This window comes from Ceratotherium simum, chromosome X (assembly GCF_057802395.1).
Source record: "Ceratotherium simum simum isolate JZ-2026a chromosome X, ASM5780239v1, whole genome shotgun sequence".
NCBI lineage: Eukaryota > Metazoa > Chordata > Mammalia > Perissodactyla > Rhinocerotidae > Ceratotherium > Ceratotherium simum.
The window spans coordinates 44,105,197-44,166,144 of NC_141940.1; the positions used below are offsets into that span (position 1 = coordinate 44,105,197).

Sequence of the window (60,948 nt, forward strand, 5' to 3'; positions counted from 1 at the left end):
GATGATTTGGTTTCTGATGTAGACTGATCTTAAGGAGACAATGTTGTGAGCAGCCAACACTCAGAATTCAGTCTACTTGGTAATTATATTTCTTACAGTAACATAAATTATCATCCTGTTGGGCCGGCCCCATGGCTTAGCGGTTAAGTGCACACGCTCCGCTGCTGGCGGCCCGGGTTCGGATCCCGGGCATGCACCGACGCACCGCTTCTCCGGCCATGCTGAGGCCACGTCCCACATGCAGCAACTAGAAGGCTGTGCAACTACCACATACAACTATCTACTGGTGCTTTGGGGGAAAATAAATAAATAAAAATTTATTTAAAAAAAAATTATCATCCTGTTTTTATTTTCAAAAAGAAATTCCACCCCATCTGATAACACATTATGTCCTCTGTGAACTTAGAAATGCTCAAGAAACAGGAGGCTGTATGCCCAAACAAAGATGCTTGTATTACTCCTACTCTTTCACATTTTAAAATGCAAATGGCAACAGGGCCAGAGAGTTACACTCAGCCCACTCTCAATGGTGGATTGAATTACATTTGCACAAACCTTTCAGGATAGAGTTACCCCTCCAATAAGGCTTCTTTCCAGACCCCTTCCTTCTCCCTCCTCCCAGGCCTATCCCCAGACACACACATTGCCCAAGCTCCTCACACAAGGCCTGAGAGGGACCCAATGGAGAGGGTCAAGTGTGCAGGTCTACCACTCTGAAAGTAAATATTCATTACCCTGCTTTACACCACACCCCAGGGCAGGGCAAACCAGGGGCCATTATCCTAGTTTTCTGCACCCTAGGAGGGCAGCAAGATAGTTCTGGTTTAAAGGCAAGGAAGAGCCACAGTTTAAACAGAGACCCCAGAAAAAACCTTCAGCCTGGGATGTGATGTAAAATGAATGTAAAAAGATAGCATTGAAAATCGTCATAATCATTCTTAGAAAAGCCATTCTCAAGGGAACTTAGAGAAATTAACCAAACACAGGCATAAACACAAACTTTCCCTGAACCACATCAATCTGCTAAACCTACACTTAGAATCTCTTTTGAAACAAGGCAAGTAAAATATGAATTAAAAAAAAAAAACAGTTTCCTGAGCCTTGAAATATTGTGCTTTGGGTGACAATTTATAAGAGAACTATACTCCATGTTTGTAAAGTCTCTTTTGAACACATTTGTCTGGGATAGACCACTTATACTCCCAAAACCATTAGATGAGAACGAACCCAAAATAGCAAGATAAGCTCTGAGTTCCTAATTTCCTCGGTTTCCCAGGAGCTGCCATCCTCTCTAAAGTGAGGACACTGCCTCCTCCCTGCCCCCAAGAGCTGCTACAATCACAGCCACAATCCAAGAACTGTGCCCTTCCCAAAGTGATTGAGAGTGGCAACCTCCGATGTGAAAACGTCGGGACATCAGCATGTGGCTTGCCTGGACCAGGCGGTCACACATTTGTCTCACACAGCACTTCCCAAAGTCCGGGTGATTCAATTCTAAATGATACCAGGTAAGGGACATCGAAAGTACATGCAGTGCACATAGGGCTGTGCCACGCTAAGACTAGTTTCATCGCAGTCTCTGTTCAACAAGGGTTCCAAAAGATCTTGGCATCCAGTCACACCCAGGGTCACCGTATTACCACAGCAACAGCAATTATTATTCTGTATTAAATGCCCACTGGTGCACGACCTGGTGTCATGGGAATTGAATGGTCACCCCAAAAGACACAGAAGCACAAAGAGACTAGTGCCGATGATCCCCCAGGAGGAGGAACTAAAGATAACAGTGCGAGGGAGGGAGAGGGAAGAAGAATGGGAAGGAAGGAGAAAAGACACCTGCAAAAGCAGATGGATGCTGGTCAGGCCTGTGCCCCTGCCGCGTGGTGGCTTTTTATTACTCAACATGAACCTCATTTTCACCCCAGGCATAAAAGTCCCTCAGCTCCCCAAGTTCAATATATCAATACAGAAGTTATTATTTGCTCCACACCCAAACTGCTTATCCTACCTCACACATAGGAGCAGCGAGATAAATATCAGTTTCTCCATTCCTCATCCAAGCCTCACCTATTGGGAACTCCTAAGACTTTACTCCTTCTTCTACACCTTGTTGTGTGGGTATCTATATTATGGACTCAATATGAAGAATCTCATTTCCATTTCCCCCTTCATCAAGGGGAGTTTTGTGTCGAGTATCTATGGAGGCATTAATACAGATGTTTAGCTCCATACTAAGCAATTTTAAAGCAACCAATTGGTCAAGTTTGGAAGGCCGCTAGCTCTGCCTCTTACTAATGGAGTGATCTTGGGAATCTTACCTAACTTCTCCAAGTCTCATTTCTTCTGCAATAAAGGTATAATAATATTTACTTGACAAGATTGTTGAGGAGATTAAGTGAGGGGGGAAGGACCTATGTAAAATGCCAGTGTCTGACAAATATTAGGTACCACTCACTTCTTTTCCTCTACAATATATATATCTTTGACATAAATGCATTGCTTATCAAATTTGACTAATATTATTCTAAAAAGAAGAAAACACAAGGGCTTCTAATATTGTCTGAAATTATTATTATTACAATCTCACTTAAATATTTACATACCTAAAATTAGGCACAAATGCCTTTGCTTATAGCTCTTGTAGGAGAGGAAAAATCTTTCCCCTATCCATCTTGGGATATGGACTGGGACTCTGGGACAAAAAACAGATTAACAAGAGAAAAGTTGGCAAATTTATTTAACATAAGTTTTACTTGGCATAGGAGCCTTCATAAGGAAATGAAAATCCAAAGTGGCAAAACCTGAGTGCTTATATATTAGGTTGAAGGATGAGAGGCAACTGTATAAAGGTAACTAAAGCATGGGGAGACTAAAGGAAGACAAAAGCTATTTTAACAAGATCTGTTTGTACAAAACTGTCTCAACTCCCCAACTCTGGTGATAAGAAAAAGTCTTTTCTCCTGGCACATAGAGAACATCATTCACATGTGATTTTTATCTTCTGCCTTCAGGAAGAAAAGGGGAGGTCAGAGCATTCTTCTTGTACCTGCTATTTTTCAAGTGCTTTTAGCTCAAAACAGTCTTTATGTCAAAGTGGCATATTTTGGGGTGGCATATTCTGTGACCCTTCACTATCATACAAAGTATAAAATAAAAAAACTCACAGATTAAAAATAAATCAAGCTAAAAGACCAAACAAATTAATTTAACATTAATTCCATGAGATTGATAATGTTGCTTTGGTGGCTCTAAATCACAATCTGCCACATGAATACAGTACTAACAGCAACAGGACAGATGCTCTTGATTGAAACATTCCTTCAGTAGGGAGAGTGATGACTCCCCCTCAACCCTCTGCCAGTTTCCTAACTCAAACTACTGCAAAACTTCTATCCTTACAAAATGATGTACTTATTATGGAGCAAATTCATCCTTTATGTATTAAGTACATCTTTACGTTTTTCTCATTGACTAGAAACAGAATTTTATTGATCTAAGATGGCTTTGATTATTAGATACATCATTATTTTATATACCACTAAGAAAGAAAAAATTATTTCTAATTAAACTATGACACAAATATAAGGTACCATCAACTGTAAGATGCATCATAACTTCAGGGATACCATACCACAGGAAAAAAAAGTCTATCTTATGATCAATGAATACAGTAGTGCTACTTAGTGCCATGACAATGTTTTAACATAAACACAAAATTTGGCTCCCAAGTCATCAGGTGACACTTGAAAATACAGAATATATTTATAATGAATTTCTTTAATGAAAACAAAACACTAAAAAAACATTTACAGGGAATTTGTGAGACCCAAAAACATGTATGTGTATTCCTAGAATTCCACCAACCCTACTTTGAGAAACAGTGCCTTAGGCTTCATGTCTAAACCACAGTAACATCACCTAGGCATCAGGAATGTTGTAAAAATTGATGAGATCACATCGAAGAAGCATTTTCAGTTCTTAGAAGGGAACAAAGACCCTATTCCTCAGAGGAATTATTTTAACAGTTTATTAAATTCCACTAGGCCGAGAGGTACATAAAAAGATGCTCATCATCACTTATCATCAGGGAACTGCAAATCAAAACCACAATGAGATACCACCTCACACATATTATAATGGGTATCATCAGAAAGAGAAGAGGTAACAAGTGTTGGCGAGGACATGGAGAAAAGCGAACCCTTGTGCACTGTTGGTAGGAATGTAAATTTGTGCAGCCACTATGGAAAACAGTATGGAGTTTCCTCAAAAAATTAAAAAATAGAAGTACCATATGATCCAGCAATTCCACTTCTGGGTGTATATCCAAAGGATATGAAAACAGGATCTTGAAGAGATATCTGCACGCTCATGATCATTGCAGCATTATTCACAACAGCCAAGATAAGGAAACAACCTAAGTGTCCATCAACGAATGAAAGGATAAAGAAGATGTGGTACACACACACACACACACACACACACATATATATACACACACACAATGGAATATTATTCAGCCATGAAAAAGAAGGAAATCCTGCTGTTTGCGACAACTTGGATGAAAATTTATGGCATTAAGCTAAGTGAAATAAGTCAGACAGAGGAAGATAAATACTATATGATATCACTTACACGTGGAATCTAAAAAAGCTGAACTCAGAGAAACAGAGAGTGGAGTGGTGGTTACCAGGGGCTCGGGGGTGGGGGAAATGGGGAGATATTGGTCAATGGGTACAAACTTCCTGTTATAAGATTAACAAGTTTTGGGGATCTCACGTACAGTGTGGTGATTATAGCTAATACTGTAGTGTATACTTGAATGTTGCTAGAGAGTAGATCTTTTTTTTTTTTGAGGAAGATTAGCCCTGTGCTAACATCTGTTGCCAATCTTTCTCTTTTTTCTCCCCAAAGCCCCAGTGCACAGTTGTGTATCATAGTCGTAGAGCTGTAGCTCTTCTATATGGGATGCCACCTCAGCACGGCTTGATGAGCCGTGAGTAGGTCCATGCCCAGGATCCGAACTGGTGAACCCTGGGCCACCACAGCGGAATGTGCAAACTTAACTGCTACGCCACCAGGCCGGCCCTAGAGAGTAGATCTTAAATGTTCTTACCACAAAGAAGAAATGGTAATTATGTGACAGAATGGAGGTGGTAGTTAATGCTATGGTGGTAATAATTTTGACATATATAAATGTATCAAATCAATAGGTTGTACACCTTAAACGTACACAGTGTTATATGTCAATTATATCTCAACAAAGTTGGGGGAAAATACATCTCAACAAAGTTGGGGGAAAATACAACTAGCATATGGCAGAATGACACCTTAGAAAAAAGGTAAACCAAAAATTATCCACTTATCTTTTAGCTAATTAAAGGTATTCACTTTTATTGATTAACTGCTATGTTCCAGCACTATTTTAGCTTTTTACATACATTACCTGATTTAATCATATAATATAAGGACTTTTATTATCCACATCTTGACAACTCATCTATCATTTTAACACATCTCCCATTTTGGTCTAAATATTTTCCCACTCACTATGTGCTCCAAACTTATCCCTATAAACCCCACCCATTCTCCCAGTCTATCTCCTTCATTTCCAACCTAGCCTGTATCCAACATTTTTCCTTCCCAACAGTCACACAAAATATCAACATATATATTACAGATAAGAAATCACAAATGAGGAAAAAGATTAGAATATTAAAATCATGTATTATTCTGTTACTCATAATCATTCTTATTTTGGTATATAGCCTTTCAGAGGTTTTAACACATGTATATGTTTTATATTTCTCAAAAAGCGATATACTATGGATACAGTCATGTAACTGGCTTTTCCATTTAAGATTATATGCTGAATTTTTTTCCATGTAAATACGTGTAGATGCCCACCAACATTTTCAAGAGCTGCATAATGTTTCAATGTGCAGACATACACTAATTTGCTTAGCCAAGTGCCTATTTTAAGACACTTGGGTCATTGACAATTTTTCAATCTTCAAAACAGTGAAAAGATGCACAGCCTTGTATAAGCCAATTATTGGATTATTTTCTCAGGATGAATTTCTACAAGTGGAATTATTGAGTCAAAGAGCATGCACATCTTGAAGGCTTCTGAAACATGTATCCAAATTGACCTCGTCCTAGTGTAGGCTCCCACCAGCAGTCTGAGAGTGCCCCTCCCCACACACCCTCACCACCCTCTGGGGTGGGAGAGTTGTGGATCTTCTCCAGTATGGATACCAACAGCCCTCGTGATGGTTCCATAAAGGTCCTGCCCAAACCAAGCTTATAAAAGTAATCTGATAGAAGCACTAAAAATTATTCTTTCTTCTAGTATATTTTCTGATTATTTCAAAATAATAACTAATGTATTCACTTACATAGACACCAGAGTTGGACAAGAAAGAGGATGTTTTCCTGTCAAATGGCCCCAGGCCCCTAAAAGAAAACTGTCCCTTTCTGTATGCCCCCAGAATAGGTTCCAGAACTGTTTCCTTCGGAGGGTCTCGCACTTCCTTCCTCCCCTTACCATTCCCACGGCCAGCAGTGAAATTTCACGCCTTTATCATCTCACGCCTGGACGATGGTGGTAACTTCCTAAGTGGTGTTCCAATCTCCAGTGGCCACTCCTGTCCCCACCCCCAACTCCAACCCATCCGGCACACAAATCAGCCACACCGTTTTAGTCTCATCCTGTCACTCCTCTGGTCACGAAAGGCTTTGGTGTCTCCCAGGGGTGGATGGAGTGATACGCAGGCACCTCGGTTTAGCAGTCAGGGATCCTCCACGAATGGGACTCACCCCAACTGCCAGACCATATTTCCCATCACTCCCCTCCCCACACGTTGCACTCCAGGCAGCCCAGCCTCCTCTCTGGAGCAGGATTCCCACTTCCATGCCTTTCTTCCTGCCACTCCTCCCTTCTCCAATGCCCTTTTGCCCCATTATTATCCAATCCTTCAAGCCTAGCTTACTTAAGTGTCCCCTCCTCTGTAAAACTTTCCCTGAGCACTGTTGCCTGCAGAAGTTTCTGCTGCCTCTAAGCACTAATAGGAAGCAGCTGGCCATGATCAGAGGTTCCCGGTTTTGTTAATATCTTTTTGTTTCCACACATCTTGCCTTTCCAAATAGATCCTAAACTCAAGAACATGATAAAAATTTTTTTTTCCTGCTGGTTAAAACAGACAACTTTATTGATTAAACACGAGTCTAAGATTAACAAATGTAAACCAATACAAAAGTGTAGCTTATTTATGATTAGTTTGCTGTCAGTTTAGGTAGAGGAAAGAATAAAAATATCTCAATCTAGGTAGCAAGATGGAATCAATAAATGCTTTCTTTGTACAAGCTCTAGTATTCATTTGGCATCTTTAGAATGGTCCGGCCTAAAACCAGCCATCACAATCAGCATCACTGTTGATGATCTGTGATAATCATTATTCCAAAATAGCAGCTGAAAGGATCTCTTTGCCATATAAGCACAGTGAAAAACAAAGAATTTACAAAATGCATTGTTCTCAAGTGCAAACTAAAAGAATTATCTCGATCTTGTTTGGGACAGACCCTCAATTAGAGTTTGGTCAATACTTTTAGGACTTTTACTTTCACCACCAGATCATTGTGACTTGCTAATGCTTTGATTTTCTTAACACACACTCCAGATTCTTTGAATAAGAAAAAAAGTGAGCTTCTGCTGAATTCTTTCCTGGATGATGCAAGCCCTTCGTTTTTTATGTTGTCATTTATATTCTCAAATATGGTAAGGATGTTAAGAAGAATCTCTCTGTCCCATTCTTTATTAAAGAGGGAAATCAATTCTGATGGTACTTTACAACTGACCAGCTCTCTTGTCATGGCCGGATTTTCAGTAAAGTTTATAATTAGTTTCATAATCTGAATCTTGGTGAAGTAATTGCCCAGGAATAACAAAGCAAAAAAGTCTGGAAAAGAATAGGAAAGCAAATGTTGGTAATGATTAGTCACAGTCATGTTGGTTAACAGTCTTAGTCCAGCCATCTGCACAGCTGAGTCCAGGCGACAGATCATGGTGTCATCACACACTTGACTGATATATGTCTTAATCTTGCCCTGATTTTCAGCATTCACACTCAAGTTATTAAGAGCGTTGTAAGCCTTTTCCCTAATAATGGGATCTTTTGTTTTTATCATTTTTGCAATAATTGGGAGACCACCCAATTCCCGAATGGCATTTTGGTTAAATGAATATGCTGCATTGTTACCCAGAGTGACCAAGGCTATTTCTTGAATAAAAGGATCGTTTGATCTTTCCAGGATGTTAAGGACCTTTTGAAGGTCAGTAGCACCCAGAATATCATCAATTTTATAGGGAAAGTTGAACTTGCCCCTGCGAACAGGCCATGCTGTAGCTGGAGTCCTGGTGCTCTTACCTCGGGTTCTTCCCTTGGATTTTCCACTTGTCCTGCCCCCAGCCCTAGCTCCACTCCTGGTAGGGTGGCAGCCTCCACCCCTACCTCCTGGGCAGGGTAAACTCGGTGCAAGGGTCCTAGTCCCAAAGATGGTACCCAACCTGGTTCCTCTGACTGCCCTTGCACTTGCCTGTTCCTTCAGGGTGCTGAAAAGGGCCTTGGCCTTGGCTTCTAGACCACCTCCGCTCTGTGCCCCCAAATGGGCCTCCACCTTTATATCTGAACCTCTCTCGAGTTCCATGCCCACCTCAGCCTTGGCCTTTGAGTCACCCTGAACTCTAGCTCTGGCCCCTGCTCCAGCATTAGCCTTAGCTCCTTTCCCAGTCTGAACCCCAGTCTCTGCAATAACTCTAGAGTCCTCCTCATTGTCATCTTCGTCGTCATCCCAGATTTTCTCACTCTCATCTCTTCCCCAGGTCAGTTTGTATACGCAGTAGCAGGCGCCAGCCCCAATCACCATGCCAGCGGCCACACAGCCAGCTTCCCGAGTACGGCCCATTCTAGCGTGAATGTCTGAATCGAATGTCTGAACCCAGGCAGAGAGGGGCTTGCTCTGGCCCAGAGGACTGCTCCCACGTCGGAGGGCAGAGTCTTCAGCTATAGCTGGCAGGCTCTGCTGCAGCTGCAGATACAGCAGACCTAGGAATGAATGAAAGATTTGAGGCTTCAGTCTCCTCCTTTTGTGCCTTTGCATGCAGACAGACTAAACTACAGACGGACAAATGGAAGGGAACATAGCAGGGACTCAGAGCATAGTATCTAGATCACTGATTCCTTTCCTCTATGGGGAAGGTAATTTTGAAAATTTTCAATGCTTTCTCCAGATTCTCCAACCTCATGTTCAACCACCCCATCTCAGTACGTTAATTTAAGGTATCTAATCAGTTCCCTACCTCCTTTGCCCCTCCAGATGTCCCGGGGGCAGCGGCGTTCTCACATACACTACCCAGGTCCAGGCAGTTTCTTGCTTTTCTTTCTTGCCTTTAAGTGCACTGCTGCACTGCGTCCTGCAAACCTGCATACAAAGGGATAGGGAGGGGGATGCTGAGAGCTCAGGGGACAGAGGGTCCTCACCCAGGACAGGACACATGTCCCTCTCTGGAATCCCTGGATCCCTGGCCCTCGTCCTGTGCTGAGTAGCCCAATATTTCCCACCTTCAGTTACCCTCCTCTCCTAACAGAGCTGCAGCTTTGCAATTCATTATCTCCCTCTCCCGCCTCCAATCCTCCACCCCATCCCCAACCCCGAAAGTTACTGCCTCGAAGTGAGGCCATACCCCCTTTCCTGTATCAAAATGGTTGGTGATGGAGTGTCTAGAAGCCTGAGAGGCGTCATATGCACAAAGGTCTGGAACTCCGCCCTTACCTCCGCCACCCCCACCATCTCAGAGGTACCAGGACACTCCTTTCCCCACCGGTTATACCAACTTCCACTGCCCCGGAGCAATTTCCTTCCTCCCTCCTCTCAGTTCCGCCTCCACCAAACCTAAGGACTGACAGCTCTGGGACTGAGTGCTTGATGGACAGACCAACACCAAGGACACTGTACCCCAAAGAGTAATTTGGAGCAAGGTCCTCCCCACTCCCACCCCAGGGCTCTCATGACACCCTCCCCCTCCCAGCCACTTCCCTCCCTGTTGTGTACCTGCAGAGCACTTTCTTTTGCAAGCTTCGAAATGGTATAGAAAAGAGGGAAGGAGCGGGATGCGCAGGAGGTCCATAAGCCCACTCGAGTTTTCGGTCTCCACCATGCTCCACCCCGGGGGTCCCCAAATAGTGCCACCACCCTCACTCTAACCTACTCGTTTCTGGACAATTTTCCTCTTCTTCCGACTCCTAGGGTTGAAATGCCTTCAGGCGCAAGATCTACTGACACAGACAGGCGACACGGCAGAGACGGATGGCTGGGAGGACAGACCAGCACTTCGGAGAGTCCCGATGCCAGCTTATCCGAATCAAGACCCTGATTGTCAAACGGATTTCACCTTTTGATCTCTCACACTACCCCCACTTCTCAGGACTCCGCTGACATCAGCCCTCTTCCTGTATGGCGTCCACCTACCTCTACCCCAGCCCCCACCCCCAGCGGTCGGCCATTTTCCAAGCAAAAACCACACCCCCTTCGAACAACTGGAAAGAGGGGAGGCGGGGCGAGGGAGTATGGAAAAACCAGAAGAGCGAAAGAAGAGCGAAAGAAGACCAAATGATCTCTTCGATCTCCCTCCCCGACGCATTCCCACCCCTAATGACCACCCTTTTTCCTCTAGGCGCTGTCACATCCTTTTTCCTACATAAAATAGCAGGGAGATAGCTGGACAGTCAGTAATGGGCCCAAGCTGAGGCAAGGACCTCAGCCAACCCCTCTCTTCCAGGGGCCGCGGAGCAATCCCACCTTTACACCGCCCTGCAGGGATTCGGGGCGGCTTCTTTATTCCTTTGCTCCAAGTGGTACAGCGCCCTACTGAAAGACGGGGAATGACAGACAGACGCACGGTCCCAAGATTCTAGATTGGTAGATGGACCAGCACTCAAGACACGACTCCTAATATCTGCCCTTTCCCCTCTTCCCGATTCAGGTCCCTGGATGCCAAAGGTTTCAGGTTTCGCCTCTCCTGGTCTGGGGTCGCCCCTGGAATCTGGCCCCCAACGTCCATCATTTTTGCTCTTGGAGGGGCCGGGGATAGTGCAAGAGTGTGGAGCTTTGTCCCTCTTCTGTCTCCACCCTCCGCTACCCGCACCGCAGGGATCTCCCAGGCAGCGCCCAACCACACAGACCTGCTGGGATCCGGGCAGTTACCACCTCTTCCTTTCCTGGCCACAGGCCCGCCCGCCCTCGGGGTAATAGGGAGATGGTAACCGGACCAAACGAAGACCAAGATTAGAAGGAGGTCTGCACACGTCGGCTCCTGCTCACGTGAGGGCCACGTCACCCGTGAGCTCAGGACCCCAATTACCACTCCCACCAGCAGTGCGGCAGGAGCCGGCCCACCCCTTTCCTTCCCTGCCACATCAAGTCCTGCCACTCATTTTCCTCTGCCAATCCCAGAAAACAGAAGTAGCTTTTTCTTGTGGTTGGAATATGCCTTTCTTTGGTTAACAGGGAGACTGCATCTGCTCCCATGTCCACTGGTCTTTTCTTCCTCTTTGAGGAATAATTTTTTCCCTTCTCCCTGTCCAAATGCCTCTCCCTTTACCCCGCACCCCCAGCCATGAAAGTCCAGCATTTCTCCTGCACCTCTATAGGAAATGGGAGGAAAGATCTCAGAAAAGGATATAGGCAGTGGGAGTGTCTTACTTTCTTAAACTTTTCTGTTCATTTTTTAAAAATCAATAATGCATTACTTTTATATTGGGAAAATAAAATGATGCTATTTTCATTTGAGAGAAGAATTTAAGTAGGAGGGAGAAACCCAAAAGGTCTCATTAATTTCATTATATTTATTTATAACACAAGGAAAATGTTTCTACTGGTTATAGCCTAACAGTAGCTTTCAAAAGATACTAACCTGTTTTAAAACTGAAAACTGGAATTTTTCATATGATCTATGAATTAGTCCACGAAGAGATAACTAATCAACTAATCTTGGTCATTTTATGCAAATGATCTATTCCTTTTTCTACTTTTAGATCAAATTATAATTTGATAAAACAAAAGCAACGCAATCGTGTCTTATTTGATTAAAGAAAGACATGTATTTGCTGTTTCAAAATCTTGGCTGACTGCTGTGGGAGCCTGTCGTGATCTGACAGCTGTTCTGAACACCTACCTCCGGATTAGATACCAGTCTACCAAGGCAGAGGGAACTGAGAGTGTGAGGGATGCAGAGATGGTCCAATCCTCCCCGTCCTGTGTCAAGAGGGGGGCAGAAGGTGCTACCCCTCTACCCTCTCCCATATCCCAGAGACTCTCATCCTCTGCAGTCAGGCACCTGACTGTTGCTCACTCGAAAAGCACACATGGACAGGTGACCAAGGTGGTAAATGTCACCTTTACTCAGATGACTAACCTGGGTAAATGCCTTTGGCTTCTTTCCTCCCTCGCTCCCTCCCCCAGATTCCCACAGAGGTAACTCAGGGGTGCATAGAAGGGATTGCTGCCCCCACATAGCCCTGCAGCTGCCGGGTTCCATGAAGCCTGGAGAAGTGATTGCTGGGGGAAGCACCCAGGTCTGCCTGCTCTGCCCTCACTCGTGGTGCCCGAGTTAAGGTTGCCCCTAAGACTGCTGCTACCACCTGGCCTGAGAGGTGCCTCTCACCTCTGGCTTCCTTGCCGCAGGGCACCCAGGGAGAACCTAGCCTTGCTGCAGGGTCACTGCCTGCAGCCCACAGCCACCTTGGTGCCCCGTCAGTCAAATGTATGCCCGGCCCCAAGGGACTCTCACCACTGACCATAATGATTAGCCTAGAGTAGGCGTTCTCAACTGGCCACCTCTGTGGTCTACCTGAAATTGTATCAAAGTTATGTGCATACATAGTATGTTCATTTTAATAAGGAGAGGGATCATAGCTCTCATCAGATTCTCACAGCCATCTATGACTTTTAAAAAAATACTAAGAACTACTTGCTTGGAAAAAAAGATATATTCCCTGAATAGAAATCAATCTCTGGGCCGGCTCTGTGGCTTAGCGGTTAAGTGCGCGCGCTCTGATGCTGGCGGCCCGGGTTCGGATCCCGGGCGCGCCCCGAGGCACCACTTCTCCGTCCAACGCGAGGCCAAGTCCCACGTACAGCAACTAGAAGGATGTGAACCTATGACATACAACTATCTACTGCGGCTTTGGGGGGAAAAAAAATGAATAAATAAAGTCTTTAAAAAAAAAAAAAGCGATCTCTGTGTCTGTCTCTTGCTCTCTCGTTATACACTCTCCTAATTTTTTTTTAATGTGCAAACAATACAGAAATGTATAAAGTAGAATATGAAAATGTCCTGCAATGCTTGTTCCACCACCAACCACTTTTAACAATTTCCATCTTTCTTCATACAAACACAAAGAGTATATGTATGCATATGTGTCAAGTTCCAAGTTGAACAAAAATATACAGAATGAAACATGTGACATTTAGTGACATAAAGTGCAATGAACTTGCACTTTAATTTGAGAACTGACATCTTTAAAAATTGAGTCTTTCTATCCATGTGGACTTTTATGGTCTTCAATAAATTTTATATTTCTTCAGGTAGGTCATACTCATTACTTGTTAAATTTATTCCTAGGTATTTTATTGTTTTTTTGCTTTGGGGGATGACATTCTTTTTATGATTATATTTTCTACCAGGTTATTGCCTGTCTAAGGAAAAATAGTTAATTATGATATATTTTTTTTTAGTGACCTTTCTTAAATTTTCTAATAGTTTTTCAGTTGACACCTTCGGTTTTTCTAGGTATGCATACATAATCATCTGCAAACAATGATTTTTATTTCTTCTTTTCCAATATTTATATCTCTTATTCTTTCATTTTCTGGATGTACTGCATTGACTAGAACTTCTAGAACTATGTTGAGTAATAGTGGTGGTTGAGGGCCTCCTGATCTTGTTCTTAAAGGAAATGGAAACACCCTTAATATTTCACCATTTAGTGTGAACTTTGCTGGTTGTTTCTAATGTGTTCTTTATCTGTGTTTGCTTGATTGGGGGGGGGGTGGAACGTCTAAAGGCTGCACTTTCATAACCCTTTATATACGACAGAAAAATTCAGTTGTCCACATCATAATATTGGGAGGGGGAGAGGACGAGGGAGAATTGCCACAAGTGCTGTGCTTATTATGAATATGTTGGTGAGCAAAAACAGACACTGACTCTGCTCTCATAGTGGAAACAAGACCTTAATGAAATAATCACACATACATACAAACCGAGAAAAATACTGTGAAAGAAAGGAACACTGTCAAGATAGTAAAAGAAGTGGCAGAGTCTGGGGATCAGGGAAGGCTTCCTTGAGAGGGGAGAGGGAGTGAAATTTTGAGCTGAGCTGAAGGAAAGCAGACGTTAACTAGGAAAAAGGGGGAGCAGAAAATAAAAATGTTCAAATTCTCCGCCCTTCTGATAACCACTGTGATAACCCATCTACCTGAGACCTAGGATAAATCCTGTGAAAACCACTGCTAACTTTTCAATTGACTCTTTCCAGGTTTTGTTGCTGTTTCATATATGCCAACAAAAAAATACATATGTAGACACACTATATGTGAGTGTGTGTACACATATATCTTTTTAAAATAATTTGGGATCATATTATGCATATTATTGTGCAAACTATTTTTTCACCTGACATATCAATGTCATGTACATTGTTTCATCAAATACAATAATATTCTGTAGTGTGGATTTACCAAAAATTTAACCAATCTATTATGGATTGATATTTAGCCTCCTTCCAATCACTGTCTGTCACAAAAATGCTACAATGAAGACCATTGTCCATATACATGTTGGCAACTGTGGCATTATTTCCTTAGGGTAAATTCCTAGCAGTGAAATCACTGAGTCAAAATGGATGTTCATTTTAAATTTTATCCATGCTGCCAATTTTCACCTGTTAAATTTTGATATATATATTCCATGTTGTTCTCTAAATTAAAAAATTTAGATTTCTTTAATTATAAGTGAGATTAAGCATCTTCTCATAGGTTTGTTAACCATTTGTATTTCTCTTTCTATGAACTGCTTTTTCCCATTTCTCCACTAGGCTTTTCATCTTTGCCTTATTAATATGTAAAAACTTTCTGCAAATTAAAGAAATGACCTCTTTGTCATAAGTGTTATAAATATTTTTCCAGTTTATAATTTTCTTTGGATTTCTGCTATATAGAATTTTTTAATCTTTATGGCACAAAATTTATCAATTCTTTCTTTACGTTTTTGGGGTTTTGTGTCCTGCTTAGGAAGGCCTGTATTTTCTTCTAATTTTTATGCGTGTTTTTGATACATTTTTGGTCCATATGAAATTTGTGTGTGTGTGTGTGTGTGTGTGTGTGGTTGCCTTTATTATCAGTAGGTGCCAGCAGTTTAACCCACCATTGCTTTTATACCATTTGTTTAAATGTCAACATAGCATAAAAAGCAAATAACGTCTTAGTGTTACTATGAATACATTTTTTCCAGCTTTATTGAGCATATAGAATTATTTTTTTGTAAATAGTTAGCAAATTGTCCTAATAGCAATTATCAAATAATCCCTCTGTAGCTAACTGATTTAAAATGCCACCTTTATCATAAGCTAAATATCCACATATATTTGGATCTATTTCTTGATTCTCTATTATGTTCCTTTAATCTGTTATTTTTATTTCTCTTTATGTCCCAAACTGTTTTAATTATAGTATCTTCATAATATGTTTTAATATCTGGGAAGATAGGGCTTCTTCAATTACTCTTCTTTTTCATAATTTATCTACCTATTCACACGTGTTTGTTTAGAGATAAAATGTATTAGTTTGTTAAATTCCCCTAAAAATCCTGTTTTTATTTCAATTTGGATTACATCTAATTGACAAATTAATTGAGGCATAATTGGCATCTTTACAAGAATATCTTACCACCTCACACCTGTTAGAATGGCTATTATCAAAAAGACAAGAAAGAACAAGTGCTGGTGAAGATGTGGAGAAAAGGGAACCCTTGTGTACTGCTGGTGGGAATGTAAACTGGTGCAGCCACTATGGAAAACAGTATGGAGATTCCTCAAAAAAATAAAAATAGAACCTCTATATCATCCAGCAATCCCACTTCTGTGTACATATCCAAAGGAAATGAAATCACTATCTCAAAGAGATATCTGCACCCCCATGTTCATTGCAGCATTACTCACAATAGCCAAGACATGGAAAGAACCAAAGTATCCATCAAAAGACAAATGGATAAAAAAATGTGACATGATAGATAGATAGATAGATAGATAGATAGATAGATAGATAGATAGATAGAGAATGAAATATTTTTCAGCCATAAAAAGAAGGAAATCTGGCCATTTGAGATAACATGGATGGACTTTGAGGGCATTATGCTAAGTGAAATAAGTCAGAAAAACTACAAATACTGTATGACATCACTTATATGTGGAATCAAAAAAGCCAAACACATAGAAATAGAGAGTAGATTGGTGGTTGCCAGGATCTGGGGGGAGGGAAAAATGAAATGTTGGTCAAAGGGTACAAACGTCTAGTTGTAAGATGAATAAGTTCTGGGTATCTAATGTACAGCATGGTGACTATAGTTAACAGTACTGTATGGCATACCTGAAAGTTGCTAAGAGAGTAGATCTTAAACGTTCTCACCACAACAACTACAACAAAAAAATGTTAATTATGTGATATGATGGATGTGTTAACTAATCTTATTGTGATAATCATTTCATAATATATATATGTATCAAATCATCACGTTGTACACCTTAAACTTACACAATGTTATATGCCAATTATATTTCAGTAAAGATGGGAAAAAAAGAATATCTATCTATCCAAAAACCCAGTTTTTCTATTTATTTGTCTTCATTTATTTTTCTCAGCAGAATTTACAAATTTTTATTTTGTTTTATGGGGTTTTTTTTGTTTTGTTTTGTTTTTGTTTTTTTGTGTGTGTGTGAGGAAGATCAGCCTTGAGCTAACATCCATGCCAATCCTCCTCTTTTTTGCTGTGGAAGACCGGCCCTGGGCTAACATCCATTGCCAATCCTCCTCCTTTTTTTTCCCTTTTTCTCCCCAAAGCCCCAGTAGATGGTTGTATGTCATAGTTGCACAACCTTCTAGTTGCTGTATGTGGGACGCCACTTCAGCATGACTGGACAAGCGGTGCATCGGTGCACACCCAGGATCCGAAGCTGGGTGGCCAGTAGCGGAGCACGCACACTTAACCGCTAAGCCACGGGGCCAGCCCCTAAATTTTTAAAAAATAACTCCTAGGACATTGCCTGGCACACTGTAGGCTATCAACAAATATTTGTTGAGGGAATGAATATGTCTTGCAGATTTTTTGTTAAGTTTATACTTAAGTAGCTTACCCTTTCTCATGGCTATTGTAAGATGAATACTTTCTTTATCTATATTTTCTGTTTATTGTATTTATATATGAAAGTGATTGGTTTTGTATTGATTGTATAACCAGCCTCTTTATGGAGTTCCTAAAGTCTCAAATAGTTTTTAGTTGATTCTCTTAGATAACTTTGCCTCCTCCTTTCCAATATTAATATCACACATTTTTCTCTTGGATAATTGCATTAACCAGTACTTCCAGAACAATGTTAACTAATTGTGGAAAAACTGACATCCTTGTCTTTTTCCTGACTTTTGTGAAAAAGTCGCAAAGCTTCTAGTCTCTATCCCTCAAGCATGGAGGGCTTCTTGTTAGAAATTCATATATTTTTATCATATTAAAGAAGTATCCACCTATTCTTATGCCAATAAGTTGTATCCAGAAGGTATCTGGCTTCAAGTACAACTTGATTAAGATTCTGGCTTCATTTTTTATACAATTCTCTCTACTACGTCCTTCCTTACATATAAGTTTCATCCTCAAGCTGACCACTCTGATAGAACCAAAGTAGCTATAATAGTTCTAGGCCTTTCAATGGAATATCTTTATCAATAAGAGTCCCAGCAGAAAAAAAAGAGTCCAACTTAGCTGGTTCAAGAGACTTGACTGTAGGGACCTCTCAAAAAGATATATGCAAGGTTAAGAGACCAAACAGGGGATTCTGAGGCACCCAGAGATTAGCAATAGCACGAAGATGTTACCCCAGGCCTAAAAGGGCAAGAAAAAGAAATAGTATTACTGAAGCCTTGTGAGAGCTAGAGCCATGGAGGAGGGACCTTCTGGCAAGAGCTGAAGTATTGACCCGTCACTGCCAATATATTTATTGACAGTCACTGCCAATAGAACAGCCCAAATCAGGGAGGGAGCAGGGAAAAAATACCTTGTCTTCTCTCTTCTGCCCTCTAAAGTTCTGTCAGTGCATTGCATTGGCTAAATCCAAAGAGACTCCAACCAGGAATGGAGCCTGGGGGATACAATCCATAAGGGTCAGCCTCCCAGGGCATAGAACAGCACAGAGAAGGGAAGAAAATGGATCAGGAGGTGAAGCAACATAAAGAATAGCCAACACAGTCCACTCCTTTTGCCACTCAGCATTCATTCTTGCCCTTTACTCCAATGAAGAAATTCTCATCTCCAACAGGAAGGCAGGGACAAAAAGTCCCAATGGCTACTGTACTGTCAGGGAGCAATGCTAATTCATACTCTCCACCTGAAACCTAATTTATAACAACCATCTCCAGTGTTTTTCATATATCAGAGAAAGGAAGGGAAAAATAATAAATTATCCACAAAAATACACCTAGCTGCTACAGTTCCCCTCTGTAGCTGGTCATGAGGCCAAAGTCAATAATCATAACTTCATTCTTCCACCACCCATTTCAAATTCCCCTTAGCTGGTCAAAGTTATTTCCATGACGTAGTGATCCTAACCTTCAATCTTGTCTTTATTGGATTTCTGCATCATTGACCAGGACTATTGGGCAAGTGAGTACTAAGAGGTACCCCAGAAGCTATCTCTGAGCTCCAAGCATATTTCTTGTACTCATTGTATAGCAGCAAGCCTATTTCCCCATGGTAATGGGATCCAATCACTCCAGCCAATACAGTAACCCCTTTCTCTGTCTGTCAGTTCAATAGCATGAGGAGACCAAAATGGCCAGGGTGCAGTTTCAGCTTTCAATTTAATGGAACCATGGCTTTATTTCCTGGTGGAAGTATTCATCCCTTGGAAAAATAGAACCTCCAAACCTGCCGAGCCCATGGTTGTGGAGACAAAATATATATATTTCTGTATTGGGTTAATTGGTGTAATAGTTAGAGGGGCCACTCCCTCCTCCACCCCTTCATTCCCAGACCTGTGTATCTTCACTATGAGGGAAATAGCACCATATATTGGTCACTGATTTTAAAGCAGCTATTGTATTCTTGCAGTACAGCACTCTCAATCTGGAACAGCTGATTCCATAACTTAGCCTTCAGTATGTCATTTACTTTTCTATCAGGCAAGCTGCTTCTGCGTGATGGAGTAAGTGATAAAGACTAGTGAATCTTTGGATATGACTCCTTTATTGTACTTCGTCTACCAATAAATGAGTTCCTTGGTCAGAGACAATGTTGTATAGGATAATCTGGTGATGATCAAGGCATCCTGGAAGTACATGGATGTTGGCATTGACAAAATCATTGTTAGCAAAGAAGGTAAATGTGTGTCTGGAATATATATTGATTTCCATGAGGAAAAATTTCTGTTCTCACCATGATGAAAGGTGTCCCATATAATAATCTTACCACCATGGGGCTGATTGGTACCCCCAGGGAATAATGCCTTATTATATTGAATGGTTCATAATCATCTGATTTTGTTGTCAGGTTGGGCACTCAGCAGTGTTAATACAAGATCAGCCTTGGTAAGTGGAAGTCCATGTTGTTGAACCCATGCATACCCTTCATAACATTGATGCTAATCTAACAAAGCACAAAAAAATAGGGACAATTATCACTATTCTATTCTTTTACTACAGTGTTAGACTGAATTTACTAATATTTTATTTGGGGTTTTTGCATCCATATTTATAAGTTAGTTTGATCTTTGGCTTACTTTTTTAGTTCTATTCTTCTTTGTTTTGGTATAAGTCTTATAAAGCCTTATAGAATTAATTGGTTAGATTTCCACCTTTTCCTATGCTCTAAAACACTTTAAATTATATAAAAACTATTGGATCCTTGATGATTGTTGAGGTAGGAAGAATAATGTCCCCTCACAGATGTCTATATATTGGAACCTGTGACTATGTTACCTTAGATGCCAAAAGGGACTTTGCAGATGTGATTAAGTAACGGATATTGAGATAGGGAGGTTATCCTGGATTGACTGGGTGGGCCCAATGTAATCACAAGGGTCCTTATAAGGGAAACAGAGAGGCAGAAGAGTCTAAGAAGATGTGATGACAGAATTAGAGGTCAGAGTTATATGGGACGATGGGCCAAGGAATGCAGGCAGCCTCTAGAAGCTGGAAAAAGCAAGAAAATGAATTCTCCGCTAGAGCATCCAGAGGGAACACAGCTCTGTCAATCCGTTTTAGACACTCGATCTCCAGAACCGTGAAATAATAAATTTGTCTTGTTTTAGGCCATTGAGTTTGTGGTAATTTGTTACAGCAGCAGTAGGAAACTAATACATTGTTGCTGTTTTTAAAAAAAAAGAACAAAAGAGAAAGTTTTTTTATTTACCTAGATGTTTACCATTTCTATTGCTTCTCTTTCATTCCTGAATTCCAGATTTCCCTCTGGTATCATTTCCCTTTAGCTTGAAGAGCTTCCTTTAGCATTTCTTGTAGAGCATGTCTGTTGGCAACAAATTGTCTTGGTTTTCCTTCATCTGAGAACATCTTTATTTCATCTTCGTTCCTGAAGGATATTTTTGCTGGATATGGAATTACATGTCGGCAATTCTTTTCCTTCAACACTTTAAAGATGTTGTTCCACTGTCTTCTGGCCTTCACTGTTTGTGACAAGAAAACTATAGTCTTTCAAATTGTTGTTCCCCTATAGCCAATGTGTTGTATTCCTCTGGCTACTTTCAAGGTTTTTTCTTCAATATGGTTTTCAGCAATTTGATAAGATGTATCTAGGGATGATTTTCTTTGAGTTTATCCTGCTTGAGATTCATTGAGCTTCTTGAATCTGTAAATTTATGACTTTCAGCAAATCTGGGAAATTTTTGACAGTTATTTCCTCAAATATTTTTTCTATCCCAGGAGGGGCAAGCCAAGAAGATCAGGAGCTGCTACCCTTTCTCAGAACCATCTCACAGAACAAGAGTGTCACTCAGGTAAAAGCAGGTCCCTGGTACAGTGGTTCAGGAGTCCTTCCCAAGAAGAAAGACAAGATATAAGGGTGAAGAACTCTGCAGCTCTGCCTGAGGGGTCTGACTTAATTTGGAAAAGGCAGTAGAAAATTCCATGCCTACAGGCATTGTCAAAAACAATGGAGATCTTGGTGGAGAAGAAATGAGGAGGCTGGTAGCACTAATACAAGAAAAATGTCAGAACAGTCACAAGTTTACTAGAGAGAACCAGGGAAAGAGACAACCAATAAGATCCCTCCTGGGATCATATATAATTGTGGGGGTCAGGAAGAATGTGTGCATATGCTAGACTGCATCCACGTAGGAGAATCAGAAAAAGGCATGGAACAGGCTTGAAGGGATTCCCCAAGCCACACACAGATCCATAAACACAGGGCAAAAGCCTCATTGGCACAAGTAGCTTAAACACAACCTCTGACCAAGCACTGGCTGAAGCATAATCTATTCTGACCCAGGGGTGAATCTCAGAAAGCCAAGATTAAAAATAAAATCACAGTCATCCTTGGCAGTCTGGAAGAATGTGTGAATGCCCAAGGCTATGCCCTTTCAGGAGCTATCAGAGAAGGAACCTCCAAGCTACTCCAAGGAACCTCTGATCAGAGAATCTCAGTCCCTGGCTGACTGGAGGAGGGGCAAAATATGTAAATTCACTGAAATGCAAGACCAGCCTCCAAGATTCACACATATCCAATTGTAAAGGGTAAATATCTAATTGGCTAAGGGGGATTAAGCACAACCTTTGACCAATAACTGACTTTGGCTAACCCAGGGGCAAAACCTAGTTAATCAGACTAAAAGATAAAAACAAGGGGAAAATATCTGAGTTGGGACACCAGAAGTGCACACTCTGGGGGGAAATAGACTTCACAGAATTAGTCCTGCCAAGTCAACAGACAGATAAACAAATGACTGAGAAAATAATGACAACAACCACTGGGAGGAGGATCCGTATCCAGGGTTGCTATAATATATTATCTAAAATGTCCAGCTCTCAACAAAAATTAAAATACATACAACAACTACATAGGTAAATAAAAAAGACAGTACAAACATATTTTGTTATAACCATTTTTTCTTCTATCTGATTTAAAAGACACCTTAATAAAGAAATATGAACAAATCTATGTTTATGTACATAAAATGTAGAATGAAATGTGATTTGTATGATAATAACAATGCAAAAGAGTGGCGAGGGAACAGGGCTATTAGGAGCAAAGATTTGAAATTAAGTTGGCATTGATCCAAACTTGATTTTTATAAGTTAGGTTGTTAATTGTAATCCCCAGGGCAACCGCTAAGAAAATACATTTTAAAATATAGTAAAAGAAACGAGAAAGGAATGAATATACTACACTAGGAAATACCTATTTAACATAAAAGAAGGCAATAATGGAGGTTAGAGGAACAAAAAAGACATAAGACATATAGAAAACAAATAGCAAAATGGCTGATATAAACCCTACCTTATCAGTGATTGCATTAAACATGAATGGATTAAACACTCCAGTTCAAAGGCAGCAATTGGCAGAATGGATTTTAAAAATATGATCCAACCATAGGCTGTCTACAAAAAACATTCAGATTAAAAGACACAAATAGGTTGAAAATAAAAGGATAGAAAAAGATATACCACGCAAACAGTAACCAAAAGGGACCTGGGATGGTTATATTAATACCAAAAAAATTAGGCCTTAAGATAAGCATTAGAGACAAAGAAGGTCCATTTATAATGATGAAAGGGTCAATCCATCAAGAAGATATAACAATTATAAACATATATGCACCTAATGATAAAGCTTCAAAATATATGAAACAAAACCAGACAGAATTGAAAGAAAAACAAAAATTTATACAAGGAATAACAATAATATAAAATATATGCCAATTACTATGTGCCAAGTACTACTATGAGTGCTTAATCTTTCATCACAGCAATCCTAGAAAATAGGTATTATTGTTATTCCCATTCTAAATATGGGGAAAGTGAGGCAGAGAGAGATGAAGAGATTTTCCCAAGATCACACGACTATTAAGTGACAAAACTAGGATGTGAAGCCCAGCTGTCCAGTAGCAAAGTCTATGCCCTTAACTACTCCTTCTCATGACTCAGCTGTGAATAATATTTACATAGACACAATATAAACACTGAATATTGATTTAATAAAATATAGTGATATAACAATATGTTGGGAGAATGTGATTGTATATGGGGTGGGAGGTATAAGATAACTGAATCCTTCCATTGTAGGAAGTCATAACTGATGTATAAAAATTAAAAATCAAGAAATAAAAGTATAAATAGGTTATTTAGAAATATGGAGGTGATACCAGAAGAAATAGTTAAAAAATTTGAAAGTGATTGTCTCTGAGGAGCAGAAATCTGGGGTGGGGAAGGATGAAGCAAAGTTCTGGTGGACTTTTTGTTGTTGCTGTTATAAGTCTATGGTACTCTATAACTATGAAAATTACATTTTTGTGTGTGTGAGGAAGATCAGCCCTGAGCTAACATCCAATGCCAATCCTCCTCTTTTTGCTGAGGAAGACTGGCCCTGGGCTAACATCCATGCCCATCTTCCTCCACTTTATGTGGGATGCCGCCACAGCATGGCCTGACAAGCGGTGCGTTAGTGCGCGCCCGGGATCCGAACCCGGGCCGCCAGCAGCGGAGCATGCACACTTAACTGCTACGCCACGGGGCCGGCCTTGAAAATTACATTTTTAAAAACCAGGTTCTGAAACTGAGCATAGAATAGGACTCCAATTCTGGGTAAAGAATGTACAGAAAACTTGAGGACTGTTATGGACTGAAAGTGTGTGTGTGTGTCCCCAAAATTCATATATTGAAGCCCTTATACCCAGTATGGCTGTATTTGGAGATGGAGTCTCTAAGGAAGTAATTAAGGTTAAATGAGGTCATAAAGGTGGGTCCCTGATCCGATAAGATTAGTGTCCTTATAGGAAGAGAGACCAGAGAGCTCACTCACTCTCTCTCCACATGCACAGTCCAAGGAAAGGCCATGTGAGGTGTATAGCAAGAAGGCAGCTGTCTATAAGCCATGAAAAGACCTCTCACAGAAACCAAATTTACCAGCACCTAAGCTTGGACTTCCCAGCCTCCAGAACTGTGAGAAAATAAGTTTCTGTTGTGTAAGCCCCCCAGTCTGTGGTATTTTGTTATAGCAGCCCAAGCAGACAAATACAAGGACATTATGCTAAGTGAAATAAGCCAGTCACAAAAGGATAAATACTGTATGATTCCCCTTATATGAGGTACTTTGAGTAGTCAAATTCATAGAGACAGAAAGTAGAATGGTGGTTGCCAGGGGCTAAGGGGAGCGGATAACGGGGAATTGACGTTTAATGGGTGCAGAATTTCAGTTTGGGAAGATGGAAAGAGTTCTGGAGATGGATGGTGGTGATGGTTACACAATGCGAATGTACTTAATGTCAAAGATGGTAAATGTTTTGTGTACTTTACCATATTTTTTTTAAAAGGGGAAAAAATAATGTACAGAGATATGCATTGTAATATTGATGGGAAGCTGTACCCTGAGTTTCAGTTCTGCACTCCTCCCTGCTGAAGTTGCACATGTATCGAGCTTCCTCAGCATTCTGTTCTGTCCTTAGTTTTTCAATCTGTATCCCTTGCTGGGACTACCTGACTCACTCCCTAGCTTCAGTTATCATCTATAATATACATCTTTTGTCAGACCTTTCTTCTGAGCTCTAGATCCATACCTTTCAAATGAGCACTGAGTATCTCCACTTGGAAGTCCCACAGGTACCTCAAATTCAAAGAGTTCAAACCAGATTCATTCCTTCCCCCTCCCAAATCTGCCTCTTCATGTTTGAAAAGCAGAAGAGGAAAAGAAATGTTAATACCCTTCCTCCTTCATCTCCTACTCCAGACTGTCCTCTTTCCCCTACACTACACTGTCTTGAGGGCCAATCAGTTCATGTGTTTCCCAGAAATGGGCCTTTTTGCCCAAGAAGAAGGACTGCATTTTCATCTTCAAACAGTGATGTTAAATTATTCCTCATATGTGCGCGATCCAGCAAGGCCAGTGTATCCCAAACCTTAAAACAACCCCTGAGCCCAGAGTCTGCTACAACAACAACACTAGCGTAAGATTCTGGGGCCACAGTCAGATCCAGAAGTGGCTATAAGACCACTTAACTCTCCAAAACATCTAGGAATGTTATCCACTGCTATCCTAGCCTCAGTGCTGCCCTTAGAATTAGGCACAAGTGCCCCTCCTAAATCCCATGCTTTGAAGGGTCCTGCATATCACACACACGCATACATACACACTCATTAAAGAACACATGGGTGTCTGTGTCACACGGGATCTGGTGCTCATTGTCGGCGCAGTATAACTCATAACCCTAAACATCTGCACTTTGACTAACATTGTTCAGACTCCAGGAAAATGCTTCTCCACATCTGTTTCCCAGTATCCTCTAAACAAAAGGCAACTGCGTCCAAATGCCAGGAAGATTTGTGGATTGTGTCACTGCTGACATAAGAGAAAGACGTTATTTCAGATGCAGGGAAGATTTGAGAAGTGGAAGCACTTAGAGAAGAGAAAAAACAAGCTAACTTGTCAAAGCCTTCTTCTCAGATACATGAATGCAATAGGTCTTCGCTCAACAAACTATCATTTCCCAGTAGTGTCCATTTTCTTGCTTGTCTTTGTTTTCCAGTTTGTGGTTTCAGAGGTAATAGAAAATTAGTGTAGTATTTACAACAGTTGCATATGGAGACTAAGGAACATTTCACAATATTAAGCAACTCATATTACTCCTGATTTTAGGATGGATGGATGGATAGGTAGGTAGGTAGGTAAGGTAGGTAGGTAGATAGATAGATAGATAGATAGATAGATAGATAGATAGATAGATAGATAGATAGATAGATAGATAGATAGATAGATAGATGATAGACAGTTGTATAAAGCATTGTCATAAATTGGATTCCCCAGGAAGCAGATTCTGAGACAAAGATTAGAGTATGGGAGGTTTATTAGGGAGTGCTCTTAGGATCAACACTTATGGAAGGAAAGGGAGGAAAGAAGCAGGAATAAAAAGAGAAAGAAATCAAACTTCAGTGCGCTATCAATAGAATGTCTCAGCATACCCTGTAAGAAATTCTGAAGATAGGATGAAACTTCAAAGTTATCTCTAGTTGTGGCAAGAGGGCCAGGGCTTTACACACAGCATCAATGAGTCATTGGATGTGGGCCACCCTGAGAATGGGGTGTGATTTTGAACAAGACAACTCTCAGCTGATGCAATCCCTGAAGCAGGCTGACAGCCAAGGACTCTCTGATGGCAACATTCCTAACAATCGAAGTAAAAAGAGCTTTATTGTTAAAGGGAGCTCTGGGCAGGGCGTTGCAGTGTCCACCACAGTCCACCCCTTGTGCCTCCCAGATTCACTTCATGTAAGTTCTGAGATCAGCTCTTCCAGGGGTCTGGTGGGCCTCTCTTTCTGGGGGAAACTTAGGACAAACTATAGCCCCCAACACTGCAGCTGGTCTCCAAGCTGCAAAATATTCTCTCTCTCTTCCACTATCAATTATAGATCCCCATCACCCTTACGGTCTTGGCAGTTTACCTGGTGGTATGACCCAGACCCTCATTCCTGGTAACCACGGCTTTCTCAGACTGGAGTTACTATACTTGCTGATACCCACATGCCAAGCCCACCTAAGTATGAACAATGCTTGGGGTTCTCTTTCTCAGTCAGCTTGTCAAAAGAGATCCTCCATGAGGCCACAGGTGTAAGGTGAGTGAAAGGTGCTAGTGCAACAGTGATGAATATCATGGAGGATCCACTCTAGCTGATTGTGCAGGTGCTTGTGTCCTCCAGTTCTGCTTGTGCTTGATCCTGTGTATAAAACTTCCATCTTGTTGCTGGGCCTGCCCACTCTTACACCTTGGTGGATCTGACACAACTCAGCTCATGATGGGCAGTTCTGGCTGCATAGTCACTTGCATGGTCACTTGATGTCCTATGGCCAGGCATTCCATCTATACCAGGACATAGTAGCATATCAGAAACTGTCTTCAAAAGGTACATAATTCTCCATTGCATGTGGTATGGCTTTGCTCCAGAACCTAAGTTCTTGACTAAGCTGTGACTTTCCCATTAGGGCTTACCAAAAACTCCATATGGCAACTTTTGCCAACACAGATACCTCTAATACATTAGGGTCTATCTATCATATGGGCCAAGTGGCAGGACTGCTTGAAACTGCAGCCTGGACCTGCTATAGAGCCTTCTCTTGCTCTAGGGCCCACTCAAAGCTGGCAGCTTTTTGTGTCACCCAGTACATGGGTCGAAACAATAATTCCAGGTATGAAATCTGCTGCTTCCAGAACGCAATGAAGCCTACCACACGTTGGGATTCCATCTTCGTGGGGAAGGTGAAAAATGCAATAATTTGTCCTTTACTTCAGAGGGAATCTCCTGGCATGCCCCAAACCATTCAACCCATAAAAACTGCATTTAATGTAGCCAGCCCCTTGATCTTTATAGGGTTTATCTCCCATCCTCTGGTGTACATGTGTCTTACCAAGGCCTCCAATGTGCTATCCACTTCTTACTCCTTTTGGTTCAATTAGCATGATGTCATCAACATAGTGGACTAGTATTATATTCAGATAGTCCAGATCTCTTCAGACTATATTATGACAGAGGACAGGAGAGTTAGTAGGGCCTTGAGGAAAAACTATAAATGTATACTGTAGCCCATTCTACGCGAATGTGAACTTTTTCTTATGTTCCACTCTGAGAGGGATAGGAAAAAACACATTTTCCAAGTCAATAGCTAATTACTAGGTACCTAAGGCCATGTCATTCTGCTCTAGCAAAGACAGCATATCTGACATGGCAGCTGCACTTGTGTCACCTCTTGGTCGAGTTTGCAGTAGTCTACTGTCATATACCAGGCTCTGTCCACGTTTTGCAGAAGCCCAAACTGGTGCAGTAAATAAAGATATGATGGTGAGACCACACCCCGGCATTCTTTAGGTCTTTAAAGGTGGTACTAACTTCTGCCATCCTCCCCAGGATGCTGTACGTTTTCATTTACTATCTTGGCCGAGGAAGTAGAGGGCAGTTTCAGAAACTTTCACTCGGCCTTCTCATCTACAAATAGCTCTGACTCCACAGGCCAAGAAAACAACATGGGGCTCGTACCAACTATCAAAATATCTATTCCAATTATACATTCCTAGACCAAGAAAATAACTACCAGGTGAGTCTGTGGACCCAGTAGAACCACTGTGAACTAGGCCAGGAGCCCATTTAATACCAGGCTCCCATCTGACCCTATTCTAACAGGGGGACTATGATGACACTTTAGGTCTCTGAGTATCAATATCAACTCAGAACCAGTGACCATCAGTCTTCAAAATGTTTGGGTATTCCTCTTTTCCCAGTGCACAGTTACCTGAGTAAATGGAAAAACTGGAGGAATCATTACTACGTATATGTTATAGGGTCCTTCTTTCTGGGAACCCAGCCTCTCCTTCAAACAGTGAGTTCTAGATCAAAAAGTGACTTAGGACCAGAAGCTGGCCAAGGGATTGTGACTTTTTATTGAGGCAACTTCTTTCAGACTCTTGATCATCTTTGATTTCTTTTGATTGTATAGATTGTTGGCTGCTTATTTTCCCCAAGGCACTGTTATATTAACCACCTGCATTCTATTAACTACCTCTTAACCATCTATTCAGCAGGGGCACTGTGTTCTATTAACCACCTCCACAGCTCTCTGCAGGTCAGGCCTCTCTGCCTGCCACTCTGACCCTGTGGTACATTATGGTATTCGCATCTACCTAACTTCTGACAGTTGAGTACAGTCATCCTGCCTCTATTGTTTCAGAGCCATCGCCATTTCTATCAGTTACCCTCATCCTGTAACATCCTCTCCTACTCTGAGCCCTGGCCTGCAGAGGCGAGCCACCACCTAACTTCTAAGTGATGCTGGTGCCCCTCTCACAGGTGCATTCTTTACAGCTTTGGCAAATGGTATACCCTTTGGGTCTACCTGCAGAACATAGTCCTCAGGAGGGTTTTCTGGCCTTACATACATTTATTCTATCATTCCCACTTCCCTGAGCCTTTAATCCCTTCTCCCATCATCTGCTATGGAAACTCTGGCATTCATACCTCACTTAATATGGGCCATTGCTTTTTCCATACTTTGAGGAGCCATTCTAGTAGTGAGTTCACATGGTCTCCTGGGGTCTTTACCAGGGTGTTCAATCCTCTATCTTGGGAGAGAATTCTCAAATCAATTAATTCTCCCTTATTCAATTTTATATTCCAGCTCCCCTGATCAAGGGCCTCAGAATTCAGTCCCATGCTTACTCCCTCAGCACCTGCTAGTACACGCTGGCTAGGTCCCATGGCTCCTTCTTGGGGTATTCCCTTTCCTTCCTTATGAGGCCCAGCACAACCCCAATGAGGTTACACTGTGACTTAACCCTAGATATAGGCCCAGCAGCCAGGATGGGAGGTTGAGGCAGATTCTGAGGGAAACACACGTTATCTTACAAGGGAAACACACATTATCTTACAAAGGCTCTGCATGTTCAAGCAAAATGAAGTTCTAGCCCTTAAAAGGAAGGAGTGGGACACTTCTGAATGCTCAAGCAGTTCAGGGAAATCTCAGGATACAAGATTTTTAGGGATATCAATCCAGATGTCCCCATACCATATGTGAGGGTCCCCATTCCTTCTTACCTAGGACCCTGATCTTGACACAGCAGATTTGACTTGGTTGGGATTTTAACTTTTTTGAAGCTTGCTTTCAATAAGTCTTGGGCCTGGTCCTCAGATTTCTGTACCCTCTACCTGGAAAAGATGAGGACCTGATTATATGCTATAAATAAAGCCCTCGGGCTTTCACATATAGCTTTTAATTGTTGATTAATTTAATTCAGCTTTTCATTATTTTTTTCTACAGATTAATCAAGCTTAGCAATAGCCACCCAATTTTATGGTCTTCTTTATATTTAATATTTCCCACATATTTCTCAAAGCTGTTACCTGGCACCAGTTAATGCATTCCCTTCACCAGTGCTATCCCAGTTCACCACCAGTGAAAGCTCTAACAATTCCTCTGCCACCTGTTCTAGGTGCCTATCTACTCCACCTACCACCAATGATGGGGTCCTCATTGCCAGCTGGGCAGCAGATGATCCACCTCCAAAATTTCATCACAGTGTATGCTTTCCTGAACCACTTCTCATACCAACTGTTGTAGCTTGCCTTCCTGGAGAGCAGACTCAGACACAGAGTTCAGCATGAAGGGCTTTTATTAGGGAATGCTCTTGGGATCAACACCTGTGGAAGGGAAAAGAAGGAAGCAGAATTGGACGGAGGGAAAAGTTAAGCTGTCTCATTTGGGGCAAGAAGGCCATGTTGATCAGTCATTGGATGGGAAGTACCCCAGGAAAGGGGTATGACCTTGGAAGAGCACTCCTAGTAACTGAAATAATAAGCCCTATATTCCTGAAGGAAGATTAGGGCAGCAGATTTCAGAATCCACAAGTTTGACATCATTTTTTCCACTAGAAAGTTGGTGGCCATCAAATGCTAGAATTGAGAACAGTTTTACTTTTAACACAGTTACTAAAGTTTAAATTTCCAAACATTTGCACTTACATTTACAGCTTTTTTTAAATAATATTTATTTATAATATTTTTTATACCTTCCAAATATTTACACATAAATATGTGAGCCTCCATTTATACTTTTTCTCTAGTCCTCTGATATGCTATTGAAAAGTCTGCTTAGCCTGAATCCATCCGATTCCTTTTGATAAATTATGCAAAAAAATCCTGGTTTATTATATAAAAATCAGAAAATACAGAGGAGTAAAAAACAGATACGATCACCATTAATCTAACACCCATAGGAAACAACTAACATTCTCAGAGTATACACCAAAGTTTATACATAGAGATAATTTAAATATATACTTTTTCTTCGTAAAAAGTATGGCATGTGCTTTGGCAGCCTATTTTCCTCGCTTAAGATTATATGCTGAATTTTTTCCAAGTAAATACGTGTAGATGCCCATCAACATTTCAAGAGCTGCATAATGTTTCAATGTGCAGACATACACTAATTTGCTTAGCCAAATGCCTATTTTAAGACACTTGGGTCATTGACGATTTTTCAATCTTCAAAACAGTGAAAAGATGCACAGCCTTGTATAAGCCAATTATTGGATTATTTCCTAAGGATGAATTTCTACAAGTGGAATTATTGAGTCAAAGAGCACACACATCTTGAAGGCTTCTGAAACATGTATCCAAATTGACCTCGTCCTAGTGTAGGCTCCCCCCAGCACAGTCTGAGGGTGCCCCTCCCCACACACCCTCACCACCCTCTGGGGTGAGAGAGTTGTGGATCTTCTCCAGTATGGATACCAACAGCCCTCGTGATGGTTCCATAAAGATCCTGCCCCAACCAACCTTATAAAAGTAATCTGATAGAAGCACTAAAAATTATTCTTTCTTCTAGTATATTTTCTGATTTCAAAATAATAACTAACGTATTCACTTACATAGACACCAAGAGTTGGCCAAGAAAGAGGACGTTTTCCTGTCAAATGGCCCCAGACCCCTAAAAGAAAACTGTCCCTCTCTGTATGCCCCCAGAATAGGTTCCAGAACTTCTTCCTTCAGAGGGTCTCTCACTTCCTTCCTCCCCTTACCATTCCCACGGCCAGCAGTGAAATTTCACGCCTTTATCATCTCATGCCTGGACGATGGTGGTAACTTCCTAAGTGGTGTTCCAATCTCCAGTGGCCACTCTCGTCCCCACTCCCAACTCCAACCCATCCGGCACACAAATCAGCCACACCGTTTTAGTCTCATCCTGTCACTCCTCTGGTCACGAAAGGCTTTGGTGTCTCCCAGGGGTGGATGGAGTGATACGCAGGCACCTCGGTTTAGCAGTCAGGGATCCTCCACGAATGGGACTCACCCCAACTGCCAGACCGTATTTCCCATCACTCCCCTCCCCACACGTTGCACTCCAGGCAGCCCAGCCTCCTCTCTGGAGCAGGATTCCCACCTCCATGCCTTTCTTCCCGCCACTCCTCCCTCCTCCAATGCCCTTTTGCCCCATCATTATCCAATCCTTCAAGCCTAGCTTACTTAAGTGTCCCCTCCTCTGTAAAACTTTCCCTGAGCACTGTTGCCTGCAGAAGTTTCTGCCACCTGTAAGCACCAATAGGAAGCAGCTGGCCATGATCAGAGGCTCCCGGTTTTGTTAATATCTTTTCGTTTCCATACATCTTGTCTTTCCAAATAGATCATACACTCAAGGACAAAGACATGTCTCTTTTTTTCTGCTTAAAACACACAGCTTTATTGATGACATAAAAATAAAGTCTCAAATATATAAACATAAGTCCACACAAAGGACCAAAGATTACCTTACTTATGAAGAATCAGTTCAGTTTCTGCTCATGAAGCATACTAAAAATATCTCAATCCAGACAAGGTAAAATCAACACATGTATTTTCAGTACAAGTTTGAATTCATTTGGTGTTCATAAAGTGGTCCAACTATAGACCATCATAAGTAACATCAGTTTTGAAGTTATAATGCAATTTACAATGTGCATTATTTCCAGTCTGCAAAACCAAAATATTACTCAGCTTTGTTTGGAAACATAAAACTAATCAGAGTTTACTTAATAACAGTTCAACTCTTTCTTTCACCTCAGGGTCATTGTATTCTGCTGCTAAGACTCGAAGTTTCTTGGCACATGCTTTAGGTCGTTGGAATACGAAATAAAGGGAATTTTTGCTGAACTTGTCCTGGGTAAATACTTTTGCTCTTCTTTTGAAATGATAATTTATATTTTCAAATAGTGAAAGAGCATTAAGAATATTCTCTTTTGTCTCTTTCTTGCTAAAGATATTAATCAGTGATGTTGGTGCATTAGCAATGAGTAAGTCTTTTGTCATAGATGGATTTTTAGAGAAATTCAAAAGCATTCCCAAAATATGGTCTTTAGTTTCTCCACCTCCCACAGTTAACAAACGAAGAAATTCTGAAATATAATTTGTAACCATATGCTGATACTCACTAATAATAGTCAGGTGCTTTATCAATCTTAGTCCAGCCAGCTGCACATTTGAATTCAAGGGATAAGTGATGGTGTCTTCACATACTTGATTTAAGTACGTTTTAACCTTCCTATGATTTTCAGCAGCCACTGAGATGTTATTCAGTGCGTTTAAAGCCTTCTGCCTAACACTGGGGTAGGGATTATTGAGCAAGCTTTCAATAATTGAGATTTTACCTGCATTATGAATGACTTCATGGGAAAATGGATAATCAGGACTGTTATATAGAGCATTATTGGCTATTTCATGAATAGAAGGATCTTCAGTCATCTCAATCATGCAAATGAGTTTTTCAAGTTCTCGTGGATCCATATTAGCTTCGCGTTTACAGCGGCAGGCCCAGGGCTGAGTTTTCTCCCCAGACCTGATCTGCTTTCTGAGTTCCTCTTCAGGTGGCAAGCAGGAGTCATTTTGGTATGGGAATTTCATTTCTGTCCAGATCATGGCTCCTGCCCATGACCCCATTCCTGCCCCAGGGACCATGGACGGATATGTGCCTCTTGACTCACCTGACTTTTTGGCTTTAGTCTTAGGTGTAGATTTGTCCTCACTTCTGTTTTCATTACCAGCCCAGAACCAAGACCTTACATCGACTCCACCAGCAGCCTCAAGTTTATCCTTGGTGCTGGCCTTACACTCAGAATTGACATCTTTCTCACTCTTGGATCTGGACTCATTACTTTTCTCACTCTCAGCCCAAAACAAAGACCTTAAACTGATCTCCTCAATATCAGGGCTGGATGCTCTACTTAGCTCATCCTCATCTACATCCTCAGCCAAAGTCCAGGACCGCATGCCAGGCTTTTCCCCAGCCCCAAGCCTAGATCCTGTAGTGGTTGCATTTCCATCCCAGAGCCAAGACTCCTTCCTGGCCTCAGCCCCTGCCCCAGCCCCAGCCTCAGCCCCCGCACGGGAATCCATACAGGCCATCTCTTCAGATCTGATCCAAGACTCAATATTGGTCTTGTCCTCAGCCCCAAATCTGGAACTAATGATGGACTCCTCCCCAGCCCCTGATGTAGACTCACTACTGGCCTCGTTTTTACCTCCAGGCCTGGATACAAAACCAACTTCTTCCCCTCTCCAGAACCAGGACCCCGTAGTAGCCTCACCCTCAGCCCCAAACCAGGATTCTTCATAGGCCTCTGTCCTGGCACTGACCTGGGACCTTCCACTGGCCTGGTCCTCAGGCCTCAGCCTAGACCCTCTACTGGCCTCATTTCCAGGCCTAGACCCAGCCCAGGATTTTCCACCAGTCTGATCCCTAGCACCAGCCTGGGATCCTCCTCCCCTAGCCTGATCCTCAAATCCAGGTTTGGAACAACTACGAGCCTGATCTCCAGCCCCAACCCAGGACCTTCCACTGGCCTGACTCCCAGAGCCAGCCCAGGACCCACCATTGGACTGGTCTGTGGGCCCGGGACTAGACCCTCCAATGACCTGGTCTTCAGCACCAGACCAGAACCTTCCTCCACTGGCCTGATCTTCAAATCCAGGTTTGAGACAGCTACCAGCCTGATCCCTAGCCCCAGCCCAAGAGCCTCCACTCACCTGACTTCCAGTGTCAGTCCAGGACCCACCACTGGACTGGTTCATGGGCCCCAGCCTAGACCCTCCAACTGCCTGGCCACCAGCCCCACCCCAGGACCCTCTTGCGTTGGACTGACTCCCACGGCAAACACAGAACCATCCATTGGACTGATCCTCGGGCCTTGGCCTGGATCCTCCACTGGCCTGATTTTCAGTACCAGCCCATGAATCGCCCATGGACTGGTCCCTGGGCCCCAGCCTAGACCCTCCACCAGCCTGGCCCCCACTGTCAGCCCAAGACCTTCTTCCACTGGCCTGATCCTCAAATCTAGGCTTTGCCCCACCACCAGCCTGATCCCCAGGTCCAGCCAAGGACCCTCCATTGGCCTGGTCCACAGCCTCAACCAAGAACCCTCCACTGGCTTTGTCCCCAGAGTCAGCCCAGGACCTTCCTCTGGACTGGTCCTCAGGCCCTGACCTGGACCCTCCACCAGCCTGGCCACCAGCCCCAACCAAAGACCCTTCTTCACTGACCTGACCCTCAAATCTAGGCTTGGACCCACCACCAGACTGATCACCAGTCCCAGTCCAGGAGCCCCCACCGGCCTGGTCCATAGCCCCAACCAAGAATCCTTCACTGGCCTGGTTTCCAGCACCAGCCCAGGATCCAACACTGGACTGGTCCACAAAACCTGGCCTAGACCCTCCGATGGCCCGTTCCCCAGCTCTTGCCCAGGACACACCACTGGACTGGTCCTCAGGCCCCAGCCTAGATCCTCCACTGGCCTGGCCACCAGCCCCAGCCCAGGACCCATTTTCACTGGCCTGATCCTCAAATCTAGGCTTGGATCCACCATCAGACAGACCACCAGTCTCAACCCAGGACCCTCCACTAGCCTGGTCCACAACCCCAGCCCAGTACCCAGTACTAGCCACATTCCCAGCCCTAGCCTCAGCCCAGGACCCTCCATTAGCCTGAATTCCAGCCCCATCCTGGGACCTTCCACTGGTCTGTTCCTCAGGGCCAGCCCAGGACCCTCCTCCATTGGCCTGGTCCTCAGCTGCAGTCCAAGACTCTCCAATGGCCTCTTCCCCAGCCCAGGATACCCCACTGGCCTGGCCTCCAACCCAGGAACCCTCCCTGGCCTGACCTCCAGCCCAGGTCTCCCCAATAGCCTGGCTCCCAGTGCCAGCCCAAGACCTCTCACTGGCCTGGTTCTCAGCCCCAGTCCAGGACCCTCCAAAGGCCTTGTCCTCAGCCTCTGCCCAGGAACTTCCACTGCCCTTGCCCCCAGCCCAGGACTCTTCACTGGCCTGCCTTCCATCCCAGAGCCCCACACTGGCCTGGTCCCTAGCTCCAGCCCAGAATCCAATACCAACCACATTCTCAGCTCTAGCCCCAGGCCAGGACTTAATGCTGACCTCATCACAAGCCCCAGCCCAGGACCTAATACCAGACTTATCACTAGCCCCACTCCAGGACTCAATACTGGCTTCATTTTCATCATCAGCCCAGGACACGCTATCCTCCCAGTATCCATCCCTGGCCTGAAACCTAAATTTGATCCATCGCTCAGAAGCAATCCAATCCTCAATACCAATCCCACTCCAGTAATAGTCACGGACCTTAGGCTGAGTCTTTCTGCAGGCCTGAGTGTCTGTCCCACCCTCACTCTCAGGAGTGGGCATGGCCTTAGCCTTAGGCTTTGCATAGACCTCATCTTCTCCTGTGGCTTCTGCTTCTGACTTAGGTACAGCCTTGTCCTTTGCCCCAGGCAAGGTCTTACTCTGGGAATGGGCCATGGACTGAGGCTGACCAGAGCCCATCATATCTGCCCCAGCCTCTACCTTAGACTCAGCATTGGGATTGCCCCTGACCTTACTCCTGGCACCAAGCAAGGCCTCACCCTGGGGACTGGCCACAGCCTGGGGCAGGGCTGAGTCTGTTGTAGCTGGCCCAGTCTCTGCCTTAGACAGAGCATTGGGATTGCCCCTGACCTTATTCCTGGCACCAGACATGGCTTCACCTTGGGAATTAGACATAGCTTGGAGCTGGGCAGAGCCCATTGTACCTGCTCCAGCCTCTGCCTTGGGCACAGCATTGGGATTACCCTGGACCCTCTTCTTGGCACTAGGCAAGGCCTCACCGTGAGAATTGGCCACAGCTTGGGAATGGGAAGTGCCTGTTGCATCTGTTCGAGGCTGGGCAGAACACGTTGTATCTGGCCCAGCCCCTGCCTTAGACCCAACATTGGGATTGCCCCTGACCTTATTCCTGGCACCAGACATGGCTTCACCTTGGGAATTAGACATAGCTTGGAGCTGGGCAGAGCCCATTGTACCTGCTCCAGCCTCTGCCTTGGGCACAGCATTGGGATTACCCTGGACCCTCTTCTTGGCACTAGGCAAGGCCTCACCGTGAGAATTGGCCACAGCTTGGGAATGGGAAGTGCCTGTTGCATCTGTTCGAGGCTGGGCAGAACACGTTGTATCTGGCCCAGCCCCTGCCTTAGACCCAACATTGGGATTGCCCCGGACCTTATTCCTGGCACCAGGCAAGGCTTCACCTTGGGAATTAGACACAGCATGGGGCTGGGCAAAGCCTGTTGTATATGCCCTGGTCTCTGCCTTACACACAGCATTAGGATTGCCCCTGACCTTATTCTTGGTACCAGACAAGGTCTCATCCTGGGAAGTGGCTACAGCCTGAGGCTGAGCAGAACCTATTGTATCTGTTTGAGGCTGGGCATTGCCCCTGAACTTTTTCTTAGTACCACAAAAAGCCTCACCCTTTAAATTGGCCACAGTCTGGGACTGGGCAGAGCCCACTGTATGTGCTCCAGCCCCTGCCTTGGATACAGCATTAGGATTGCCCTGAACCTTATTCCTGGCACCTGGCAAGGTTTCACTTTGGGAATTAGACACAGCCTGGGGCCGGGCAGAGTCCACTGTATCTGGCCCAGCCCCTACCTTAGACACAACATTGGGATTGCCCCTGACCTTACTCTTGAGACCAGGCAAGGCCTCACCCTGGGAACTGGCCATAGCCTGAGGCTGAGCAGAACCTGTTTTATCTGTTTGAGGCTGGGGAGAGTCCGTTGTATCTGGCCCAGTCCCTGCCTTAGACACACCATTAGGATTGGCCCTAACCTTATTCTTAGTACTAGACAAGGCTTCACCCTGGGAACTGGCCACAGACTGGGGTTGGGCAGAGCCTACTATATCTACTCCAGCCTCTGCCTTGGACACAGCATTGGGATTGCCCCGGATCTTATTCCTGGCACCAGGCAAGGCTTCACCTTGTGAATTAGACACAGCATGGGGCTGGGCAGAGCCCATTGTATCTGCTCTGGTCTCTGTCTTAGACATAGCATTGGGATTGCCCTTGACCTTATTCTTGACACCAGACAAGGCCTCACCCTGGGAACTGGCTACAGCCTGAGGCTGAGCAGAACCTGTTGTATCTGTTTGAGGCTGGGCATTGCCCCTGACCTTTTTCTTAGTACCACAAAAAGCCTCACCCTTTAAATTGGCCACAGCTTGGGACTGGGCAGAGCCCACTGTACCTGCTCCAGCCCCTGCCTTGGACACAACATTGGGATTGCCCCGGACCTTATTCCTGGCACCAGGCAAGGCTTCACCCTGGGAATTGGCCACAGCCTGGCAGCCCACTGTATCCGTTTGAGTCTGAGCAGAGCCCATTGTATCTGGCCCAGTCCCTGCTTTAGACACAGCTTTGGGATTGCCCCTGACCTTACTCTTAGTGCCAGACAAGGGTTCACCCTGGAAATTGGCCACAGCCTGGGGCTGGGCAGAGCCCACTGTATCTCCTCCAGCCCCTGCCTTGGACACAGCATTAGAATTGCCCTGGACTTTACTCCTGGCACCAGGCAAGGCTTCACCCTGGGAAATGGCCACAGCCTGGCGTTGGGCAGAGCCCATAGTATCTGTTTGAATCTGGGCAGAGCCCATTGTATCTGGCCCAGTCCCTGCTTTAGACACAGCTTTGGGATTGCCCCTGACCTTATTCTTAGTGCCAGACAAGGCTTCACCCTGGAAATTGACCACAGTCTGGAGCTGGGCAGAGTCCACTGTATCTGCTCCAGCCCCTGCCTTGGACACAACATTGGAATTGCCCCGGACCTTATTCCTGGTGCCAAGCAAGACTTCACCTTGGGAATTAGACACAGCCTGGAACTGGGCAGAGCCTGTTGTATCTGGTCCAACCACCACCTTAAACACAGCACTGGGATTGCCACTGACCTTATTCTTAGTACCAGGCAAGGCCTCGCTCTGGGAATTGGCCATAGCTGGGGGCTGACCACAGACCCTCAGTTCTGCCTCAGCCTCTACCCTAGATATGGCATTAGAATCACTCCTGCCATCAACCCTGGAATCAGGCAAGGCATTGGCTTGGGTCTTGGCCCCAACCTGAGGCTGCGCACAGGTTTTCATGTCTGTCCCAACCCCTGCCTTACACTTGCCTTTGGCTTTGCCCCTAGTCTTACCTCCTGTACTAGGTAAGGCCTCAACCTGGCTCTTGGTGGAAGCCTGAGACTGTGTCTTCGTGTCTGTCCCAGTTCCTTCCTTAGACATGGTGTTGACATTGCCCATAGCCTTAATTTTGCCATGAGTCAAGGCATCAGCCTGGACATTGGCCACAGGCTGAGGCTGTGTATAGAACTCAACGTCTGTCCCAGCCCCCACCTTAGACATGGTATTGGGATTGCCTCTGGTCTTATCCCTGGCATCAGGCAAGGCCTCAGCCTGGGAACTGGCCTTCAAGTTTGCCTTGGCCCCTGTTTTACACATGGCATTGGGGTTGCCTCTACCCTTAACCTTAGCATCAGGCATAGCCTCAGCCTGAGCATTGGCTACAGCTTGAGGCTGAGCAGCAGCCCTCATGTCAGCTCTAATTATTGCCCTAGACGTGACATTGGTATTTCTCCGGTCATCAACCTTGGCACCAGACGTTGCCTCAGCCTGTTTCTTGGCCACAGTCTGAGGTTGTGTAGAAGCTCTCATATCTGCCCCCACTCCTGCCTTACATATGACATCGGTATTACCCCCAGCACCAACCCTTACCCCAGGCATGGCCTCAGGCTGGGCCTTGGCTACAATCTGAGGTTGGGCAGAAGGCCTCATGTCTACCCCAGACCCTGCCCGAGACACAGTTTTGCAATTCCCCTTAGCCTCAACCCCAGCACTAGGCATGTCATCAGCCTGGATCTTGGCCACAGCCTGAGACAGTGCACAGGAGCTCACATCCACTCCAGCTTCTGCCCTGAACATGGTGTTAGGATTTCCCTTATTATCAACTGTGGTACCAGGCCTGGCCTCAGTCTGAGTCTTGGCCATACTCATTATCTCTTCCAGGGCTCTTGCCTTGGTCTCAGCCACAATTCCAGTCTTGTTTATGGCACTCATTTTAGCCACTTCCTTGGTCACTGCCAAGGCCTTACCCTGTGTCACCATTACTCTGTTCATGTCTGTCTCTTTTTCAGCCAATATACAAGCTTCTGCTTTGGTCTGAGTCATTGCTTCTTTCTTGGTCTCTGCCCTGGCAACCAATGTCCAAGCTTTAGCTTTGGTCTGGGTCACTGCCTCTTTCTTGACTACTCTCCCAGCCTCAGAGTCAGTTTGGGTCACTGCCTCTTTCATGGCTACTTCCTTGGCTTTGGCCTTGGCCTCGGCCTCAGTCAGAGTCACTGCCTCTGTCATGACCACTGTTCCGACCACTGTTTTGGCCTCAGATTGGGTCTCTGCCTCCGCCCCAGCCATTGCCTTGGCCTGGAAGTTGCCTTTGGGTCTGGCTTTAGCAGTGGCCTTAGTCTCTACTTCAGCCCCAGCTCCACCTCCTGCTCCAATTTCTGCTCCAGTCTTGACCTTGGATCTAGCCTCAATCTCTGTCCCAGTCATGGCTTCACTCATGGCCAAGGTCTGGTTCTGTACACCAACCACAGTCTCCATCTTGACTCTGGACCCATTTCTGGCAAGTCTCCTCACACTCTGGGCTCTACCCTTGGTTAATTTGTAAATGTAGTAGCAGGTACCAGCCCAGATCACCAGTCCCGCAGTCACCCAGCCCACTTCCTGAACGCGACCCATGTAATCACCCCTCCTGAAGGCACGAACAAGGTACAGGGGGACTCAATCAGGCTGGGGAAAGAGGGTAGTAGGTCTGGGTGTAGGCCTGTGAGGGTGTTGGTCTTCAGCAACTCAAAGGCCACTACAGCTGCCACTGGAGGTGGACCTAGAAGTGGAGGAAGGAAATGGACTAAAATTTCTCTTCTAATTCTGTGCATCATATAGATAGATACACAGAAGGAGAGGAAAGTATAGAAATGATGTGCTTGGTGGAAGAAAAGGATGGTTAGAAAACTCTTTCTCCATCCATTTTATTTTATCCCTTCCCCATCTTCCCCAGTGCCCAACAATTTTCCCCCAAGGTACTTCCATACACATGTCATTACACGAAATGAATGGTGGAAAGGATGGTGGGAGGGCTGACTATGAATGGTAGAGACTGACAAGCCCTCAGACCTTGATTTTTACTGGACCTACTCTGGTCACCACTCCCATAGGTCCCTACCCTCATACCAACCTGTAATGATCAAAGCAGTTTCCTTCTTCTTTCCTTCCTTCCTCTTTCCTTCTCTTGACTGGTGATATACCCTAAAGCAGATCTACAAACTCATGAGATCTGCGGACCTAGAGACAGTCAAACATATAGACATATGGAGGGACAGATGAGAGTAGAGATTTTGTTCTTGATGTGACAGGCATATTATTAACAAACTACCTCTCTATCCCCCTCAGTTCACCCCACTCCCTGTACCAAAATAAAGGTGAAGGTGTGGGGTAAGTGACAAGGATGGCGGGAAAGGTGGCTGGGAAAAAGAGAGGCTGAGGATCCTCCAGACTGGACACTGGCCCTACTGGATGCATGCTGGTCTCCACCAACCCGCCCCAGAGGTCTACTCAGGCAGTCCGCATCCTCTTACCAGTCTATACTGATCAAGGGCAATTTCCTCCTTATTTCTTTGTTTTCAGTGAGCTCAAGCCCTGCAGCAGACCTTCAGGCAGATCTATGGATAAGTAAACAAACAGGAGGTTAGAGACTGAGTGCTTTATAGAACAGAGAAGCACCCTGGTCCCTGACCCCAGTACCTGCCTTACCAGAGCCCATGTCCAGTTTGCCAATGTGTCCCATCTTGTTGTCCCCCCCTCAAGTCCTCTCTCAGTGGCACTCCAGCCCACCCTTACCCAAATATTCCTACTGCTTCCTACACTGAAACAGTGGCAACAGTGTGGAAATCTGGCAGAGTGTAGGAGAGGCAGAAGTACCCTCCACTGAGACCCTCTCAAGTCTCTGCCACCTTCTGTGCCCAATCCTCTCTTGTCCTCCCCAGGCACTGCCCACCTTCACACCAACCTTCATGGTTCCAGGCCAGTCTCCCCCTTTCCCTTGCTTCCAGTGGTAAACAGCTCTACTATAGGCCCATGGGAAGACCTAGGAACAAACAGAGAAAACGAGAAAGTGAATGTTGAGTGCTTGTGACATCCCAGCATCTAAGACACAGATCCTAGTATCTGCCTTACTGGATTTAGAGACCCATTCACTAGCAGGCAGAATCTGGGTCTTCCCCAGCACTGAAATGGGCAAGGTGGAAAAGGGAGGCAGGAAAAAATAAAAGGGGAGAGATAGAGGCAAATTGTTTTAAAACCACCTGTAGGAGCCTAGGGCTTCTCCCAAAAGTCCATCATTTCCTTCACCAAGATGCTCAGACAGGCAGGGGGATTCTGGAAAACTGGAAAACTGCCAGAGAGATGGAGGCCCCCAGATCCCATATTCTAGAATCATAGCCTACTGTCATCCACTTCCCCTTAAACCCATCTATAGGAGTCTCCCGCAGATGAAACAAGGTGTGGGGGAAGGCTTTTGCTTCTGCAAAATCACTATCCCTCCCTTGCAAAGGCTATCTCAAAAAAAATAGTAATGTTGTTTGATACAACAATTTGTATTTTTTCAGTATTATCTGAAGTGCAAATAATAGCATCCATAGAAAAGTTCGCTGCCTTTATTGCTCTTGAACACACAATTTAAGTTAAAAATCCGAAGCTTGGCAAGTAAACGCAGTTTAGGGAAAGTCCCCTAGCTAGCCCCACCACATATCCCACGCCTCGGCGCCTAAATTCCTTTCATAGAGAATTCACATAGAACTTCAACAGTTCACAGACAGGGCCCCCGCTCACACTAACCTCCAGAGATCCTGTGCAGTTTTCTCTCCTTCTTCCCTCGCCTCGCCACAAACAGTGCCACACCGAACTACTGTCCGTCAGACAGAAGAGAGTAAAGGCACTGAGTCCTTGGACCAGCACGCAGGACACAGATCCCAATACTCACCTTTCTGGATTCAGGAACCAGCTTATCAAACGTCCCTCCCCGAATTCCGACATGCCACCCCCACCAACCCCGCCGTCCAGTCACCAAGGCCCACCATTTTCCTGCAAACGCCACCGTGGCGTGTCCCTTCCACTGAAATGAGCAGGAAGCTGAGCAGACTTCTGAGGTCAGCGATTAGAGTCAGACATAGATACAATCTCTGTATTTTCCTCTTGAGACTCTCCCCCCACCATCCGCCCGGTCAAAGCCCTGCACAGACGTAGGCAGGGGGATGGGGACTAGGGAGAATCAGAGGCGAAGGCTCCTGGAACTTGAGCCCGTTGTGTCCCCCACCCCCAGACCCATTACCGTCTGCTGCCGCCGTGGCCTCGGCGCGCGACCCCGGGGCCCTTACCTGCTCCGCTTTCCCCGGGCCCGATGCCAGCCCGCCGTGCGCAGGGCAGCGGGGAGCTGGTACCCAGACGGGAGTGATGACTGCACCGAAGGCTGCGTCGCTCTGCAGCTCCCGGTCACGTGAGGGACCCGCGTCGCCTACGATTTCTCCCTCCTCCCCACACCCACCACCGGCCGGCCTGTGGGGAGTTCAGCAGGACCCTCCTCTCCAGCTACGCACACACGAACTCCGCCCCCGACCCGTCCAGGCGCGAGACCCCAGAGCGCAGCGCCCTGTCACTCCACTCTGTCCTCTCCAATCTGAGTACCCCAAGTGGTCTCACCGCCGTGCGGTTGGGGTCTGCCCTTCTCTGGTTACCAGGGAGGGTCTGGATCCTCCACCCACCCCCAGGCCTTAGCTCCAGGCTTTTCTGCTGCTTCTTTGAGGAATTCTCTCTTTCTCTCTTAGGCTATAGGTACGCTCCCGGTCGGGTACCTTGCTACATCAAAATTGGCTAGGGAAGGGATGCCAGGAAAGAAAGCAGAGAGTGCATGCAGAGGCTTAACTTTCTTCTGCTCCTTTTTTTTCCTTTTCTTTTAACATCACATTCATTGTTTTTGTAGTTGGGAGATGCAGTCAAGCCATTTTCATTCAACACTTAAAAATTAGGTGGTAGTAAAGATAACAAAACACTCATTTGTTTACATTATTTTTTGCCATATTAAAAATGTTTTCTAGTTGCTGTAAACTATTTCACAGATTTCAAAACAGTCTAGTAATTATTGACATTTTAAATACAAAATTTTCCTAAACAAAACCAGAACGTTTTCAATGTGATCTATAAATTAATCTTTGGAAAGACATTCAGTTTTCTAATCTTGGCAATTTTCCACAAGTGATTTACAGCCTTTTGAAGTTCTGGCTGAACTTATGATCTCATATCAGGTGTCTGAGAACTTCATAGATGACTCCTGGGTGATTGAATGAAGACTCAACTCCTGATGAACCAAGTACCTGAAAAGTAGTGATTTCCCAGATTAACCTGTTTTCCATTCAAGGGGTTTTATTTGGATTTTACATAAGCATATGATCAAATCAGTCTCATCACACCCTCGAAAGGACCAACTGTTATCCCACTGATGGAAATGAGACTCAATAGATGGAATTTTCATTGAATCATGACACTTGTGAAATACCTCTGGCATCTGTCATTCATGTACTATGTCACCCTAGCAGCAGCTGGTATTGAGCATCTTTCCAGTGGAGACAGTGGGGTGGCTCTGTGGGTGACTGTGAATCCCTGCGACACCCCTGAGATCCATGTCATTGTTCCCTCACAAAAAGCACAGTTTACAGGATCCCAGGCAGTAGCCAGGAGAAAGAAGCCTTTTCATTCCCTGCTTTCTGTTACAATTTCACTGCACCACCCACACAAGCCCCTCAGAATAATCCCAGAACTCGGGGACAAAGTGTGCAGTTAGTCCCCAGACATCCAGTTGTTCCCCGCTGGGGAGTTACTCTAAGTATAGACCCTTCAGGCAGCCTCTTTGTTAGAACGTTGAAATATGACACCCCAGCAGGAAGCTCCCTTGGTGAGGGGCCCCAGTGTGGGGGAGGCCCTTTCAGGAGGTGAGCCAGGGAGCCCAGAGTGCCACAGAACCTTACTAATGGCTTTTCAGAACTCAGTTGCCCGTGACCAACTTAGGTTCTCCACAAATAGAAAGTTTCATATGTTGGTTACATAAACATTTAAAACTTTACTAAATGAACAAACAAAAAAATCATAAGCATAGGATGTCAAACGGCTGATTTGTAATAATCTAAAAACTCTTACAATCATTAATAAAATGATAAACAACCCAATAGAAAAATGTGCCAAAGACGTGAATGGATTTGTTCACAGAAAAGGAATACAAATGACCAATAAACATATGAAAAGATGCTCAACTTCAAAGAAATGCAAATCAAAACAACTATGTCTTACCATTTCATCTGAGAGTTTATCAAAATTTAGAAATTTGATATTGTTGACTGGTTTGTGGGGAAAGGGGCACTCCCACACCGTTGGAGACAGATACTCTGATGCAACCTTATTATGGAGGGCAATTTGGCAAATTCTGTTAAACAATAAATATAGCATCCCACAAATTCTTTGAACTGGAAATTCTGTTCCTGGAAATTTAGCCAGCCTTATACCACCACAGTTTCACACACACACACACAAAATATATATCTATAGTATATATATATATATACACTAAGATATCTATTGCAGTGCTTGTAAAGGTTAGAAAAAAACTGAAACAACATAAAATGCCATCAATAGGGGAAAGATTAAATACATTATGTTAAATTTATACAATATGGTTGATTAAAAAAAGGTTAGCTCTATGTATCCTGATGGAAAGATAGTTAGGGTATTTTATTATTTGCTGTTTATTTTCTATAATTACACACTATTTTCACAAGAATACATTCTAGTATAAGATTCAAACTCAGAAAAAGCACTACTACTGCTTTAACTCCACTATCCTCATCCAAAGTATAGTTACCCCCCTTTGTTATAAATATATTGTTAAATGCTTTGCTATACATTATATACATATACATGTCTTATGAAAATATATAAATGGGATCATATTTAACATACTGTTTTGCAACTTGATTTTTCTTTTCACTTAAACTTATTATCTCAGAGAGCTCTACATGCCAGTACATTTAAAGCTGCTTTATTCTTTTGAACTGCTACATACTATTGCATAGCTTGGCTACACTACTGTTTATTTAATCCCATTCCCCCACTCCCTGCCAATTGATGAACATAAAATTGTTCGGGGTCTGGAGCTAATAAAAACAAGGCTACAGTGAAGAACCTGGTGCATACGGCTTTACCTACGGGGGGAAAAATTTCTTTAAGGTAGTCTACTACAAATAGAATTGTTCAGCTAAGGATATGAGATTTTATACATTTGATACTGCCCAAAGAAGAATATGAGATTTTGTATAGTTAAGGGATAGACCACCAAATTGCCCTCCAAAGAGGCTGGGCAATTTACACTCTCGTCAAGAACGCGACAGGACCTCATTCACCACTTGCTCATGCACACTGTAAATTACCAATTAGTGTCAGTCTAAGAGACAAAAAAAGGTATGAGATTGTCCTTTTAACTCACATTTTGCTAAATATCTATAAGCTTGAGCATCATTTAGTATGCTTATTAGTCATTTGCATTTCTTCTCTAGGAATTAGCTGTTAATATCCTTTCAATATTTTTCTATTCAGCAGTGTTTTTCTCACTGATTTGTAGTTCCGTATGCATATCTATACAATAGTTATTTTTCTGTTATATAGTTTGCTCATATATTCTCCCAATCTGTCACTGACATCTTAATTTTATGGTATTTTTTGATACTCAGGATTTTTACATTTTGATGTAGTCAAATACATTAACTTTTTCCTGTATGGTTTCTGGATTATGTTATGTATATACACAGATACATATATACACACATACATACATGTGTATATATGTATGTACGATATATATGTATTCAAATATATGGCCAAATCCCAGTACCATTCATATAACAGCCCCATAATCCCCAACTAATTTAAAAAGCTGGCTTAGCATATGTTAAATTCTCATTTATACTCAGATATGTTTCATAAATTGACTTTTCTATTCCACTGACATATGTATATATTACTGCTTCAATAGCATGCCTTTAATTCGTATAGCTTTGTGGCAAGTTTTGGTGTCTGGGAAGGCAAATCCTTCATTGCTCTGTTTTTTCAAACTATTTTTGGATATGCTTGGGCATTTCAAGTAAAGTTCCAAGTTATATTTTTAAAAAATCCTCATGGACTTTTATTAGGATTGCGTTGAATTTATAGATTAACTTGGGGAATAATTAAAATCATAGTAATTATTATTTTCATCGAAGGTCATGTAGTATTTTTAAAATTTATTCATATCTTCTTCTGTGCCCTTCAGTAAAATTGTATAGCTTTCTTCATATAGATTTTACATATTTCTTATTCGCTGTATTCCCAAATATTTCATAGTTTGTGTTAACATTGTGAATGGTGGCTTTTTGTATATGATATTTTTTCTTCATTTTTTAGGAAAATAATGTCAGTTTTTATAAAAATCATGCCTGCTCATTATAAGAAGCAATGCAATGCGGTCAAGTACAAAGAAGAAAGATAAAATATCACTTAGATTCCAGCACCGTGAAATAACCATCAAACTTTCAAACAACAATCAAACTTCCTGGAACATTATGTGTTCTTTAGATCTGAACATTTCATTCTTTCTTAAGAATGCATATGTTCTGGGCCGGCCCCGTGGCTTAGAGGTTAAGTGCGCGCACGCTTCGCTACTGGCGGCCTGGGTTTGTATCCCGGGCCATGCTGAGGCCGAGTCCCACATACAGCAACTAGAAGGATGTGCAACTATGACATACAACTATCTACTGGGGCTTTGGGGGGAAAAAAAGGAGGAGGATTGGCAATAGATGTTAGCTCAGAGCTGGTCTTCCTCAGCAAAAAGAGGAGGATTAACATGGATGTTAGCTCAGGGCTGATCTTCCTCACAAGAAAAAAAATATATATATATATATGTTCTTAATATGTGAGTGTACATATATATAATATTTCCCTATTTCCTTTAGTTTCTCCCGCCTTTTTCATCTCCAGCCAGTGTGATTATTTCAAGCCCTTCCTCTGTCTATAATTCAACTTTTAGCCATGTTTTTCCATTTCAGCTGTTTATAATTTATTACTTCTATGATAATGTTATTTGAGCCTAATTGGTTCCTTAGTTTGCAATCTTCCTTTTTATCTAATTCTGCTGTTTATCATCTCATCTTCGAACTCTTTTTTGAGTCTATATTCTTATTAAGTTGTTCTATAGCTTAAAGTACTTGGAAATTTCCTTCTGTGCTTTGGGGTATGTTTTCTTCTTGTTTAGGTTCTTTGTCTTTCTCATAATGTATCTTACATGGCTTCTGAGGGGCGGGGCAAGGTTAAGAACCTGGCCACCCTGCACCACTATGCTCAGCTCAGGATCCTGTTTCTTTACTTGCCTGTGACTTTTTGAAGTTTGTGTAATTAAGATGTGCCCTGTTCCTTGTTCGATTGCTGATGATGACCCCTACTCCACCCCCACTGACTTTTTACTCCTTTTTTTTTTGCCTTTTGTTAAGTATCAGGAGAGAGTCTATGAGGCAGTGTCTTTTCCTCTATTCTGACACAGAAGCTTCTTCTAATCCATTTTCTAGTTTTTCATTGCTGGTGCAAGATAAGGCTACAATTTTCATATGTTGCTCTTATATCAGGCCACCATAATGAATCTTTATTAATAGTTCTAAAAGTTTGTCAGTTGATTCTGATTTTCTAGAGAGACAATTATATTGTCTGTAAATGACAGTTTAGTATTATTTCTCCTTTCTAATATTTTACACTGCTCATTTCTTCTTTTTGGCTTATGCACGGAACAAGAACTTCAGAATAATGTTGAATAGTAAAGGTGATAACAGACATCCTTATAGTCAGTGTCTAGCTCCTGACTATAAAGGGAATGCTTAGTGTTTCGTCATTAACTACAATGCTTCTGTACATCTCTGGCACAAACCCTTTGCCAAGTTAAGGAAATTTCCTCCATTCTTAGAATGCAAAGGGTTGTTATCAGGAATTGATGTTTAATTTCAACAAATGATTTTATGGTACCTATTAGGATAATCATATTTTAATATGATTTTAATATTATTCTAATATAGTGTATTACAATAAAACTATTCAAATATTGAACCACACTTGAATTCTTGGGATAAATCTCACATGGTAATGACTATTTTCTAATACACTGCTGGATTTCAATTTGCTAATAGTTGATTTCCCATTTTTGCACACGTTCATTGATGAGATCAGTTTATAGTTTTCTTTTTTGTGCACCATCCTTTTCCAATTTTTGATATTAGGATTATATTAGCCCTTTAAAATGAATTATGAAGTTTTCTATGTTCTGGAAATAGTTTATATAACAAGAGGATTTTCTGCTCATTGAAGGTTGGAAGAACTTTGCTAGAAAAATGTCTGAGAATGGTAATTGTCTTTTTTCCCTTTTGTTTGTTTTCTAAGTAGTAGATCTTTAACTATTTTTTAACATTCTTCATCGGTTATTGATTTATTCAGGTTTTCTACTTCTTCTTGAGCCAATTTTGATAACTTATATTTTCTTAAAATATGATCCATTTTGTCTGAAATTTCAAATTTAGTGGTAAAAAAAACACATTTATCATATGACGTGTTTTCCTATATTTTTTCCAAATGTCTTCTGTATTTGTAATTATGATTCCCAATGTTGTTTATTTTCTCTTTTTTTTTCTTGATCAGACTTGCAAATTTTTTTCTCAAAGAACAAATTCAGGTTTTATCAGTCAATTGTAGTGTGATTTTTTTGTTTCTTACCTTGTTTTCAATTATTTTTATTTTTTTGTTCCTTCTATTTTCTTGGGATTCAGTTTATTATTCTTTTTCTACATTCTTGAGTTGAGCGCTTAGCTCATTTATCTTAAATCTTTCTTGTTTTCTAACATGTATTTGAGTCTATAAATTACCCTCTTGAAATTGCTCTAAACACATCCCCCAGGTTTTACATCTGGTGTCGTCATTTTCATTCTCGTCTACATAATTTGAAGTGATGATTTTTGTTTCCTCTTTAACCGGAGTCATTTAGAAAAGCCATTTTTCATTTTGGATTGGGTGGGAGTTCTTTGTATTAATGTTTAATTTTATTTCATCATATCGTGTCACCTCCTCTTCAAGGCCTTCCTTAATCTTGCAATTTAAAATATCCCTCTAGCCTCTATAACATCATCCAGTTTAATTTTCATTAAAGGATTTATCATCTGTTTTTTTGTTTATGTATTATTTGATTCCTTTCTCTAAGATGTGAGTTCCTTGGGAATGGGGACATTGTCTCTTATTCACCACCACATATTCAGTACCAAAAACAGGCCTGGAATACAGTAGACACTCAATAAATATTAGCCAAATAAATAAACTGTGATCAATAAATGTGAACCCTATGATTATTATTTCTACTTTTTTGTTTTTTAGAAATGAGCATGTTCTAATACATGAACAAATTTTGTAAGTCAAGTGCATTTGAAAAGAATGTTATTTTCTGTTGTGTGCAAAATTGTTTAGGTTAGAGAGATTAGTTAAAGCTCATTGATTGTGTAATCCAAATCCTCTATATATTTGCTAATCTGTGGATTACTGAAAGACCTGTGGTGAGCTTTCCACTATGATTGTGTATGTAACAATTTTTCTTTATATTTATATCATGTTTTGCATTGTCTTTTTGAAGTTATATCATTAATTGCACAAAAGATTATTAGTGCTGTTTTTTAGGTAATATAACCATACTTATTAATATTAAATATCCCTCTTTGTCCCTTTTAGTCCTTTCTGTCTGAAAATTTACTCTGCCTTATATTGATAATGCTACATTTGCTTTCTTCTTATTGGTTTTGCCTGGTTTATCTTTTTATTTAATACAATATAGAGGTGGATTTTTATTTTTATGTTTAACACATTCTGAGAATCTCTGTCTCTTTTTAAGTGAGTTTAACCAATTCACATTGTGATTATGATATGTTTGGATTTATTCTTGTCACTTGTTTTTACATTTTCTATTTACCATGATTTTTTGTTCCTTTTTTCCCCCACGCTTTATGTTGGATCAATTTATTTTACCTATAGTGGTCTGGAGGTTATTACATTCTATTTTTATTCCACCACCTTTATCAGCCCTGATAACTTTTTCTTTTGCAGATACTCACTAAGAAGTCTTGATTTCTACTATTTGTTCTCTCTAAATCTGGTAGCCTGCTCCATATCACCTCTTGCAGAGGGACTACTGCCTCTTCCAGCTCTTAGCTAAAAGCAAATGCTTTATTCTTTTTTACTATTTCACTGAAAGTAAAATCCAAAGCCATAAATTTTCTAGCATAAAACGTAGAGGACTATCTTCATGACCTTGGGGAAGGCAAAGATGTCTTGGAACAGGATACAAAAAGCACTAATCATAAAAGAGAAAATTGGACTCTATCAAAATTTAAATTTTCTGTTCATCCATAGACATTATTAACAAAATGAATACGCAAGCCACAGACTTGGAAAAAATATATATGCAGTACATATATCTGACAAAGGACTTATATGCAACATATATAAAGAATTCCTACAAATCAACAATCAAGAGAAGAACCCAATGTAAAATCAGGCACAAACTTGAATAGAAACTTCACAAAGGAAGATATCCAATCCTCAGCATATTTAGTAATCAAGGAGATGCAAATTGAAACCACAATGAGATATCACCACACACCAATTAGAACTGGTAAAACCAAAAACTAACAACACCAAATGTTAATGAAAATGGAGAAACCTGAACTCTAACACATTACATTACATCCATTAGGGGTGTAAAATGGTACAACCACTTTGGAGAACTTTTTCACAGTTTCTTTAAAAGTTTAACATTCATTTACCAAATGAGCCAGCAGTTTCACTTCTGGATAGTCAACAAAAATGAAAACATATGTCCATTCAAAGACTTGTACATGAATGTTTATATCAGTTTAACTCATGATAGCCTAAAACGGGAAACAACGAGAGAAAGGCTAAACAAATTGTTGTACATATATCCAATAGAATACCATTCAGCAATAAAAAGTAATGAAATACTGATATGTACAACGACATGGGTAAATCTCAAAAGCTGTATGTTGAATGAAAGAGGCCAGACACAAAGGAGTATTGTAGGATTCCATTTATATGAAACCCAAGAACAAATAAAACTAATTTGTGATGATAAAAATCAGAAAGTGGTTGTCTGGAGAACAGAGGGGAATTAACTGGAAAGAAGTACAAGGGATCTTTCTGTGATGATGGAAAAGTTCTATATCTTGTTTTGTGTGGCGGTTACATGGGTATATACAATGTTAAAATTATTCACAGTGAACATTTAAGATGCGTGTGATATATTGCATGTAAATTATACTTCAGTATACCCAAATTCCCTCCCCAGAGAGAGTCGCTTTATTAATTTGGGTGTATCATAACAGGCTTTTTTCTATGAATTGCATACACATATATGTACTTATAGAAATATTGTTGGGGGGCATTATATTGTACATATGTTTCACAACTTGATGTTTTTTCACTCATCATTATATCTTGGAGGTCTTTCCATGTGAGTAAATGTGGATCTTTTAAGCTGCTGTATTATATTCTATAGTGTGGCTACAGTATGGTTTATTGAGCCATTCCTCTGCTAAAGGACATTCAAGTTTTCTTTAATTTTTAGCAATAATAAACAATGCTACAAAAATTATCTTTGAAAATGTTACCAATCAGAAAACTGAGAAGTGGTATACCAATGTTGTAGATTACATTTTGCTATTAAGTGGGGAGGCTGTGCATCTGTTCACATGTTTATTGGTCATTTGTAGCTCTGTGAATTGCCTGCTCACATCCTTCTCCTATTTTCCTGTTGTATTATCTTTGTCTTATTGTTTTTGCAGAAGGGTTGTATTTAGTGTAGATAGCAGTTGTTTCTCTGTTTTGTATGTTGCAGATATTTTCTCCCAGTCTGTAGTTTGCTTTAATATTGTTTATGTTGTCTTTCCATACACTGAAATTTTTCAGTTTTCATGTAGTCAAATGCATCAGTCTTTTCATTTATGGCTTTTTGTCTTCCTCAACTGAAGTTTATGAAAAATACTCCCCTATGTTATAAGTTTTTTAAAAACTGAAGTTCCATTTGGAACTTAATAAGTAGCATGAGATAGGGCTCTGATACTATTGTTTTTCCAAATGGATATCCAGCTTCCCAAAAGCATTTATTGAAGAATCTATCCTTTCCTCCACTGATTTGAAGTACAATCTTTACCATATACTTAATTCCCATATATACTTGGATCTATATGAGAATATATAGGTTAAACACAAGAATTATATTGTACATACTATTCTGTACTATGTTTTTTCTCAAATTAATTTATAAATTTAGCACTATGCAATCAAACCAATTCTTTGTTATTTATTTTTTTTCATTTTTTGTGTGTGTGTGTGTGTGAGGAATATCAGCCCTGAGCTAACATCCGTGCTAATCCTCCTCTTTTTGCTGAGGAAGACCGGCTCTGAGCTAACATCTATTGTCAATCCTCCTCCTTTTTTTTTTTTACCCCCCAAAGCCCCAGTAGATAGTTGTATGTCATAGTTGCACATCCTTCTAGTTGCTGTATGTGGGACGCAGCCTCAGCATGGCTGGAGAAGTGGTGCGTCGGTGCGCGCCCAGGATCCAAACCCAGGCCACCAGTAGCGGAGCGCGCGCACTCAACCGCTAAGCCACGGGACCGGCCCCCAATTCTTTTTTATTTTTTTTAATTATTTTTTTTAATTTTTTGTTTATTGCAGTAACATTGGTTTATAACATTGTATAAATTTCAGGTGGAAGCAACCTAAGTGCCCATCAAGGGATGAATGGATAAAGAAGATGTGGTATATATACACAATGGAATACTACTCAGCCATAAGAAACGATGAAATCCAATTCTTTTCTAAATGACAGTTTAAAGTGGAACAAAATTTCTTACATTTTCTAAAACTGCTGGACAAAACTAAGACTGAGCAAAACCAAGGCAGAGCATTCTTGGGAACAATCAGTCTCATTAAAGGAAAATAATTAGGCATTTTTCTACCTTTCCAGTAGGAACCATATTTCAGGTAACAAAATAGCCCAGTTAATGAGGGGAAACACTTCCTTTTAGATTAGATGAATGTTAACTAATAAGCACAGAAGAATGATAAGGTTACAAAATTATCATTTTGTGACTCCCAATGAAATAATTGATTCAGGCAAGGATCATCAATAGATGCTTAAATCATCAGATGCTAGTCATGAGGGGAAAACATAACTTCACAAAAGAGGAATTATATCATCACCAGTTTAACCCAGCTTAATTTGTTTGATTGCAGTTTTTTTCCCTAGCTTCTTGAGATAGATGCTTTGATGGTTTATTTCCAGGCTTTCTTAATTTCAGTTTTTTTTAAAGTCAAATTTATCCAGGTAAAATTCACTTCTTTTAGGCATAAAGTTTTGTGAGTTTTGACGAATGTATGCAGTCATGTAACTACCACTACAATCAAGATATAGAATATTTTCATAACCCCAGGAAGTTCCTTCGTGCTTTTTATAGTCAATCCTTTCTCCCCAACCTCAGCCTCCAGAAACCACTGATCTGATCTCTGTCCATCTCGTTTTGCTTTTTTCAGAATGCCATGTAAGTGAAATCAGCCTCTTGTGTCTCAGTTTCATTTAACATAGTGCTTTTGAGCTTCATCCATATTGTTACTTGTATTAATAGCTTGATTCTTTCTATTGCCAAGTAGAATTCCACTGTATATATGTAGCACAAGCCGTTTATCCAACCAGTTGATGGACATTTGGGTTGCTTCCAGGTTGAACCAATTACCAACAAAGCTGCTATAAATATTTTTATATAAATCTTTGTGGGGACTTATGTTTTTACTTCTTCTTGGGTGAATACTTAGAAGTAGGATTGTTAGGCCATATAGTAAAGGTATGTTCAACTCTATAAAAATCTGTTTTCCAAAGTGGCTGTGCTATCTTACATTCCCACCAGAATTATATGAAAGTTCCAGTTGCTCCAATCCTCACCTGCACTTGGCTTTGTCATTTTTTTTAAGCCACTGTATTTGGTGTGGCTATTCTCATTTTTTGCCCTTATTTTTAAATTGGGTTGTTTTCTTATTATTAAATTGTGAGAGTTCTTTAGTTCTTTATATATTCCCTGTACAAGTCCAGAATTATATCAGCTATGTTGATTTGCAAATATTTTATACAATCTATGGTTTGGCTTTTCATTTCTTAACAGCATCTTACAAACAACAATAGTTTTTAATTTTGATAAATCCAAGTTATCTATTTATTGGTTATAGTTTGTACTCTTTGTGTCCTATCAACAAATTTTTTCCAGACACAAGATTACAGAGATTTTCTATTATGTTTTCTTCTAGACATTTTCTAGTTTTAGCCCTCACATTTAGGTAGATGATACATTTTGGGTTAATTTTTGTGTAAGGTGTGACGTTCATTTTTTTCATACGGGTGTCTAATTGTTTCAGCATCATTTGTTGAAAAGACTATTCTTTTTCCACTGAATTACCTTGGCATATTTGCTGAAAATCAATTAACCATATGTGTGGTTCTGTTTCTGGACTCTTTATTCTGTGTCATTGATCGATGTCTATCTTTTCACCAAAACCACACTCTTTCATTGACTGTACTTTGTAGTAAGTCTCAAAATCAGGTAGTGTGAGTCCTCCAATTTTGTTATTTTTCAAAGTTATTTTGGCTATTCTAGGTCCTTTGTTTTTCCACATAAATTTTAAAATCAGCTTGTCAATTTCTAATCCAAGAAAAGGCCTGCTGGGATTGTGCACCCCACAAATTCTGATGTGTCATAATTTCATCAATGCTCAGTTCAAAATAATTTATAATTTCCATTTTGATTTCTCGTTTGACCCATAAGTTATTTAGAAATGTTTTTCTTAATTTCAAAACATATAGCAATTCCCAATTTATTTTTTATTAATTTCTACCTTAATTTCACAATAGTCAGAGAACATACTCTGTGTTATTTCAATCTTTAGTTTGTCAAGACTTGCTTTATGCCCTTTGTGTAGCCAAATTTTGTAGATGTCCCATTTGTACCTAAAAACAAAGTGTATCCTGCAGTTTTAGACTTCAAGGTTCTACATTTGTTGCTTATATTAGGATTATTAATTGTGCTATTCATATATTTTATATTATTGCTGATTTTTGTCTTTGTTATTTTATCAGTACTGAGAGGGGTCTGTTAAAAATCTCCCATTATATTTATACTATGGGATACTATACAGCAATGATAATGAACAAACTGTAACCACATGTAGCCACATGGATGAATCTCACAAACATAATACTGAGTGAAAGAAGACAGACACAAAATAGCACGTAGTGGATTAGTCCATTTAGATAAAATTCAAAAACAAGCAAAACTAATCTATGTTTTTGGAAGTCCAAATAATGGTTTCTCTTGGTAGGGGGATAGGGTTTAGTGACTGGAGGGGGACACTAGTGGGGCTTCTGGGGTGCAGGTAATGTTCTTTTTCCTGATCTGGATTCCAGCCACGCAAATATGTTCACTTTGTGAAAATTTATCAAGGTGTACATTTATGGTTTGTGCACTTTTCTGTCTTATATTTCCAAAGACTTACTTAAAAAAAATAGTCAACCTCACTAGTGATCAAGAATCTGCAAATTCAAATGACAGTTAAATATTATATCTCTCACCAGAATTATAATTATCAGTATTTGTGTAGAGATAGAGAAATGGATAGTCCTTTGCATGATTGTCAGGAGTATAAACTAGTATAATTCTTTGAATGGCAGTATGAAAACGTATATTAGAAAGTTTAAAAAAAATGTGTATGCCTTTGAACTCACGAATTTAATTTCTGGGAAAGCATTCTGAGGAAATGATAAGACAAACGCACAAAGATGTATCTACAAGGATGCTCACTGCAGTGTTTTTTATAATTCTATAATTCTAACTACTTGAATAGCTAATAGGGGATAGGTTAAAGAAATCATGATACTTTCATGTAGACTACAGTGAAGTCTTTAAAACAATAACAGAACCAAATTTTTACATGGAAAGATATTTATGATATATATTACTTTCAAATAAAAATAGGTAACAAAACCATATGTATATTATGGTTTATTTTTATTCAAATACATATGCATATATACATATATACAAATATACCAGGAAAATCTCCAGAGGGATATATATAATAAATGTTAACAATAGCTTTCTCTGAGTAGTAGAGATTTAAATTGTGGGGTTGTTTTCTCTTATTTCCTTTTTTTCCCATTTTTTTTTATTGAGGTATAATTGACATACAACATTATATTAGTTTCAGGTGTACAACATAATGATTCGATATTTGTATATATTGTGATATGATCACTGCAATAAGTCTAGTTAACATCCATCACCACACACAAGTTACAGAAATTTTTTGTGTGATGAGAACTTTTAAGATTTACTCTCTTAGTAATTTTCTTTATTTTTTTTTAATTTTTTGTTTATTGCAGTAACATTGGTTTATAACATTGTAAAAATTTCAGGTGTACATCATTGTACTTCTATTTCTGCATAGATTACATCATGTTCACCACCAAAATACTAATTACAACCCATCACCGCACACATGTACCGAATTATCCCTTTCACCCTCCTCCCTCCCCCCTTCCCCTCTGGTAACCACCAATCCAATCTCTGTCAAATCAATCAACGTAATACACCACATTAATAAAATGAAGAACAAAAATCACATGATCATCTCAATAGATGCAGAGAAAGCATTTGACAAGATACAGCATCCATTTATGATAAAAACTCTGAATAAAACGGGTTTAGAAGGAAAGTACCTCAACATAATAAAGACCATATATGAGAAACCCACAGCTAATATCATCCTCAATGGTGAAAAACTGAAAGCTATCCCTCTAAGAACAGGAACCAGACAAGGATGCCCACTGTCACCACTCCTATTTAACATAGTATTGGAAGTCCTAGCCAGAGCAATCAGGCAAGAGAAAGAAATAAAAGGGATCCAAATTGGAAAGGAAGAAGTGAAACTGTCACTATTTGCAGATGACATGATTTTATATATAGAAAACCCTAAAGAATCTCTTAGTAACTTTCAAATATGCAGTACAGTATTATTAACTATAGTAGCCATGCTGTACATTACATCCCCATGACTTATTTATTTTATAACTGGAAGTTTGTATCTTTTGACCCCCTTCACCCATTTCACCCACCCCCTGACTCTGGCAACCACCAATCTGTTTTCTGTTTCTTTGAGCTAGTTTTTTTTTTTTTTTTTTTGATTCCACATGTAAGTGAGATCATAGGTATTTGTCCTCTGTCTGACTTATTTAACTTAGCCTAATGCCCTCAAGGTCGATCTATATATTGTTGCAAATAGCAAGATTCCATTCTTTTTTATGGCCGAATAATATTCCACTTCATATATATACCACATCTTCTTTATCCATTCGTCCATTGATGGACACTTAGATTGTCTTCATATCTTGGCTTTTGTGAATAATGCTGCACATATCTTTTTGAGTTAGTGTTTTCATTTTCTTTTTTTTAAAGTAATTTAACTTTTTTTTTTAATAATTTTATTTATTTATTTTTCCCCCAAAGCCCCAGTAGATAGTTGTATGTCATAGCTGCACATCCTTCTGGTCGTTGTATGTGGGACGCGGCGCGAGCATGGCCAGAGAAGTGGTGCGTCGGTGCACGCCCGGGATCCGAACCCAGGCCGCCAGCAGTGGAGCACGCGCACTCAACCACTAAGCCACGGGGCCGGCCCAGTGTTTTCATTTTCTTCGGATAAATACCCAGAAGTGGGATCGCTAGATCATATGGTATTTCTATTTTTAATTTTTTAAGGAAACTCCATAGTGTTTTCCATAGTGGTTGCACCAATTTACAATCCCACCAACAGTGCACAAATGTTCCCTTTACTCCACACCCTCACCAAAATTTGTTATTCCTTGTCTTTTTGATAATAGCCATTCTAACAGGTGTGAAGTGATATCTCACTGTGGTTTTGATTTGAATTTCTCTGATCATTAGTGATGTTGAGCATCTTTTCATGTACCTGCTGGCCATCTATACGTGTTTTTTGGAAAAACGTTTATTCAGATCCTCTGCCAATTTTTTAATCGGATTGTTTGTTTTTTTTGCTATTGAGTTATATGAGCTCTTTATATATTTTGGATATTAACCCCTTATCAGATATACTATTTGAAAAAATTTTGTCCGATTTAGTAGGTTGCCTTTTCATTTTGTTGATGGTTTCCTTTGCTGTGCAGAAACTTTTTAGTTTGATGCAGCCACACTTGTTGATTTTCTCCTATTTCCTTTTATTTTCCAATTTTTATTCTGTGTATGCTTGTATAATAAAAATAGTTTTTAAAATTATTTTTTTAGTTTAAACTAAACTAAAAAAATTTTAGTTTAGTTTAAAACTTTTTATTTTAAAAAGAGTTTTAAAACTCTTCCACTATGACTGTGTATTTTTCTATTTCTCTTTAAGTACTATCACATTTTGCTTATCATATTTTGAAACTATATTATTAGATGCATAAAAATTTATAATTATTTTATATTTCTGGTGACCCTTTTATCATTATGAAATGTCCCTTTTTGTCTTTACTAATGCTTTTTGCTTTAAAGTCTACTTTCTCTGATATTGCTATAGCTACATCAGATTTCTTTTGTTAATGTGTGCATAGTATCTCTTTTTCCATCCTTTTATTTTCAGCCTACTGTGGCTTTATACTGAAGGTGGCTCTCTTCTAAGAAGCATATAGTTATTTTTTTAACCCAGTCTGGCAAGTTTTGTCTTTTAATTGGAATGTTTCGGCTGTTTATCTATGATGTAATGACTGGTATATTTGGACTTAAATCTACTCTCTTACTATTTGCTCTCTATTTGTTCTGCCTGTTCTATATTACTTTTTTCTCTTTTCTCTTGCCCTCTTTTGGGTTGCTTGATGATTTTTTTTAGAATTCCATTTTTCCTCTCAATTACCTTGTTCATTATCCATTCTATTACTATTCTTGCAATGGTTACCCTAGAGACTACAAAATGCATCCTAGACATTATTAAAGTCTAATATAAACAATTTTACCACACTGTCCATCATTGAGTGCTTATAAATAAATATTAGATCTCTTGCCTGCATTCCCCACTCCCATCTGAGATCCCAAAACCTGTGCTTTCCTCTATATGTCACTGCCTTGGAAACCTAGTGATGTCAGCCCTACACCTCAGCCCTTTAGCACAAGGAAAGGATTTTTATTTCCCTTTCCTCATCTCATCAAGAGAAGTTGATGAACTGGCACCTATATGTGTCATTTCATAATATATGTGCACCAT

General features: G+C 41.4%; 2 protein-coding genes across 6 annotated transcripts; both read right to left on the reverse strand.

The window, feature by feature from the left end:
• Positions 1-5,332: 5,332 nt before the first annotated feature.
• ARMCX1 (armadillo repeat containing X-linked 1) lies at positions 5,333-41,752 on the reverse strand. Of its 5 annotated transcripts, XM_087426964.1 has the most exons (6): positions 41,663-41,752; positions 30,533-30,723; positions 30,121-30,227; positions 27,944-28,051; positions 9,356-9,477; positions 5,333-9,101 (listed from the first exon to the last, which is right to left on the reverse strand). In XM_087426964.1, the coding sequence occupies exon 6, from the start codon at positions 8,959-8,961 to the stop codon at positions 7,585-7,587; it is 1,377 nt and encodes a 458-aa protein (XP_087283090.1). In that variant the 5' UTR covers positions 8,962-9,101; positions 9,356-9,477; positions 27,944-28,051; positions 30,121-30,227; positions 30,533-30,723; positions 41,663-41,752; the 3' UTR covers positions 5,333-7,584. The 5 variants fall into 5 exon arrangements, with proteins under 5 accessions (XP_087283090.1, XP_087283091.1, XP_087283092.1 ...); XM_087426965.1 differs by lacking the exons at positions 27,944-28,051; positions 30,121-30,227; positions 30,533-30,723; positions 41,663-41,752 and adding exons at positions 10,265-10,425; positions 11,238-11,334; XM_087426966.1 differs by lacking the exons at positions 27,944-28,051; positions 30,121-30,227; positions 30,533-30,723; positions 41,663-41,752 and adding an exon at positions 11,238-11,334.
• ARMCX4 (armadillo repeat containing X-linked 4) lies at positions 32,741-41,768 on the reverse strand. The gene is made up of 2 exons (XM_087426963.1): positions 41,663-41,768; positions 32,741-41,311 (listed from the first exon to the last, which is right to left on the reverse strand). The coding sequence occupies exon 2, from the start codon at positions 41,164-41,166 to the stop codon at positions 33,079-33,081; it is 8,088 nt and encodes a 2,695-aa protein (XP_087283089.1). The 5' UTR covers positions 41,167-41,311; positions 41,663-41,768; the 3' UTR covers positions 32,741-33,078.
• Positions 41,769-60,948: the final 19,180 nt, after the last annotated feature.

Coding starts and splice junctions, on each gene's coding strand:
- ARMCX1 (XM_087426964.1), bottom strand. CDS start 8,961: ATGGGCCGTACTCGGGAAGCTGGCTGTGTGGCCGCTGGCATGGTGATT.
- ARMCX4 (XM_087426963.1), bottom strand. CDS start 41,166: ATGGGTCGCGTTCAGGAAGTGGGCTGGGTGACTGCGGGACTGGTGATC.